The 72,089-nt window shown below is 36.4% G+C and overlaps 1 protein-coding gene across 1 annotated transcript; it reads right to left on the minus strand.

Annotated features, from left to right (window-relative positions):
• Positions 1–20,426: 20,426 nt before the first annotated feature.
• On the minus strand, positions 20,427–26,579 carry LOC117335081. Its single transcript, XM_033895001.1, has 5 exons — positions 26,525–26,579; positions 26,135–26,283; positions 22,291–22,383; positions 21,579–21,701; positions 20,427–20,847 (listed from the first exon to the last, which is right to left on the minus strand). Exons 1-5 carry the CDS (start codon positions 26,537–26,539, stop codon positions 20,511–20,513), a joined length of 717 nt encoding a protein of 238 aa, XP_033750892.1. The 5' UTR covers positions 26,540–26,579; the 3' UTR covers positions 20,427–20,510.
• Positions 26,580–72,089: the final 45,510 nt, after the last annotated feature.

Below are 72,089 nucleotides of genomic sequence, written 5' to 3' on the forward strand. Positions count from 1 at the left end.
TAAAAATGCAATATAAATTTTGTATTGTAAATATTTCATCATTGTCTTATGTTATGTCATTATATCATTTGGTAATAGTATATTGCCTGATGTCGGAAATATACCATTTAGTTTTAACGTTATGTCATTAGATATAATATCGTTATACCATCAAATCATCATATTATTCACGAACACTATGATATGATTGTAACATACCACTATACGACTCTAACAAGCGTATTCACAAACCTGAAGTACATTGAATTTTACTGAGGGGTTACCTTGTGCTGGCATATCTACCGCCATTTCTGATGGAATAATGGCCACCAGCAGCCTCGGTCCAATATCTGTATGTACCGAGAGTTGGCCTTCCATACACTAACGTGATTGTAGGGAACGACAATTCTTGGTAGAAAATTTGCTTTGTCCGTCAGAAACGGTCGTAGCTCGTAAAAGATAAATGATCCACAAGAACGTTCCGTTTATTTCGGATACGTGGAAATGCTTGTCAGATTTTTTTCCAAAAATATAATGAAGTATAATGAAGACGTGCAGTAATATCGGGGTGTTTGCAAATAATTAACGGTAAAATCCCATCATTAACAGTAAACCATATACTAATCAAATTATAAAATAATGGCATCATATAATATAATGATATAATAAAGTAACATAAAGATGACATAATATAATATATGATAAAATAATATAAGGATGACATCATATAATATAATGATATAATCAAATAATATAATGTTGAAATCATATGATATAATAATGAAAATAACATAATGAAAAAATCAAATGATGCATTGATGAAAGCATAGAATATAATGAAAATGTTAACTGTATATAATGAAGTAATTCAATACCATGAAGACGTTGGTGATGTCACACGAGGACGGATTGCCTTGGTGCCGTGCTTGCGATCAAAATTGTAGTTCATGATTGAACAAGTATGATATACAGAGGATACATATGATGAGTAGAAGCTGTGATGAGATTCCCTTTATATTTCATTAGGATACTCGTTCTGATTATTTTTCAGTTTTAGCAGGCAAAAATGAAAAAATCAAAAAGAGTTTTAAAATGAACGTTTAACGTTTTAAACAAAAATAAATTCTTATTATATCAATTTTTCATAGGAATCGTTTGTAAGTAAGAAAGGGTCGATTTTAGTGATAGACTGGGGGAAGACATTTCAATGTCTGGTGGAGACATTTTCAATGTCTTTTTGGCGGTTTTTATTTGGTTAACCCCACATTGGCTTATTGTTTTATGTTTGATCAAAGTGATATTTGATATATGTATTTGGTATGTATGAGTAATTTCATCTCATAATTTTCTATTATCACTTTTTCATAATTAATATATATTTTGTCACCCTCTGTGAGGGTGGCCTTATTCATTCAAATACAGTTGTTGAGTTGTTTCTTGTAAGTGTGTGGATGCATAAAGAAGTTTATCAAGTTAATAGAACACAAGCGATCATACAAGTATAAATAATGTATAACGTCACAGGTTGACACCAGACACCGTATTCAAACTGCTTTGGAAGGTGAGTGATGACGCCGGTGCTAGCACTGTTTTACATTATGTGATTCTGAGGGATGTTTCATAGTAAAAACGTGGTTTGCTCCTTCGTGCAGGAATACACTGCACGGGGGGGGGGGGGGGGTTCAATCACGACACAGATAGGTTATCAGTAGTAGTCATATTAGTAGTCATATTATCAAATCAGATTTGTGACTAGCCCATTACAAATTCTGTGTTATGATTGATCGTTTTGTTTACCTGTACTCAACATTTATCATACGGTAAGGTTATTTGGCGAAGAAATATATTTGCGCGTGCCCTTTTCTAATGTTGTTTGATTAAATCTTATTATTCTCTAATGCCACTCAAATGCAATAATTATAACATACCTAACGATCCTTTTTCAAAATTATTTACATTGAATCTGCCACCATCTAATTAGGGCTATATTTGATTGCTGTGACAATATTTCCAAGTAGAACAGGACCGCCAGTGTCCAGATCCTTAAAACAACTGTCTGTTATACAAACAAAACCAACATTCCGGACAACTGACTAGTGAGATGTTATGGTGTCTTGTGTTTCCACTAGGTATGGATTCTGATCTAAATTATCAATTTTGATCAACACATTGAAACCATTGTTGATGTGTTCACTTGCTTTATTCAAAGACCATCTGCGCATACTCAAGGAGCATACTGACATTAATTTATTATTATTAGATAAACACTACATGGCCGAAGAGAGGTAACTCTATCTTATTCCTAAATGCGAAAGTTATTCATAACAAGAAACATCTGTGTTTATTGATAGGTAGTTAAATAGCGTAAGCGCATTTACCATGCCTACAACATACACGTTTAGACTTGGACCCAACAGTATTGTCATTATTGTGATCACCCGGTTCACACTAACATATTTCAAGACAAAGTTATGGATTTGACATAAGGTTTCGAACAATAAATGGAAACTTTGAGTTATTCGGATTTACTGTGGCTTACCTACATCCTATTGTTCTTTATCAAAGATATGTCGTTTCCAGTTAATTTCGGTATCAACGTGCCTAGAGAGCTTTCTAAATTGTTCGCAGTTTGTCACATATGCCACCACAAGAAAAGCAACTTCACGAGCTATGACGCAACAAATTTATTAAGCGCCTTTCTAGATACGAAATTAATAAATTGTCACTTTCGTCATAGGGACTTGTTTCGAATTTTGAGAAATGAAAATAAAAGTCAACCATATGAAAACCTTATGGAAATCGGGGTATCATTGTATAGTATTGTCTAACGGGCGACATTCTATTGAGTATATCGACTGTAGACTAGCATATAGTAATGCTAAGATAGTATTACAACCAAATCGTTTTAATGAATGATATGTACAATATATTTTAATTCAGTGAATATCCTTTTTATTCAGTTTGGTGTATGTTTTCTTGGGCGGTGTCATTGACTCCAACAGTTGATGGGCCGTAAAGCAATGGGGGGGGGGGGGGGGGGGGCTAACGACATATCTTTGATAAAAGGACAATAGGATGTAGGTAAGCGACAGAGAATCCCTATCACTCAAAGTTTCCATTTATGCCCCTCCTCATATATCAAGAATAACTCATAACTCCAACAAGTATATGCAATTGAAATTGCCGCCCACCAGGGTGACATTTAAATTTATTACAGAGAAAGCCACCTAGTGGCTTCTAACATGAAATAATTTTTGTGATTGCTAGCCTTAGTGGGGTTGGTTGTGGGGAAGACATTCATGATCTGGTATACCATGAAGGTCTTTGTGGCGGTTTTTATGACAACCCAACTAAGGCTAGCATAGGTTCTTAAATGTTTTTATCTTCATTTTTATATTGATGTAGTTGCCATTATTGTATTGGTGCAACTACTTTGCAATCATAAAAATTATTTCATGTTAGTAATAAATTTAAATTTCTCCCTTAATACAAAATAAAGACACGAAAAATAATTAAACTCAATATTTTAAAAAGATATTGATATGAGTTACAAGCATAAAAAAGCTAATTGCTTAGCTAGCATTTATATATATATATATATATATATATATATATATATATATATAATTCTGTTACAATGTCCTTTTAAACCAAGTATTACTTTAAGCAGGTAAATGATGGTCACCTAGATGATTCGATTGGTTATGCTAGTGTACGGTTGGAGTCCTATGGCATTGTCATTACTAAGACAGGTTGGAATAACGCAGGTAACCATTTTCAATAAGTCATTTTGAAATAACTACAGCAAACTCTAATGTCACATTGATGGATTTACTTCATCAACTCTTCCATCATGCCTGATGTTTATTGTATTAAGCATATAAAGCATATAATGAATATAATAACCTGGAGAAATCGATTGTGACGTCGTGATATAGACATTGACGTTATGTCATGAATTGAAAAGGACCAAGAAAATAGCTGTCTCGATTTGATTTTGGCCTCCAAATTTTCACTTAAACCTGTCAAAATCTAAGTTTTCTTAGTTATATATACAAATAAATTAAAGTTTTCTGAGTTATATATACAAAGTAAATTACAGTTTTCTGAGTTATATATACAAAGTAAATTAAAGTGTTCTGAGTTATATATACAAAGTAAATTAAAGTGTTCTGAGTTATATATACAAAGTAAATTACAGTTTTTATTTCATACGAGATTTGATGGAACTCGTCTCGAGTCCGTCAAGGCTTGCAAAAATATAGACTTTTTGACCATTTCATCAAAGCAATGTCACATGAAAATAGACTTATTTAAGTATTCCGTACTGCTCGATTATAAACCTCCTAGGTTATTTGAACTGAAATGTTTTCTGTTGGACTATGCAAATGAGCTTCGATCCATATACTTTCATTTTTTTCGATTCTTTGGTATATTGAATTTGCTTTACTGACTGACCGGTGGCGAATCTCACTCTTAAATCATTTCGGAATTTCTGTCATCAGTTGAATTTGTCGCGACGCTATTGTTGTCCTTAATTTAAGGATTTATTTTTATTTTTTGTGGCTGCATCGATATGTTAACATTGGGGTAAGTACATATTGCTTGTTTCGCGAAAGTACAACAATTAAGTTCAATATGTAGTTACCACAATGTAAATACACTTCGATGCAGCTTTAGAAAACCAAATCCTTGTATTTACACTTTATCATTATGACGTTTAAAAAACAAAATCATCTGATACACATCGCTTGGGACAGCGCTCAGTTACTGTAACAGCCAAATTAATCGGCAAACACGGGTAATACTCTCCGCCGTCGGGTTTTTTTGTTTTTTTGTGTTCATTTTAATAAACAGGATCCACCTTCTATATACATACATCCAATGTTGTTACTGTCTGTCTCCTTAATGTTCAAAACATAAAAATCACTTCAAAAATGTCACTGAATAAATGTTGTTCATTTTGTTCGTGTTGTTATGACGGTTGCTAAGAACATACCTAGAGCTGTCTGACACTTTCCAGTGAAAACGACTGTTCTCTCTCTCCGCCGTCACTTCCAGGTGAAAAAATACATTCTTAAAAAGGCCTTTGTCTGCTTTAAAAGATAAATTGAAAAATAATCATAATGTCAATACATTCAAGAGATCGTAACTGCATTGCTTGTAGACATATTTACCATGAGAGGCGCTATTAAAAGTACCTTAAGTCATCGTACTCATTAAGAAACTACCGTAAGGAAACTTCACACTAATGGTAATGAGTTAAGAGATAGTCAGTATATATATCGGCAGATCATACTTATACTCTAATTGGGTTGGAGAGTTTTTATGGTTAAAGATATCACCATATACACTTCTAGAATCGTACACATGCATGCTGTTTTACGGGTTTACATATAGTTCCTTTTCTTACACATTCCAGAGTTATATGTCTGTGCCTACATTTGTCGATTAAAAATCTGACGGAAAAGTGTTTGTCTGTGTGGTTAATTTCGCGTGTGTTACTACAGAAATCTGTTTGATTTCACGGTAATGCAACTACTATTAATACCGTTTTATGAAGATCTTTCCGAATAGGAGTTATTTCTAGACAAAAAGTGTTCAAATCAAGATACTTCTTCTTCATAACATATACAGAATTGCATTAAACATAATATACAGTTACAAGTACAGTGTAAGATACAATACTACTTTCCTTAGGGCTATAGAACATTTTATCTTTTTTTATCATACTACGAAGTATTGCCTTATCATAATTAAAGTGTAATTAAAAATGAGTTATTATACAAATATTTAACAATATATAATACTCTGTATGTGTATAATGTACTAGTACGATTTTTCTCTGGCTCCAACACGAGGCCAGAGACTTGGAAATTCTGACAAATCAGACATCTATCTGTCATAATGTATAAGTCTGGTGTGAAAAGTAAACTCGGGCGGTAATAGTGTACACAATACCAAATTCTATTCAATTAATGTACATATTTCAATTTCTATTCAAATTGAACTTGATGAAACTGCTAAATTTAATCTGTTTCGTTTTCCCATGAACTTGAACATATTAACATCAATCTGTGTGTATGAAGGAATTATAATAGTGCACAAACAGCCTGCTTCTGCTCGATGTGTAGGCCTAACAAATGCAGACATTAGACATATATGGGAACAAAATCCCAATGATGACAATAGAGGTTACTTTATATCTATTCAGCATGCTCTTTTATTTCATCTCTGTGAAGTCGAATAACTAGTGATCCAAGTCAATAGAAGATGTAATTTACCCAGAACTAGGATAACCAAAATAAATTATCTAAATTAACATAATCAAAATTTTATCTCATTATCATCACTGCAAGTAACAACTGGTCTTCTATAAGCATAGTTCCTTTCACAGCTTTTGTTCAATTAAATTATTTTTTTATAGGATAGGATCAAACAATTCAGTAATTTATGGAATCTATTATGTGAAAATCAAGTGTAGTACTGTAATCAGTGGTTTGTTTTCAGCTAAATATGGCTGGAAAACAATTGTACAGTTGCCCGGAACAGACGTTAGCAAAGGCAATTTTAAGCGACCTATATTTTGACTACGTCTATTATTGTATTAACAACCAGCCGAGTGATCTAAACTTTCCTTTGCCTCAGATTATACTGTCACATCTAGCCTATACTGGTGATTCCGATGAGGAAATTGCCCGCAGCTAGCATTGTTGGCACATAATTATCTAGGGTCACCAAATAACGTTGAATAATTTGTTCGAGGGTCCCCATGAAATGGAGGAGTGCCAATTTGGGTCATCCGGTGGCTATCACCGATAAGTGTTTTTATTTTTTGCACATATATACCTTAAAATTAGGTAGACATGATCTGACATGAAAATATTCGTATATGTATTGATTATTTTGATTAATGAATAAAATATTGTTTAAACTAAAGTCAAGTGGAGGTCAATTTCCCGAATGATGTTGTTTAAATCTTTCATCATAATTATGTTGCATTGACGTGTTGAAAATACAATTAATTAAAACAAATACATAGTCAAAAGTCACAGTGACCCAATTTTATAAATGCCAATTATGTCAAATATGTATGCTATTTTGTGCACACAATAGTTCTTATATGGGGGATAACGTTCAAACTCAAAATTAGGTGATGAAACTAATCTTGTGGTATACCCATCCACCCTTCAATATTGGGCAGTACAAAGTTATTGGCTTTGCTCAAAAGGTCAGAGGCAAAACAAGGGTGTTTCAAACATTCAATTGTGTATGTTAAGGTGATGTCATTGGTCCCTCACCATCAGAACTGTCTGAGCTTTGAAATAGAGCGATAACAAAAATGCATGTTTGTATATGTTATGTGTGTTTACTTGCACAATAAAAGAACTTCAAACAAAGAATACGTAAAATAAATTATGTCTTGTTTCGCCGATTCTAAAACACAAAAAGGTATTTCGTGGTGGGACATAATGGTAGTGTAGTTCATTCACTGTTACTACCAGACTCAGACTAGTTCTCAATCATCCACACTGGTGCGCTAACTTGATGAGGCAGTTGGATGTGCTATACCATATAATAAAATCGTTCTTTTACTTCTTCTTTGGTTGATTCTTTATTAACTGTATATACATCATATTTACATATATCCATCTGTACTTGCATTTGTACTGGTCAGTCCTGTCCCGTCCCGGGCGAAAGCCCGGGACTGAGAATAGATGTTATTCCTCTGCCTCCAAAGTAGTCTGACTTCGTTGACAGGTATAAGTTGTTCCTTATATACACAATAATAGGCCAGTTGTTCACAATGCTTGACCTTTAACTATTACATAAAACTTTCACACCCAAGGGTCAAGCAGATACTATATTCATCAATTTCACTTATTGCATTACTATATCACAACCAGACTTATGCATATATTGTTCTTAATTGTATAAAAGGACAAAATAGAATATATATTTGAAATAATTGGCATTTGTGAAATTTAGTCCATGTGCCCTTTTTTTTGACTATGGCTTGTTTTTCTTAAATTGGTTTTATTTTCATATCAATTCATCATGGTTATTAAGAAAGATAAGAAATGTATAACATTGAACTCCAACAGCCAGAAAAAAAATGCAGAGCAAAATTATAATAAATATACTTAAACAATCAAAGTTAGACATCACAAAATGCAAAAATCAAAATGTATACAAACAGCTCATAAAGATTTTATCATAAAAACCAAATGCTTATATGTACTGGTTAAATTGTCTGAATATAACAGAAAATCAGTAATTTTATGCATCTAGCTTTATATTTCACAAAATGGAAGAAAACAAATTAACAGAATTCAGATGGAAAATACTAAATAAAATTCTGACAACAAAACAAATATTACATCAATGGAAAAGAAAACCAGACCCACATTGTAATATATGTAATAACACTATTGAAGACTATGAACACTTCTTTATAAAATGTCCATATTTAAACAATTTCCATAAAATCATCAATGGGATTTTTGCTACATTGCAATTGGGATATGATAAAAACATGATTACATTAAAAAATATTGTGATTGGATATAAAATACAATACCCTAAATATGATGATGTCAACATGATATTAACAATTATAGGTTTTTCAATTTACAAATGATATATTATAAGTGAGGCAACAATACATACTGATGACAGAAGATATAAATAAACACAGGAAAGAAACTTTTTCTCACATCTTCAAAACTGTTCTTCAATCTCTTCCTGAATAGTCTTTCTCCACAAGTCACCAATAATAATCCAATACACTGATCACACTTTACACAGCTCTATATTTTCAAAGAAAATCACTGAAATTGAAACAAAAGATAATGGTAACTGACAGCAGTCAACAGACAAGCATGGCCAAGATTTAAATTTTTTCCGAACTGTGAATGACCCAGTTACATAAATTACACGCTGACATCACAAACCATCATAGTCAATACCCGATATTTACTATAGACTATTGGATATCTGGGAAATTGTTTCATTTCAATAGTCCCAAGTAGAACTCAATACCATTTTGGTTTCTCATCGTTTTTAACCATTTTCAGGTATGACAAATCGAATGCCGAGTTGTGCCAAGCCGGGAAATGCCTATAAAGTTGTCCATTTTACGATTCAAAATGGCCGCCACAATACTGCATAATCCACATAACCGTTTTTCCTGTGAAATGCTTATGCGTCATAATATTATTTGGCTACTGTTATTTTATTGTTTAATTGATGTTAATACTTATTTATACCAACTTATATATTGAAAATACGTTTGTCTATATTTTTTAGTTTCTCTGCGTCTGGAAATCCAAGATGGCCACCAAAAAAATGTGCTATTTCTGGGTTGATTGTGAAACTTTTCCTATAATGCTGAATTGATTTTTTGTATACAGAAAAATGTTTAAAAGCCATTGGCACATCCTACTGAAAAGATAAATGGTAATTCAAATTAAAACAAGAAATATCTTTAAAAAAGATAAACATGTAGCGATGCACTGGTGCAGACTGTATAAATATTACCGAGTTTGTGGAACTATTACCGAGTTTGTGTTAATATTACCGAGTTTGTGTAAATATTACCGAGATTGTGGAAATCTTACCGAGTTTATGTAAATATTACCGAGATTGTCATGACCTACTATCAAACAATCAAGCAGAATACGAGCGGCGTTCGTATTACTGCTGTTTTCATGTTTGAACTGTTACAGTCTATTGTACTGCTTCCCAAGTTTAATTCTAGGATTGTGTTTGACCCATTTTCCTATTATTCTCTTCATTGTGGAAGCTGTTATCGTTTTCAACCTCAGTCGATTCACATTGGAAGCCATTTTTGTTTCCATGTGTTTTAGTTTGTTGTGCGCATGCGTTTATCGTATATGTCACAACATTTTTGCATATTCAGATTGTTGATCAACGAATTGTGATAACCTTTTAATAATTGATAATTGATGTTTTTATGTACATACATCATCGAATTCGAATGGTTATTGTTCAGAAGGTATTTTTTAAAAGATATACCCAATAATATGATAAAAAAAATACAAAATAAATATTGGCTTACCGTGAGGTTCCTTTAACTTTATTTCGTTTTTAACTGTATATCTGCATTTTGCATTGGCCGCTACATTGACCAATCACATATTTCATCTTGACCAGTAACGCCACCTGTCGCGTCATATCCGGGGCCAAAACAAAATTAGACGGCTATGCCGAAAAAACAAATTTCTATTTCATTATTTGGTACTGATGACTAAACATGGAATGCCATGTTCTCTAAACGTGGTATTGATTATGTTTTATCCCTTTGTGTAATATGCCAACGCAAAAGGCGCAAAAGAGATGCTGTGGTAAAACTAGCAGAGAAAGCATCAGTTTCACTTAGAACAGGTGCCGAGAAACGCAAACAGAAAAAGGAAACAGACTTCAGTGCTGCAATAGGTATTATAGAGGCTGAGTTTGCAGTTACTGAAAATCCTAGCTTTGTTTGGCACAGAAATTTTTGTCGTAATAATTTCACGAGCCGGGCTAAAATTGACAGATTGGAAGATATCACAGAAGACTCCAGTTCCATGGAATGTGAATGTATGACTGATCAGGCATCATCCTCCTCCCTGCCTCCGCTACACAGGGTTCTTCGGAGTAACTCTGACCCATCCGACAAAACAACATGTATCATATGTTGTTGTGGGGGCGAATCAAGTCCCCTTCACCGTGTCACCACATTCGATGTTAATTATGCTTTAAAGGAAAGGGCAAAGACTGACTTTGAGCTTTTGACAAAGCTCGAAATAGCGTATGACGTTATGGCTGGTTATATTCTCTATCACAGAAACTGTGTCCGAGTGATTGCATGAATGAAGGTGACAGCTCCGGAGAGGCAGCGCACTAGCATATTCTACTGCAAGTCTGCTGAGATCTAAGTAGTAACATTGACAGGGGTCGCGCAGTCCTGCTTGAGGACTGTTGGCAAAGGTATACGTTTTTTTATGGGAATCGTAATGTGTCGATATACGATATGGAATTCGACGAGCATTTTTCATGCATGAGCTTCAAAAACAATTAGGTCAACATATTGAGATTATGCCAAGAAGACACAGTACGATTTTGGATGACGACGTGATTATTCCGTGTAAACTACCAGTACTTGATAAAGCGAGATTGGTGTCTGGACAAGAAGACAGTGATGAAATATTCAGTCTACCATCATACAATGAGGACGAGATGCTATCCCTTGTTCATGTTCATGTCTTACAGCTGCGAGGCGATCTGATAAAAAGTCTAAAAACACAAAATCTACTCTTAACAATGATAATTGTATGGAATGGGTCCCAGAGTCTTTGTACATGTTTCTGACTCTTCTGCTTAGAGGACAGAATCTCCTTGATGGTTTTGATCACAGTTGACCCCCATCCCCCACCCCCACCCCCCAAACAATATAACATGGCTCTGACAGTCCACCAGCAGGTGTACCAACGGTACAAACATTCCCTCCAAACAATATAACATGGTTCTTACAGTCCACCAGCAGACTCGCAGCTCCCAACTTGTTACCCTTCTGCATCTTGCATTACTGTGCATGACATATGAACAGACACTAGCTGCTGATACTGCACTCGCCGAGAAAACACTCGGGAGTCTTGATCCTGTAACTAGTACTGTTCTTCTGCGAAATCTGTTACAAGGAAAACTAGTTACCCAGGGTATCGATAACATAGATGTTGCGAAAGAATCATCAACAGCGGGCAACATGGGATACCATGGCACACAGCATGTAGTTTACCTGGAGAGAAATGATGCTTTAAAAGACGAAAATGACATTGTCTTCTACACGGGATATTGCACTTCCCTGAAATACTATGTGCAGTCCAAGAAGTAAAAGTTTCAATTAGTAAAGACCCTCCTACTCAGAGTATAGACCACGTGACACTAGACGCATTTCGTACCGACAAATCTCAAAAAGTTGTACCACGGGCAATTAATATAGCATTTCTGTTGTCAAGAAGCATGAAAAGTTCTTTGGAAAAGGCAACTTCGAAGAGCAGCAATTGGACCTCTGTTAATCAATCTATCATTGAAGAAAGAAAAATGCCCCTATGAAATGCACCTGCCGATGATTACAGTACTCTAAACACCAAGTTTCGTCACGGGATATACCAGGTATATAGCTGATCACGTTGGCAACAAATATGGAACTTTTGTTGTTGATCAAGCACTGTATTGTAAAGCAATGGAGTTAAGTAGTCTATTCCGGAATACCAAAACCGTGTGATAATTCGTCTCGGTGGTTTCACATAAGTATGTGCTTCCAAGCCACCATTGGTGACTATGTTGAGGACAAGGGTCTTAAAGATACATGGGTCAAGGCTGAAGTCATCAGACCCCTCAAGGCTGAGAAAAGCCTTCACGGAAAATCGTGCAAAGTGTCATTTATGTATGGTATTGGAAAGCCAAAAGCTCTTAAGACATTACAAGATAACCTTGATATACTTCAAGGAATATCAAACCAGTGCGAGCTGAACGACGAAACGTGGTCTAAAATGGAACATTTTGTTTGCAAACTCTATGGTAGCAAATCGCTGACAAAAACTGACACTCTGTGTGAAACCATGTTTCTAAGTAGCTCTAAACCGGAACACATGCCTCACACCTCAGAAACATTTTATCAATCGAAGATATGGTAATATGCTCATATAGGTCTTCCAAACATCGCCGCCCCCACATCCACTGGTGCAGGTTGGACTACAAAGGACGAGAAGATACAGTCCATTTTGATTACAAAGGACCATATTCCGAAAGCTATTCTAGAGGTTATTGCCTGTCAGACATACAGGACGGGTTGCAATAACATGGGGTGTAAATGGTTCAAGGAGAAACTGCACTGGACGCGTCTCTGTCATAGGAATCTTCCGCCCTGTGTATGTGTAAATGTTGCTTGATATTCTGGCGTTTCTTTTGAAAGTAACATTTTGACAAAGACATATTTTCTATGATTCACATCTATCGTTGGATAAGTAGGTATTGGTGATCAAAAGGACTTGGTTAAACCTGAAGATAGTTCATACACCGAAACAATTTATTTTGTAAAGCATGTCGCTAGTCATTTCGGTGGCCATCTTGGAATCTGTATCTATAGTATTTACCTCAAAGTATGTGTTTAAAGCATAAAAACGTTGGTTTATGCTTATGGTAATAAACAAAACAACCCAAACAGATATCATGGTGTTGTTTTATCTTAATTACCGCATAGCACAATTCTACAAATGCAAGTTATGCAAACAATTTGGCGGCCATTTTGAATTGGTATTTTGACCACTTTAGAGTCATTGGTCGGCTTGGCACAACTTTGCATTGGATTCGTCACACCCAAAAATAGTTAGAATTGATGAGAAACCAAAATGGTATTGAGTTCTACATGGGATCAATATTTTTCCAAATCTCTAATAGTCTACTATACACATTTAAAACATAGATGTGATGTCACCCCTTTTTCTTTCTGTGCTATAACTACGGAAGTGTTGGACAATTACCTGTAACTGTCCGATATGTTACCTATTACTGTCTTATATGTGACTCTCTTATAAGACAGTAACATATAAGACAGTTGTAGGTAACTTAGGGGGGTTACTAGTAATGTATCCATACGTATACACACAACACAAAGCAATATACACAGTCATCTTTTGTTTAATTAAATCAAATAGAAACAAATGAATAAATTAGAACAAAGTGTCATTATTCAAAGAAAATTTGTCAACTGGCACAAAATACATCCACATATATAATTCGAGTATGTTCCAAGGATTTTCCTTGAATTTTAACGTGAAACACATATCTGGAGCACTGATGCTGAGTTCTCTGTTACCTGGGGCAATGGAATTCTCCTGGGTTTTTTTTTACACAGCACTTTCACCTTTTTTGGAGGTGACTCAGAATTTAAACCTCCTTACACTACTGCAGGTACGTTTATATGACCTTATGGCTGATGATCTATGGCCAGTTTTTTCGGCCACTAGCTGCTCATCCACCCCGGCAGCATGCAGTTGCAGTAAGGGATTCATTAGTGTAAAATCCAGTCCTTTCTTCAGAACGTTTTCTAGATCACCTTGCTGTAATGGGGCTAGAAATCTTGTTGTCTGTGTTGCTCTTCTAATTTGTTCATTTCCTGTATTTTTTCCTGAATTTTGTTTTCCGAAATATCAGAAAGTCACTTTTTGGCGTCAAATCAAGTTTTGGCATATTTTCAATCTCTTTATTGATAAAATATCACTTAAAACAATGTCTGTGTCCTGACTAAGTCAAGGATCACAACCTGACATATTGGATTGAGTGAGGAAAATCCATGCATCACTGTCGGATGACTTCACGCATTCAGTCTATTAATGCTATTCATCACATATAACACAGGTAAAGGTAATACTACCTAATATGTTACCTTTGTCTGTATCATATGTTATGAATGGCATTGATATGGTTGGACGCACACAGGTAATGTCCTAATTTATTGAAATGGAAAAGTAGATAAAGCGCCCGAGATGAAACAGAACCTATATTTTAAATGTTTGCTCTTGGCTTTGAACTATACTCTAGGATCGAAATTGCTCGCTGTGTAACGCCATTCTGTAGAATACCGAACTAGGGATGTAAAATGAAACTAATAAAATATATCTCTCAAAACTGTAAATATGAATCTTCCGAAAAGTTTACCAAACAGCTTACATGGATGCGCATGTGGGTTAATGCTGCATTTATAATTTAAAAAAAACAAATTCTTCGTCAGTTCTGTGTGTTTTCACAACCGAATTTTAATGTTTGGTGTCCAACGTCCTTATCGGGATGCTTTCTTCGACCGTCGTGTTCGCGTGACCGCAAGAACAGACTACATTAACACTTGGTCAGTAAATATTGCCAGAACACCTGATTAACGTATTTTTTCGTACAATTAACGTGATACACATGTTCATCGAACTTAGAAAACGGGAGAGAAGTGCTGTACATTCTTCTATTTATATCAAAGTGCAGTTATTTAACGGTGTTCGAAACTGGCATTTATTGATGAAGTGCCAATTAATTGACTTCATTTTTAATAATTTTGACGATATTTGTCATTTTCGTTAGAATGTACAGCACTTTTCGTTGTTCAAGTACAAATACGTTCGTATTTGTTTCATGAATATTGTTTTGGGGTAATCGGGTGCTCTAGGACGACTTATACAGCAAGTACTGTTGTTGGTATTGAAACTCTTTAGTGTTTCAAATATCGAAATCGGCATATAGAAAAGAACACTTGTTGATAGGCGAATGAAATGGATCGTTATTAATTCAATCATTTTTTTAATATGATTTCAAAAGACACCAGGTATTGTTAAAAGTTATTTTTTGGTTATGTATAGACCTATCCACATAAAGCCGCCATGTTGGATTGTTAGAGTTATGTGCCCCTTAATCGGAGTAAATACACTTCCGGTTTACATAGCTCAACAATGGTAGATCCGACCGCTACATGCAGTTTTCAAACATTTAAAAAATAGTTACGTTCTTTTAATGTATCTATTGTGAACAGCTATCTGTACAGCGTTATGAGCAATTGATGTATGCATAGGTACGTACACATTATTGTGTTTAAGGGTGTTAAAGCTATTGATATGGGCTGTGACTGGAGTGGGCGTGTCGGGTGTCACTAGCTTCATGGGGCCATTTATGACACATCCAATCAGTTCCATTGGGTCGTGTATTAAAGCGTGATCTGTGCTGATATTTGCCGATTATAAAAATGATGGATTAGTGTGTGTGTATGTCTCAATGGTTAATTCCCATTATTTTCATTTCACTGTAATGTAATACAATGTACATGTAACTTCTGTTCAGTACCGTTTTACAGCGGTCTTTTCAAGTTGATATATATCCAGACAAAATGTTTCAAATCAAGATACCTCTTCTTCATAACCTATACAGAAGTTTAGATACTTTTTTTATTAAGCAGATCTACAAATGAATGTATACAAATGTTGAAAAAGATATACCTTACACAGTGCAAGATAAAAAATACCTATTTCCCTAGAGCTACAGAACAGTTTATATAAAGAGACATACTTCTTAGTTCTACCTTATAAATGATATGTAATTGATAGTGCGTTATTATAAAAATAACAAACAACATATACTCCACATTATGTATACTGCCAAATACTATTGAATTAAAAAAAAAGTCATATTCAACAAAGATGTTTATATCCTCTTGAAATGGTATCAATGACCATTATCTACTTTTATAGTTTAGTTTGCAAATAATTATTTACGTAACACAAAATCAAATTAAGTGTTTATGCTTATTTCTGCACTGAAATGTTTTTGGTTGTAACAAAATCCATGTTTCATGTTATTCAGTTAATTGAATGTGTAAATACAAGAAAACAAACTCAGTAGTGACAATTATCTCGCTTCATGCCATAGTATAATGATGCGAGAAATTGATTAAATGAATATTGGGTGAGTTTTGATTTTCTAGTTGAGAATCAATTTTGACCAAATGATGCTTATCTGAATATTTTGTCAACACTTACAGTACTTTGTGGCTGGTTGAATTTTTGTTTTCATTTGTAATAATAATAATACATATGTATATATAGATATAAGTTAATTAGATTTAATGTGATCATGGACATGACAGACAATAAGAGGAATAAAAATCAAATTCTTCAGTTTTGTTTAACCTTCTTCCAAGTAGTGTTTTAACACCTGGAAAAAGTGTTCAATGTTTCCTTGGAATGGAACTAGGGAAATTAATTTAAATTATCACTGTCTATTGCTTCTCTTGAATTTGAGAATGTTTATCAATTCATTCTCATTCTGCTTTATTTTCCTAAGTTGAGGTTTATTTTCTAAAGACATTGCAGTTCACTTCAGTCCCATAAAAACCTTTCAGTCCTACGGGCACTTTAGTTATAAAAGTACCAGTGACCATCATAATAAAAATTTGACTGAGATGTTTGGATAGTGCATATCCTATATCATCAGGGGTTTTCTTCAGTCTGGATCTGGTATCTCAAAAGACATATTGTCAGTTACAAATGCAAATTGATGATAATTAGTATATACAATTCACAATTAGTTGTGATGTAAAAATAATTATACAACATAAATTATTGTCGACCACCTTGACGTTTGCTCTATACAATGAATGCGGAGATGTAGATTGTTTAAATGTAGTTTATTTATGTTTTCTGTTTCATGTTTACTTTGAATTCATCATTGATCTTATACTTCCATCCCCATGTCTTCATCAAATATATAGTGATGTATATGCAAAAAGCTGACAGCTTGTTGTATTTTATCGACAAATATTTTGCTATATTAATTGTTTAGTGTATTTTCCAATTGTACAAATCAGTTAAAAAAATACGGAAATAAATTGAATATGTTTTTTTAATTAGACTTGATGTTGCATCCTAGATCTGTTTAGTAATTCCAAGGCCCCATTAGATTCAAAATGGCTGCTTCCATCTAGGATTTTAACATTAAGAATTCTTTTTTTGTTTTATTTTTATTTGTTATGAAATCTAGGATAGCCGACAGCGGTCGCCAAATAACAACTACAGAGTAATAGATTTGTGTACATGTACATTTTCCACACGTACAGTACAATTACCCAATATTGCAAAATGCGTACATGTACATTTTGAAACTTGTCATGTACATAACAACAACCTAATATCCATTAACATTCCTAACATTCGAATCTATCATTCCACGACTTGACAGCATGCAGTTGAGTTTAGTTGGTGTAGGAGGCTACGTGTTGTATAGTAGAGCACGTAATGACACACTTATTTAGGAAGTTCTTTGAAGTTTAGTTATAGTCTGTTTTAATATGGAATACCAACTCAGGTAAAAAATAGGGTCAACTCAAGTATATGAATCAGGTCTGATAGTCGCCCCAAGGCCCAATAGTCCGAATGCCAAATAAACCGAAGGCTCGATAGTCCGAAGTCCCTATATTCCGAAACTATGTAAATATTAATACACATTGTACAGTTATGTTGATACATGTATCTAGTTCTATATGTTAGCATTACTCGAAATTGTTACTGAATCTTTGTTAACCTTTATTTTAAAAATCAGAAATTAGGTAATTACGGGATCAATGTCAAATGGTTCAAAAGAAATTTTCACAGATAAAGATTTGGATCGAAAAAATCAATAGAAATAAACAGAATAGATAAAAACATGCGTGACATGCACAGATATATATATAGAGTTCTTAGCACGTATACACAATAACTAGGTACAGACGCAAAAATGGATTGGACGCCAATTTTAACAATATCATGTTAACAACTGCTTCTGTAGCTCGGCAACGCAACATTAGCATCGCTCCTTAATGCAACACATCTCAACAAACAATTGCCCTATCCACCGTCACCAACATGTGAATATAAGGAACGACAACTCTGGGTAGACATTTTATATGAATGTTCATATTTTCATATAATGCTCACTTGTTGCATTTTTTTATCAGAAAAAACTGACATACTCTTGGTACCCATACTCATATACACATATCATACTCACTGGGAAACCTTTGATATCAACATTTATCCACATAACAATATTATTTATTACATTTTTACCAGTGAAATATCAAAAATTATTCATTCTATAAAAGTGATATTTTTCACTAGTGAAAAATATTTATCACTAGTGAAAAATATCATATTTATCACTAGTGAAAAATATCACTTTTGCTGATTTGACCAATCAAATTAATGATGAAAAAATACCAAAATAATTGAATAATCAGGAAGCCCGACATATATCTCAGCACCTGGAAAGGGGGGAACTACATTTTTTTGTTTACAAATTATCGCTGTAGGCCTAGTTAGCATACTGGGTAGGTTTTTCGTTGATAAAAAATGTAATAAACAGAATATCTAACAGTGTCTTCAGTAATACCAAATATATTTCACTCGTGTGGCTAATATTTAGATATTTTTCACTCGTGCTGCGCACTCGTGAAAAATATCAAAATATTAGCCCCACTCGTGAAATATATTTGGTATTACTGAAAACACTGTTAGATATCCTCTATATATTTCGGACTGTCGGGCCTTCGGACTATTGGGCCTTCGGACTAAATTAAAGGGCATTCGGAATATAAATGTATCACCACGTGCTCTACACTATACAACACGTAGCCTCCTATACCAACTAACCTCAATTCCATACCGTCAAATCGTGGAATGCTGGATTCGAATGTTAGGAATGTTAATGGATATTAAGTAGTTGTACTGTACATGACAAGTTGCAAAATGTATATGTACGCATTTTGTAATATTGAGTAGTTGTATTGTACATGACAAGTTGCAAAATGTACATACATGTACGCATTTTGCAATATTGAGTAGCTGTACTGTACTTGTAGAAAATATACAGGTACACAAATCTATAACTCTGTAGTCGTTATTTGGCGGCCAAGATTTCAACCGATCCGCTTGGAATCTGTACACTTGGTCTGAACATAAAAAAATCATAGGAGGCGACTTCAACATAGAACTTTGAATCTCCACGAACATATATTGGAATTCCTTCAGAGCTGGATTTTCCTAAATTACAACCGTTTCAACATATTACAGTGGCTCCCACAATGATTGCGTTTGGATTAGGGGCATTCCAGATAAATCTCCAATAAAAAAAACTTTGACATTATTCATTTTTTTAAATGTTTTTTTTCCTTTTCTTCACTGTTAATATGTGCGTCTTCAGCAGAACGTCTGAAGTTTGCCTTGTTAGAAAAAAAGACTAGTTAAGTAGTAGTTTATATTAATTTGTTTGCTCCTTAATATTAGCTTTGAATCAATCTAAAAGTTAAATACATGTACCTACTTAACCAAAGAATGACAACAAAGTAGTAAAATCAGTGGCACAATTAATCTTGACATTAATGAGACATCAGCAAAAGTTATTCATGAAATATAACTTACAGATTAATGTCGGTTTAATACTATTAAAACATTTACCCTTAATGGTCAGACACATAGCGACGCCCTTTCCGATGTTATTGGTTTAGTTGCTTAAAAGTAAACTGCGTCTAGCACAGCCAGCTATCTAATGGCTTCATGTAGCCCAGAATTTGGCCCTGACACCAAGCTTTCCAGATAGATGTTTTTTTGTTTTTTGTTTTTTTTTTTTTTGCATTAATTTTTTTCCAGTATTATGATTTCCTGCAGGTACAATTGGAATTAACTGATCGGTTGTGAGGTGTGTTTTGAGTTAAAGTTAAATAGACCAACAGTTTAAAACAAAAACAAGTTACGATTGTTAATAAGTTACAGTACGGTACTCACACTCATGTTTAAACAAATATAATTTGATTGACTGTGTCTTCTTTATTTGCATTAGGTAACATCTTCATAAAATTCAACATAAACAAATTTGTTTTTAACATCTGTGTATTAGATTTGATTCGGTTTTATTGTTCCCAAAACAGACATACAGAAATATTGATGACGACCACGTTAGCCACAATTACATTCTGTAACGGTGCATGTAGACGGCAGAAAATCATCCCTGAACGCAAAGTAACCAAAGGAACGACGACAGAAAATATCCCGTTTTACCCTCTCATCAGTGGTCGAGTCATACAAGGTTTCGTCCTCCTCACGCTTTCGTCTTTTAATCGGCCCAGTGAAGTCGCTTGGATCTACATTATCTGGTCTGGTTGCATCAAGCACCCCCGATCCAACAAGGCAACCCTCGTGATCACGATAGATGGCATCACAGAACACAAGGTACCTTCTCCGACAAAAACCACTTGGCACACATCGTGTGTTCTTTCCGCAGGGGGGGCCTTCACTAGAACAAAACGTTGGTCATAAGAATTTTACTCTTTAGGTATCAGTGTTTTGGCCCTTTGTATGTATATTCAAGATTGATTAAAGTCTATCAAAAAACGAAGCCGCCATAAGTCTTACACTTTTGGGTGGTATGTGCATGTATGTGTTAATAGTAATAGAAATACATAAACATGCTTATGTTTTCTCCAATTTTCAGTAATTATCTAGCTATGAATTATTTTGACAAATCTTACACATAGGAAAATACTTATTATATGTCATTATTACTACTCAATACTGTAGGGATTTCCCTCATTTTCGAACACAGTGCAGGCGCGAGTACAGTATAAACGAGTTTCTCTGTTGAAAAGGCATAAACATGAGCCTCCGGTTCCAATTGAGGTAAATAATAAGTAGATATTTATCTTTTCTACTGTTCTTCCTTAATTGTCCTTCACACCTGATTGGAAATTCAATCATCCTAGCATTAAAAACGTCAAAATCCTATCTATAATTAAGTTTTTATTACCATCGGCATATTGTTTTGTTTCTATATATATAACCACAAAAATAATATCTAGAAGTGGTAAGCTCAGTTTAGAGAACTGAAGCGAAAACAAGTATTAATGTTCATTCCTTATTGGTAGTACTTGAATTGCAATAATAAAGAGAGGGAATTATAATCCTGCAAAGTAGAGGTCACTAAAATGACGAGTCCAATAGTAAGACTGTGTAGAAGTAGTTACATACCTGCAGCACTCTACCTTTGTAACACGTTGTATTTCCGGTTTTACTACCAAACATAATGTCAAACCGTAATTTTTGAAGTAACCAAAGACGTGTTGATCTTCAGAAGGACATACTGAATTTCCTCTGAAATTAAAAATGTAGTTGCATTCAATTATTCTTTGCAGTGGTTTAAAACCAAAGTGAATACCACCATTTCAACAGAACCGGACAATAAATTTTATTCGTATAACATGTGCTTTCTTTGTTATCTTATTTCATTCCATCAATATTAAGAGTAATTAAGATCAAAAAAAAAAAAAACCCTTATCAGTTTAATCACTCCTAGCAAACGATATCATTGTAAATCACTTATCTTATAACAAATTTAAAATATATACATATACAATAGATGATAAGTGAGGAATTGTTTCAAACAAACTTTTTATAGATTTAACACTAAAATGTGTTAAAACTGTCAAACATTTTTTGATTGAACGCTTTCACTTCAAATATACAATAGTACATTATAACACAAAATCAATAATACAGTGAATCTGTTGCTTACTTCATTAGCTATGTCACCTGAACATCAGAATATTGCATTGATAATAAGTCTAGGAAGAATTTGAATTGCTAAAAACTTATTAAAGATGTGCTATGTTTAAGGGTTGCTGTGAACATATTTTGTTAAATGTCATTTGAGAGACAATACGTACAGAGGTAATTTACTTACGGAAATTCTGGTGGTGGTTCGATCGATGTTGGATACGAGTTTATATAGGAATAGGCCAGGTAATTATTGTTGAAAGCATCATACATTCGGCCTCTATAAAAACATAATACTATAACGTTAATCACATGAACGCCCGCTCAATAGTTATAAAAATATTAGCAATATACTTTTTGTAGAAACCTAGGACATGGATATATGTTCAAACATAAGTTGACAGAAAAGAAAAGTATTTATATTCCACCATCCATTCAAGAGTACAAATTGCAGCTAGGAACTCTAACCTTCGTTACTGGCAATTACTAGTTAGACATTTGTCAATATAATATGGCCGCACTGGGTGTCCTACTACCGTGTTTGGCGTTGCATTCTGATGCTACTAATAATATATGACAGGTCCAACATTAGATGTACCTATGACCAGAATACAAAACTGGCGTTGGAGGTTGAATACATTCACAACATCAACACTTGAGTGACATTTCTATGAGAGGAAACCAAAGACCCTGAGGAATCTACACGAGGCTTGAGTGCTGGCAAGCCAAACTCTTACCGGAGGATCGAGATACCACTGTCCAAGGTATATGCCCATGTTTGATCATTTTTGTCACATTCTGTTCTTAAAAAAGTAACAAATTGTAAGGTGTTGTGAATCTTTTTCATCGCGCAATCATGGAAATATGCGTAGAAATTGATAACATTTTCTTATTTGGTACGTTCGGTAACAACCACGAAATGACCTTGTGCAGTATGTGAGAAATAGGGATTTCTCAACAAGTGACGGTTGTTTAGCATGTTAACGTAATTCGAGTTTGATGATTAGCTAACGAATGTGGGATAAACATGATAAAAACCCGTTCCTCGTTGGGGAACATGTTTATCCCCTAACCTATCTCCTAACGTATCAACTTCATTCTGTGAGCCAAATCACTACGCAACAAAATATTGTTCGTAATGAAGGAAAGTTTTATTATCTATTTTAGATGAACGACTAATGTATATGGTAATATGATTATTTTTTCTTTGTTTTCATGGTAAATACTCAAATGTGATTGGTCAAAAAATTCTTTTCATTCTTCTATATTTACCATTGTATGGCACTGCCACTATATAACCCTACCAATTCAGCTGCGAGTTCACCAGCTTATGAACTGCCAACTGAAATTTGAATTCGAAAATTTCAAAAAAAAATCGCACGACAAATAAAAAATCGCAGATGGTAAATAGAAAGAAATTCCGAGAATGGCGCGAAAAAATGTGACGTCACAATACGACCATTGATGTTGCGTATTGATTTTAGAAAAAGAATCCCATTTAAAACCAATAAAATTGTACATAAAACATGTTTTAAATTAGAAAATCATTTTCAAAAATTAATTAAAAGCAATGATGTCAATTTGTTTTTTTTTAGTTTCATCGGGGTATGAAACAAATTTTGATTGCAAACTTCTGTAAGAATCCGCTACGCGGATTCATACAGTTTGCAAACAAATTTTGTTTCATACCCCGATGAAACTAAAAAAAATGACATCAATGCTTCATTGTTTGTAAAATATGTAATTTTACAATATGAAATATTAGTATGACAATCATTATATTATTGCTCTTATCAATAGAACACTTTATTGCATTTTTGCCAGTGAAATATAGAAAAATAAAAATGATAAAAATTATATAAGCTTTGCAGTGAAATGTTACTTGTTAGTTTTTTAACAATTTAATGAGAGCGAACCTTTTTGACAAAATACTCACTTGCCGTTAGCTTTTCATGCACAGCAGCAAACGCTTAAATTTCGTTGATAAGTCCTTTCAAAATGGCGCCATAAGTTGACATAGAGTAACGTCTTAAATTATGATACTGTTTCCCGCACTTTTTCGATGTTTTTGATTTTGTTATTTAGCATAAAAATGAGAAAAAAAGGAAATTGAATGGTTTCCCGTTGAATATATAGAGGATACTGAATGGTTTCCCGTTTAATATAACATATATTTCACGAGAATGACAGAATACCGGTAATATTCTGTCATACGAGTGAAATATATGTTATATTTAACGGGAAACCATTCAATTTTCTTTGTATTGCATTTCATCAACTTAAAAAGAAAATTAAAAACATCGAAAAATTAATAGTAAAAAAATGCGGGAATCAGTAATGACGTCATCTCTTTGTGACGTTACTCCACGTCAACATGACGGCGCCATTTTGAAAGAGCAGATCAGCGCAATGTAAGCGTCTTCTGCTGTTATCGGAGAATCTGTGCATGATTAATTAACGTCAAGTGAGTATTTAGTCAAAAACTAGTCAGAATATTTCAGAAATACAGCAAAATAACCAATCTATCTGTCTCCGCTTCGATTGGGAAAATCAGCAAATTTCAACGAGGTGAATACAAAGGTCCGCTCTGATTGATCAAAACGGAAAACTTATATTTTCCCTGTAAAACTTATATTTTCACTGCAAAATCTTATATTTTCACTTCAAAATCTATTTCACTGGCAAAAATGCAATAAAACATATATCACTCCTATGGCATAATAAGCTCTTTTGTTTAAATGATCTGAGCAAATATTCAAAGATGACACCGCAAAATCTAACACCACAGCTGAATATTAGACTAATCACTGTTAGATTCAATTATTAGTACTTTCCTGGAATTTGTAGGTATGCAACCATCGTTTATAATGATGATAACAGTTCATTCAAAGACTTACATGTTCAAGACACCGCGCATTTCGGAAATCGAACCAGAGTGTCGGGCAATGTGTGAATTGCACATGTGTATTTACATGAGATATCTATATCTGTTTATGGACTCTAGACAAGTGCTCCAAAATGGAATTATCTATCTTTTATTTGAGATACAAATTCGCAATAAAGGTAATTGGAAACATAAGAAAGTAAATATTTCTATCTAATATTTGTTTTTGTTGTCTCTTATGTTTGTTACAAAATTCGTACCGAGTGATAACGACATTGCACTGTATCAGGAAAAGGGAAGATCGAGGCGTAGGCTGACGTCATTAAAATTAGATGCTGCGACAGTTACATTTAAATGATAGGGGACAGCCATTTAAGCATTTTGTCTTACATCTGTCGTGTTTTGTTTTGATGATTTATTCATGGCTATCGATGTTCATTGCATATCGAGAAACACGGGGTGGGGGGGGGGGGGGGGGGGGGGGCAGTGAAATTCGGTTCGCCATGATTAGTGTAATATTTCACTTCCGTTTAGTCTATATTTTCAACATCAAATCATATGTTGTTTGACTCAAACCCAAGATTTATCGACCCTTCAATGAGGACACCCCTCTGACGCAGTCGTGCCAAAGTTGACCCCCACTAAAATCCATAAAACGTGCCCAGGTTGATGTTAAAGAATGACAGACGTAAACTAATAGCATAATTGAGAGTATTAAAAGTAGTAAGTTCGTCGCTAAAGGCCACAGGTGTTAACAGATAAGAATTGTTGGAGGTCAGAAATGACCAATCGGAGAATTTTGACAGTGGTTACAAATCGCGGAGTGTAGACAAAAATCAATAGCATACTGTTACGAATTTTATCACATGCCATATCAGTTGTGGAACAAGTGTAGTTTAGAGAAACATTATGATATTACATCACGAGCAATACTGGTAGACAAGGCTCCAGAAGCCGTTCTCAATATAATGTTGCCAGGTCATGTGTCATGCTGCCGTGTCCAGTTATGACATTCAGTATGATAACACAATGAAGCCTTCGGTATAGATATCGTCGTCATATAACTTTAGCGAGACCTTAAAGCGCCAAACAAACAATTTGTATCACCATAGAGGTATCCCATTCCAATGAAAACAAAAATACTTACACGAATTCTCTGTATTCTTCAGTACGTAATTCTTTTAAGAGGTAATCATCCTTTTCAATTTCAGTGGAATCCTGACGCATACAGCCGCATATGGTACAAGGTCCAATAAAGGCGTCGATCATTACCGGCAAGAGTAACCCCAGCAGTATCTGATGCAATGTAAATATAACATCTTTTCATTTGATTTTATAAAATAACAAGACACTAGAACTGAATAAATCATGTCTTACCATTAAATTATTGCATTACCAAATAGTTTATCAAAATTGATCAATCACTTGTTGACGTCCATATTACACATTCTCTAAAAACCTTTAATAGATGGAAATATGAGTCATTAACAAACGGCATACTTATTTAAATACAAAATGTATGTAACTAAGATCATACGTGTAACAGGCCCATTTTCCCTGTCGAAAAGTTGACCGATGCTCCTACACTTGGGGATCATTTCTAGGTATAGGGGTGTTTATTTATATTGGACCCTCCGCCAATGACAAAGGGACACATGTCAGTCATTATAAATTCAGATTATTTTAAAGAATGAAGTAGTGAAAGGAACTATTTTTTACATTGTCTTCGGGGCGCCCGTAGAATGTGTCGGTATAATTACGGCTCACTCCCGTGGAAGTAAGTGTTTGTTTGATGTTAGCAAGCTTATGTATAAAAATACTCCCAAATAGTACCACAGGCGCATGTTAAAAGTGGATAACAAGTTGCATCTGATTTTTTATTCTTTGTATTTAAATAACTTTGTAATTTTACAAACGCAGCTTCAGGCATTGGTATTTTTGTAATATATAATGCATTGATTGTTAACAAATAGAGACACATGTCGATCAGCAGATAAATAGACAGCTAGATGTCATCATATGTTATCTTATGTAATTTAAATGTATGTTATCGTATGTGATGTTACCATATGTTATGTTATTGTATTATACAGTTAGATGTTTGTGCTGGTATGAGAATCTGCTAGATAGTCCTCCACTAACTTGACAGACGTTTGTATGACCCTTTTAGTGTTTTGGCTATCTCTGTCCGTTAATAATGACTCGATTTCTACGTCTGTGGCGTTTTGAAAACGTATGTGTTGATCCGTGTTTGACAGTTTCGTGAGAGAAAACAAAATGTTAGGCTACCGTCTGCAACAACAAACAATCTGTGTCAATTAAGCGCTTGCATGTCGTTTTGTCTTTCAAACGTTCTGACGACGTTACAGCAGGGGTGTGACAGTTCGCCGTGTGACAGTTTTTTCGAACTGCCACACGGTGTCATAGTCCTGGAAACGTATGCGCAATCCTCTCGAGGCTGATAGTCAAATTATCACATTACTTTTATATATAGAAAAAAACGTAAAGGTATAATAACGTATGTTATGTTACCGTATGTTATGTTACCGTATGTTATCGTATGTTATGTTATCGTATGTTATGTTATCGTATGTTATTTTATCGTATGTTATGTTATCGTATGTTATGTTATCGTATGCTATCGTATGTTATGTTATCGTATGTTATGTTATATATTATTATTTTAGTTAGTTTTTGCGCCAATATCATTGGACGTTGAGACCCCACGTGACCATCCTTAAAACAGTGATCGACCGATAAAAGTTAATTGAAAAAGTTGATTGACCGATCCATCTATAAATAGATCGGGAAAAAACCGCGGCAGAGCATCAGAGCATGTTAGTCATTTGAGCGTTTGATTCAGAAGGGCACTGAAATAAACAGTCAAGCGTCTAGCGTGATCTTGATTGTAAACAATCGCAGACGAGACGAGTCGAAATGGCTGACAGGTTTGCTTCTCTGTCAGTGGATGAAAAAGACAGAATCTTTAACAATGCAGATGCGGCAAACACGAAAAGAGTTACCACGACGGCAGTGCGAGTATTTAGAGAATACCTTACAAGTAAAAGTCTTTCTGCGGAGTTTGAAACGTATGAAATCTCCGAGCTAGATGAGGCCCTGGCTAACTTTTATCTTGAAATGAGGAACAAAAACGGAGAACTGTACAAAAAATCTACTCTCTTAATTTGTTCAAATTTGAAGAAATGTTTTATTGTTTATTTGATGAACACAAAACCAAGAAAAATAATAAAACAGTTATAGCCTTTAGATTTCGGTCGATGCATGGTTTTATTGACCGAAGAAAAATTATCAACCTCGGACTTCGTCCTCGGTCGATAATTTTTCTTCGGTCAATAAAACCATGCATCGACCTCATCAAAAGGCTATAATTGTATATTATCGTATGTTATCGTATGTTATCGTATGTTATGTTATCGTTTGTTATGTTATCGTATGTTATGTTATCGTATGTTATGTTATTGTATGTTATGTTATTGTATGTTATGTTATCGTATGTTATGTTATCGTATGTTATCGTATGTTATGTTATTGTATGTTATGTTATCGTATGTTATCGTATGTTATCGTATGTTATGTTATCGTTTGTTATGTTATCGTATGTTGTCGTATGTTATGTTATCGTATTTTATGTTATCGTATGTTATGTTACCGTATGTTATCGTATGTTATGTTATCGTATGTTATTTTATCGTATGTTATGTTATCGTATGTTATGTTATCGTATGTTATCGTATGTTATCGTATGTTATGTTATCGTGTGTTATATTACCGTATGTTATGTTATCGTATGTTAGTGTATGTTATGTTATCGTATGTTATGTTATAGTATGTTATGTTATCGTTTGTTATGTTATCGTATGTTATGTTATCGTATGTTAGTGTATGTTATGTTATCGTATGTTATGTTATCGTATGTTTTGCTATCGTATGTTATTTTATCGTATGTTAACGTATGTTTTGCTATCGTATGTTGTTTTATCGTACTTTATTTTATCGTATGTTATTTTATCGTATGTTATCGTATGTTTTGCTATCGTATGTTATTTTATCGTATGTTATTTTATCGTATGTTATGTTATCGTATGTTATGTTATCGTATGTTATTTAATTGTATGTTATGTTATCGTATGTGATGTTACCGTATGTTATGCTATCGTATGTTATGTTATCGTATGTTATCTTATCGTATGTGATGTTACCGTATGTTTTTTTATGCGGCGACTGAAAATTGTTCTTTTATGATATATACTTATTCTAAATGCAGAACAGAAGATGTTTAGGTGAAATATTTATCATGATGTTAAGTTTTATAGTTTAATTGGTATTTGTATTTTAAACTGACAGATATTGAAAAGCATATACATGTACATTCCGTTGCTAAAACCTTGAATTTTGATTGATTGATTAAAACTGTAAAACTTCTGTACCTGATAAGCATCTTTTGGTCTTCTTATCTCGTGTACCGGATTACCATGTTTTGATCTTCCTATCTCCTGTACCGGATTACCATCTTTGATCTTCCTATCACCTGTACCGGATTTGATCTTCCTATCACCTGTACCGGATTACCATCTTTGATCTTCCTATCTCCTGTACCGGATTTGATCTTCCTATCTCCTGTACCGGATTTGATCTTCCTATCACCTGTACCGGATTACCATGTTTTGATCTTCCTATCACCTGTACCGGATTACCATCTTTGATCTTCCTATCACCTGTACCGGATTACCACCTTTTGATCTTCCTATCTCCTGTACCTGATTACCATCTTTGATCTTCCTATCTCCTGTACCGGATTTGATCTTCCTATCACCTGTACCGGATTACCACCTTTTGATCTTCCTATCTCCTGTACCGGATTACCATGTTTTTATCTTCCTATCTCCTGTACCGGACCACCATCTTTGATCTTCCTATCTCCTGTACCGGATTACCATGTTTTGATCTTCCTATCACCTGTACCGGATTTGATCTTCCTATCTCCTGTACCGGATAACCACCTTTTGATCTTCCTATCTCCTGTACCTGATTACCATCTTTGATCTTCCTATCTCCTGTACCGGATTTGATCTTCCTATCACCTGTACCGGATTACCATGTTTTTATCTTCCTATCTCCTGTACCGGACCACCATCTTTGATCTTCCTATCTCCTGTACCGGATTACCATGTTTTGATCTTCCTATCACCTGTACCGGATTACCATGTTTTGATCTTCCTATCTCCTGTACCGGATTTGATCTTCCTATCACCTGTACCGGATTTGATCTTCCTATCTCCTGTACCGGATTTGATCTTCCTATCACCTGTACCGGATTTGATCTTCCTATCACCTGTACCGGATTTGATCTTCCTATCTCCTGTACCGGATTTGATCTTCCTATCTCCTGTACCGGATTACCATCTTTGATCTTCCTATCTCCTGTACCGGATAACCACCTTTTGATCTTCCTATCTCCTGTACCGGATTACCATCTTTGATCTTCCTATCACCTGTACCGGATTACCACCTTTTGATCTTCCTATCTCCTGTACCTGATTACCATCTTTGATCTTCCTATCACCTGTACCGGATTACCATCTTTGATCTTCCTATCACCTGTACCGGATTACCACCTTTTGATCTTCCTATCACCTGTACCGGATTACCATCTTTGATCTTCCTATCTCCTGTACCTGATTACCATCTTTGATCTTCCTATCACCTGTACCGGATTACCATCTTTGATCTTCCTATCACCTGTACCGGATTACCACCTTTTGATCTTCCTATCACCTGTACCGGATTACCACCTTTTGCCCCCCCATCTCTGTCGTTTGCCCCTTTCCGTACCGTACCATTTAAATTTTCCATCCCGTCCGGATCCCAACCTTTTGTTTTTCCTATCCCTGTACCGGTTTGACTTCCTTCTCCTGTAGGGATTTTTATCCCCTATCCCGGTACCGGTTCCTTTTTTGTCTTCCATCCCTGTACCGTTTTACCCCCTTTTGTCCCCTATCCCTGTACCGTTACCACTTTTGATCTTCCATCCCTGTACCGGATTACCATTTTGATTTTCCCTATCCCGTACCGGATTCCCATTTTTGATCTTCCTATCCCCTTCCCGGATTTTATCTTCCTATCCCTTACCGATTACCATTTTTGATCTTCCTTCCCGTCCCCGATTCCCCCTTTTGATTTCCCTTTCCCTTCCGGAACCCCCTTTTGACTTCCTATCCCTGTACCGGATTAAACCCCCCTTTTATTTCCATCCCTGTACCCCATTTAAATTTCCTTCCCCCTCATGTCCCGGGATTTAAAACTTCCTCCCTGTCCCGGAATACCATTTTATTCCTACACCTGTACCGGTTTTTTACCTTTTTTTTTAATTTTTTTCCTTTTCCCTGACCGGATTTACCTTTTTTTTATCTTCCTATCCCTTACCGGGAAAATTTGATCTTCCTATCCCTGTACCATTTTGATTTTCCCCTATCTCCTGACCAAAATTTTTCTTCCTATCCCGTACCGGATTTTTGATCTTCTATCCCTGTACCTTTAACCACTTTGATCTTCCTACCCTGCCCCGGATTCCCATTTTGATCTTCCTATCCCGTACCGATTACCATTTTTGATCTTCCTTCCCTGTACCGTTTTCCACTTTGATTTTCCCATCCCTGCCGATTACCATTTTTGATCTTCCTATCCCTTACCGGTTACCCCCATTTTGATCTTCCTTCCCTGTACCGGATTCCCCCTTTTTGATCTTCCTATCCCTGTCCGGATTAAAACCTTTGTCTCCCACCTGTACGGAAAAAACTTTCCGGTTTCCTTTTTTCCCTGTACCGAAACCATTTTTGATTTTCCTATCCCTTTACCGGAAAATTTTTGATTTCCTATCCCTGTCCCGGATTCCATTTTGTTTTCCTTCTCCGTCCGGTTTACCACCTTTTGTTTCCTACCCTGTAGGGAATTCCCATTTTTTGATTTTCCTTTTTCCGTACCGGTTTGATTCCCCTTCCCCTGACCGGATTTGTTTTGTTTCCTTCCCTGACCGGTTCCATTTATTTTCCTATCTCCTGTACCGGTTTAACCATCTTGCTTCCATCCCTGACCTTTACCATTTTTGATTTTCCCCTTTTCCCCCTGTACGGAAACCCCACCTTTTTGATCTTCCTATCCCCCCGTACCGGTTCCCTTTTTTTTTATCCCATCACCTGTACCGGATTACCATTTTTTATCTTCCTATCCTGTACCGATTACCATTTTTGTTTTTCCTATCACCTGTCCGGTTTTCCCACCTTTTTGATCTCCTATCTCCTGTACCGGATACCATTTGATCCTCCCCTATCATCCTGTACCTGATTACCAGGCTTTGATCTTCCTATCTCCTGTACGGATTACCATCCTTTGATCTTCCTATCATCCTGTACCGGATTACCATCCTTTTGATCTTCCTATCATCCTGTACCGGATTACCACCTCTTTGATCTTCCTATCGCCTGTACGGATTACAACCTTTTGATCTTCCTATCACCTTGTACAGGATTGAACTTCCTGTCTCCGGTACCGGATTTTTGTTCTTTCCATATCACCTGTTCACCGGATTACCATGTTTTGATCTTTCCTATTCTCCTGTTACCGGATAACACCTTTGATCTTCCTATCACCGTAACGGATTACCACCTTTTGATTCTTCCATCTCCTGTAACGGATTACCCACCTTTTGATCTTCCTACTCCTGTACCGGATTACCATCTTTGATCTTCCTATCTCCTGTACCGGATTTGATCTTCCTATACCTGTAACGGATTACCATGTTTTGATCTCCTATCCCTTACGGAACCATTTTTTTTTCCTATCCCCTGTCCCCGGATTTTTGATCTTCCTATCCCTGTACCGATTTTTTATCCCCCATCCTGTCCCGGGGAAAATTTTGATTCCTTTCTCCGTACCGGATAACCCCCCTTTTGATCTCCTATCCCTGTCCCGGTTTCCCACCTTTGATCTCCTTTCCCTTTTCCGGTTTTTTGATTTTTCCATCCCTGTCCGGATTTTTGATCTTCCTATCTCCGCCCGGAAAACCACCTTTTGATCTTCCTATTCCTTCCCGGTTTCCCAATTTGATCTTCCTTTTCCCTGTCGCATTTTGATCTTCCTATCACCTGTACCGGTTTTAAACCATTTTTGATCTTCCGTCTCCGTACCGGATTACCATCTTTGATTTCCTTTCTCCTGTACCGATTTTTTGATCTTCCATCCCTTACCGGTTTACCCCCTTTTTGATTTTCTATCTCCTGTACCTATCCCCCCCTTTGATCTTCCTATCCCTGTACCGGATTTGATCTTCCTATCACCTGTACCGGATTACCATGTTTATTATCTTCCTCTCTCCTGTACCGGACCACCATCCTTTGGATCTTCCTATCTCCTGTACCGGATTACCATGTGTTTGATCTTCCTATCACCTTACCGGATTTGATTCTTTCCTATCTCCTGTACCGGATTTGATCTTCCTATCACCTGTACCGGATACCCATCTTTTGATCATTCCTATCTCCTGGTACCGGATAACCACCTTTTGATCTTCCTATCTCCTGTCCGGATTACCATCTTTGATCTTCCTATCACCTGTACCGGGATTACCACCTCTTTTGATCTCCTATCTCCTGTACCTGATTACCATCTTTGATCTTCCTATCACCTGTACCGGATTACATGCTTTGATCTTCCTAATCACCTGTACCGGATTACCACCCTTTGATCTTCCTAATCACCTGTACCGGATTACCATCTTTGATCTTCCTATCTCCTGTACCTGATTACCATCTTGATCTTCCTATCACCTGTACCGGATTACCATCTTTGATCTTCCTATCATCCTGTACCGGATACCATCCTTTGATCTTCCTATCTCCTGCTACCGGATTACCATCTTTGACTTCCTATCTCCTGTACCTGATACCATCCTTTGATCTTCCTATCTCCTGTACCGGATACCATCTTTGATCTTCCTATCACCGGTACCGGATTACCACCTTTGATCTTCCTATTCTCCTGTACCGGATTACCACCCTTTTGATCTTCCTATCTCCTGTACCTGATTACCACTCTTTGATCTCCTATCTCCTGTACCGGATTACCAGCTTTGATCTCCTATCTCCTGTACCGGATTACCAGCCTTTTGATCTTCCTATCATCCTGTACCTGATTACCACCTTTGATCTTCCTATCTCCTGTACCGGATACCATCTTTTGATCTTCCTATCCCTGTACCGGATTTTTAACCATCTTTGATCTTCCTAATCTCCTGTACCTGATTACCACCTTTTGATCTTCCTATCTCCTGTACCCGGATTACCATCTTTGATCTTCTATCTCCCTGTACCTGATTACCACTTTTGATCTTCCTATCTACCTGTACCGGATTTGATCTTCCTATCACCTGTACCGGATTACCATGTTTTGATCTTCCTATCTCCTGTACCGGATTACCACCTTTGATCTTCCTATCACCTGTACCGGATTTGATCTTCCTATCTCCTGTACCGGATTTGATCTTCCTATCTCCTGTACCGGATTTGATCTTCCTATCACCTGTACCGGATTTGATCTTCCTATCACCTGTACCGGATTTGATCTTCCTATCTCCTGTACCGGATAACCACCTTTTGATCTTCCTATCTCCTGTACCGGATTTGATCTTCCTATCACCTGTACCGGATTTGATCTTCCTATCACCTGTACCGGATTTGATCTTCCTATCACCTGTACCGGATTACCACCTTTTGATCTTCCTATCACCTGTACCGGATAACCACCTTTTGATCTTCCTATCTCCTGTACCGGATTTGATCTTCCTATCTCCTGTACCGGATAACCACCTTTTGATCTTCCTATCTCCTGTACCGGATTACCATCTTTGATCTTCCTATCACCTGTACCGGATTACCACCTTTTGATCTTCCTATCTCCTGTACCTGATTACCATCTTTGATCTTCCTATCACCTGTACCGGATTACCATCTTTGATCTTCCTATCACCTGTACCGGATTACCACCTTTGATCTTCCTATCTCCTGTACCTGATTACCATCTTTGATCTTCCTATCTCCTGTACCTGATTACCATCTTTGATCTTCCTATCTCCTGTACCTGATTACCATCTTTGATCTTCCTATCACCTGTACCGGATTACCACCTTTTGATCTTCCTATCACCTGTACCGGATTACCACCTTTTGATCTTCCTATCACCTGTACCGGATTTGAACTTCCTGTCTCCTGCACCTGTACCGGATTTGAACTTCCGGTCTCCTGTACCGGAATACCACCTTTTGATCTTCCTATCACCTGTACCGGATTTGAACTTCCTGTCTCCTGTACCGGATTTGATTTTCCTATCTCCTGTACCGGATTACCATGTTTTGATCTTCCTATCTCCTGTACCGGATACCACCTTTGATCTTCCTATCTCCTGTACCTGATTACCATCTTTGATCTTCGTATCTCCTGTACCGGATAACCACCTTTTGATCTTCCTATCACCTGTACCGGATTTGATCTTCCTATCTCCTGTACCTGATTACCATCTTTTGATCTTCCTATCTCCTGTACCGGATTACCACCTTTTGATCTTCCTATCTCCTGTACCGGATTACCATCTTTGATCTTCCTATCACCTGTACCGGATTACCACCTTTTGATCTTCCTATCTCCTGTACCGGATTACCACCTTTTGATCTTCCTATCTCCTGTACCGGATTACCACCTTTTGATCTTCCTATCACCTGTACCGGATTTGAACTTCCTGTCTCCTGTACCGGATTTGATCTTCCTATCTCCTGTACCGGATAACCACCTTTTGATCTTCCTATCTCCTGTACCGGATTACCATCTTTGATCTTCCTATCTCCTGTACAGGATTTGATCTTCCTATCACCTGTACCGGATTACCATGTTTTGATCTTCCTATCACCTGTACCGGATTACCACCCTTTGATCTTCCTATCTCCTGTACCGGATTACCATCTTTGAACTTCCTATCTCCTGTACCTGATTACCATCTTTGATCTTCCTATCTCCTGTACCGGACCACCATCTTTGATCTTCCTATCTCATGTACCGGATTTGATCTTCCTATCACCTGTACCGGATTACCATGTTTTTATCTTCCTATCACCTGTACCGGATTACCATGTTTTGATCTTCCTATCACCTGTACCGGATTTGATCTTCCTATCTCCTGTACCGGATTTGATCTTCCTATCTCCTGTACCGGATTTGATCTTCCTATCACCTGTACCGGATTTGATCTTCCTATCTCCTGTACCGGATTACCATCTTTGATCTTCCTATCACCTGTACCGGATTTGATCTTCCTATCTCCTGTACCGGATTTGATCTTCCTATCACCTGTACCGGATTACCATGTTTTGATCTTCCTATCACCTGTACCGGATTACCATCTTTGATCTTCCTATCACCTGTACCGGATTACCACCTTTTGATCTTCCTATCTCCTGTACCTGATTACCATCTTTGATCTTCCTATCTCCTGTACCTGATTACCATCTTTGATCTTCCTATCACCTGTACCGGATAACCACCTTTTGATCTTCCTATCTCCTGTACCTGATTACCATCTTTGATCTTCCTATCTCCTGTACCAGATTTGATCTTCCTATCACCTGTACCGGATTACCATGTTTTTATCTTCCTATCTCCTGTACCGGACCACCATCTTTGATCTTCCTATCTCCTGTACCGGATTACCATGTTTTGATCTTCCTATCACCTGTACCGGATTTGATCTTCCTATCACCTGTACCGGATTACCACCTTTTGATCTTCCTATCTCCTGTACCTGATTACCATCTTTGATCTTCCTATCTCCTGTACCGGATTACCATCTTTGAACTTCCTATCTCCTGTACCTGATTACCATCTTTGATCTTCCTATCTCCTGTACCGGACCACCATCTTTGATCTTCCTATCTCATGTACCGGATTTGATCTTCCTATCACCTGTACCGGATTACCATGTTTTTATCTTCCTATCACCTGTACCGGATTACCATGTTTTTATCTTCCTATCTCCTGTACCGGATAACCATCTTTGATCTTCCTATCTCCTGTACCTGATTACCATCTTTGATCTTCCTATCTCCTGTACCGGATAACCACCTTTTGATCTTCCTATCACCTGTACCGGATTTGATCTTCCTATCTCCTGTACCTGATTACCATCTTTTGATCTTCCTATCTCCTGTACCGGATTACCACCTTTTGATCTTCCTATCTCCTGTACCGGATTACCACCTTTTGATCTTCCTATCTCCTGTACCGGATTACCACCTTTTGATCTTCCTATCACCTGTACCGGATTTGAACTTCCTGTCTCCTGTACCGGATTTGATCTTCCTATCTCCTGTACCGGATAACCATCTTTGATCTTCCTATCTCCTGTACCTGATTACCATCTTTGATCTTCCTATCTCCTGTACCGGATAACCACCTTTTGATCTTCCTATCACCTGTACCGGATAACCACCTTTTGATCTTCCTATCACCTGTACCGGATTACCACCTTTTGATCTTCCTCTCTCCTGTACCGGATTACCATCTTTGATCTTCCTATCTCCTGTACCGGATTACCACCTTTTGGTCTTCCTATCTCCTGTACCGGATTACCACCTTTGATCTTCCTATCACCTGTACCGGATTTGATCTTCCTATCACCTGTACCGGATTTGATCTTCCTATCTCCTGTACCTGATTACCATCTTTTGATCTTCCTATCTCCTGTACCGGATTACCACCTTTTGATCTTCCTATCTCCTGTACCGGATTACCACCTTTTGATCTTCCTATCTCCTGTACCGGATTACCACCTTTTGATCTTCCTATCACCTGTACCGGATTTGAACTTCCTGTCTCCTGTACCGGATTTGATCTTCCTATCTCCTGTACCGGATAACCACCTTTTGATCTTCCTATCTCCTGTACCGGATTACCATCTTTGATCTTCCTATCTCCTGTACAGGATTTGATCTTCCTATCACCTGTACCGGATTACCATGTTTTGATCTTCCTATCACCTGTACCGGATTACCACCTTTGATCTTCCTATCTCCTGTACCGGATTACCATCTTTGAACTTCCTATCTCCTGTACCTGATTACCATCTTTGATCTTCCTATCTCCTGTACCGGACCACCATCTTTGATCTTCCTATCTCATGTACCGGATTTGATCTTCCTATCACCTGTACCGGATTACCATGTTTTTATCTTCCTATCACCTGTACCGGATTACCATGTTTTGATCTTCCTATCACCTGTACCGGATTTGATCTTCCTATCTCCTGTACCGGATTTGATCTTCCTATCTCCTGTACCGGATTTGATCTTCCTATCTCCTGTACCGGATTACCATCTTTGATCTTCCTATCACCTGTACCGGATTACCATCTTTGATCTTCCTATCACCTGTACCGGATTTGATCTTCCTATCTCCTGTACCGGATTACCATCTTTGATCTTCCTATCACCTGTACCGGATTACCATCTTTGATCTTCCTATCACCTGTACCGGATTACCACCTTTTGATCTTCCTATCTCCTGTACCTGATTACCATCTTTGATCTTCCTATCTCCTGTACCTGATTACCATCTTTGATCTTCCTATCTCCTGTACTTGATTACCATCTTTGATCTTCCTATCACCTGTACCGGATTACCACCTTTTGATCTTCCTATCACCTGTACCGGATTACCACCTTTTGATCTTCCTATCACCTGTACCGGATTTGAACTTCCTGTCTCCTGCACCTGTACCGGATTTGAACTTCCGGTCTCCTGTACCGGAATACCACCTTTTGATCTTCCTATCACCTGTACCGGATTTGAACTTCCTGTCTCCTGTACCGGATTTGATTTTCCTATCTCCTGTACCGGATTACCATGTTTTTATCTTCCTATCTCCTGTACCGGATAACCATCTTTGATCTTCCTATCTCCTGTACCTGATTACCATCTTTGATCTTCCTATCTCCTGTACCGGATAACCACCTTTTGATCTTCCTATCTCCTGTACCGGATTACCACCTTTTGATCTTCCTATCACCTGTACCGGATAACCACCTTTTGATCTTCCTATCTCCTGTACCGGATAACCACCTTTTGATCTTCATATCTCCTGTACCGGATAACCACCTTTTGATCTTCATATCTCCTGTACCGGATAACCACCTTTTGATCTTCCTATCTCCTGTACCGGATTACCACCTTTGATCTTCCTATCTCCTGTACCTGATTACCACCTTTTGATCTTCCTATCACCTGTACCGGATTACCATCTTTGATCTTCCTGTCTCCTGTACCGGATTACCATCTTTGATCTTCCTATCTCCTGTACCTGATTACCACCTTTTGGTCTTCCTATCTCCTGTACCGGATTACCACCTTTGATCTTCCTATCTCCTGTACCGGATTTGATCTTCCTATCTCCTGTACCGGATTACCACCTTTTGATCTTCCTATCACCTGTACCGGATTACCACCTTTTGATCTTCCTATCACCTGTACCGGATTTGATCTTCCTATCACCTGTACCGGATAACCACCTTTTGATCTTCCTATCACCTGTACCGGATTTGATCTTCCTATCACCTGTACCGGATTTGATCTTCCTATCACCTGTACCGGATTTGATCTTCCTATCACCTGTACCGGATAACCACCTTTTGATCTTCCTATCTCCTGTACCGGATTTGATCTTCCTATCACCTGTACCGGATTTGATCTTCCTATCACCTGTACCGGATTTGATCTTCCTATCTCCTGTACCGGATAACCACCTTTTGATCTTCCTATCTCCTGTACCGGATAACCACCTTTTGATCTTCCTATCACCTGTACCGGATTACCACCTTTTGATCTTCCTATCACCTGTACCGGATTTGATCTTCCTATCACCTGTACCGGATAACCACCTTTTGATCTTCCTATCACCTGTACCGGATTTGATCTTCCTATCACCTGTACCGGATTTGATCTTCCTATCACCTGTACCGGATTTGATCTTCCTATCACCTGTACCGGATAACCACCTTTTGATCTTCCTATCTCCTGTACCGGATTTGATCTTCCTATCACCTGTACCGGATTTGATCTTCCTATCACCTGTACCGGATTTGATCTTCCTATCTCCTGTACCGGATAACCACCTTTTGATCTTCCTATCTCCTGTACCGGATAACCACCTTTTGATCTTCCTATCACCTGTACCGGATTTGATCTTCCTATCACCTGTACCGGATTTGATCTTCCTATCTCCTGTACCGGATAACCACCTTTTGATCTTCCTATCTCCTGTACCGGATAACCACCTTTTGATCTTCCTATCTCCTGTACCGGATTTGATCTTCCTATCTCCTGTACCGGATAACCACCTTTTGATCTTCCTATCACCTGTACCGGATTACCACCTTTTGATCTTCCTATCTCCTGTACCGGCTTTGATCTTCCTATCACCTGTACCGGATTTGATCTTCCTATCTCCTGTACCGGATTTGATCTTCCTATCACCTGTACCGGATTTGATCTTCCTATCACCTGTACCGGATTTGATCTTCCTATCACCTGTACCGGATTTGATCTTCCTATCACCTGTACCGGATTTGATCTTCCTATCACCTGTACCGGATTTGATCTTCCTATCACCTGTACCGGATTTGATCTTCCTATCTCCTGTACCGGATTTGATCTTCCTATCTCCTGTACCTGATAACCACCTTTTGATCTTCCTATCACCTGTACCGGATAACCACCTTTTGATCTTCCTATCTCCTGTACCGGATTTGATCTTCCTATCTCCTGTACCGGATAACCACCTTTTGATCTTCCTATCTCCTGTACCGGATTACCACCTTTTGATCTTCCTATCTCCTGTACCGGATTTGATCTTCCTATCACCTGTACCGGATTTGATCTTCCTATCACCTGTACCGGATTACCACCTTTTGATCTTCCTATCTCCTGTACCGGATTACCATCTTATGGTCTTCCTCTCTACTCTACTGGATTATCACTTTTAAGTATCAAATATGATATTTTGGATAAGAACGAAACCGATGTATTATGCTTAACCAGTATTCGGCATACAACTTATTGTTATTCACTTAAATAATATGTACTTATCATATTGTGATTGACATTATTTCCTGTTCCTAGAAAGAACAGTCAAAAAGATAAAACTAAAGGAAATGCACAAGGTCGATGTTGATTCGAATGGTTAAGCCAAACTGTGACTAATTTATTATACCAATAGAAAACTCTAATATTTCTTAAGCGCTCTTTGGAAAACTAATCGAGGAGTCATATCTACTTTAGTACTATGATGGATCCTTGAACACGATACTTTACTCCGTTTTGTTCAAGTCGACTCAGCTGTAAATGAGTACGTGGAAGGACAATTTAATCTGTTAGCGCCGACATGGCAGCTCCGGCTCTAAATGAGTACGCGGAAGGACAGTATAATCTGTTAGCGCCGACATAGCAGCTCGGGCTCTAAATGAGTACGCGGAAGGACAGTTTAATCTGTTAGCACCGACATGGCAGCTATGGCTGTAAATGAGCACGCCGAAGGACAGTATAATCTGTTAGCGCCGACATGGCAGCTCTGGCTGTAAATGAGTACGCCGAAGGACAGTGTAAAATGTTAGCGCCGACATGGCAGCTCTGGCTGTAAATGAGTACGGCGAAGGACAGTATAATCTGTTAGCGCCGACATGGCAGCTCCGGCTGTAAATGAGTACGCGGATGGACAGTGTAATATGTTAGCGCCGACATGGCAGCTCTGGCTGTAAATGAGTACGGCGAAGGACAGTATAATCTGTTAGCGCCGACATGGCAGCTCCGGCTGTAAATGAGTACGCGGAAGGACAGTATAATCTGTTAGCGCCGACATGGCAGCTCCGGCTGTAAATGAGTACGCGGAAGGACAGTATAATATGTTAGCGCCGACATGGCAGCTCTGGCTGTAAATGAGTACGGCGAAGGACAGTATAATCTGTTAGCGCCGACATGGCAGCTCCGGCTGTAAATGAGTACGCGGATGGACAGTGTAATATGTTAGCGCCGACATGGCAGCTCCGGCTGTAAATGAGTACGCCGAAGGACAGCATAATCTGTTAGCGCCGACATGGCAGCTCCGGTTGTAAATGAGTACGCGGAAGGACAGTATATTCTGTTAGCGCCGACATGGCAGCTCTGGCTGTAAATGAGTACGCCGAAGGACAGTATAATCTGTTAGCGCCGACATGGCAGCTCTGGTTGTAAATGAGTACACGGAAGGACAGTATAATCTGTTAGCGCCGACATGGCAGCTCTGGCTGTAAATGAGTACGCGGAAGGACAGTGTAATCTGTTAGCGCCGACATGGCAGCTCCGGCTGTAAATGAGTACGCGGAAGGACAGTGTAATCTGTAAGCGCCGACATGGCAGCTCTGGCTGTAAATGAGTACGCGGAAGGACAGTATAATCTGTTAGCGCCGACATGGCAGGTCCGGCTGTAAATGAGTACGCGGATGGACAGTGTAATATGTTAGCGCCGACATGGCAGCTCTGGCTGTAAATGAGTACGCCGAAGGACAGTATAATCTGTTAGCGCCGACATGGCAGCTCCGGCTGTAAATGAGTACGCGGAAGGACAGTATAATCTGTTAGCGCCGACATGGCAGCTCCGTCTGTAAATGAGTACGCGGAAGGACAGTATAATCTGTTAGCGCCGACATGGCAGCTCTGGCTGTAAATGAATACGCGGAAGGACAGTGTAATATGTTAGCGCCGACATGGCAGCTCTGGCTGTAAATGAGTACGCCGAAGGACAATATAATATATTAGCGCCGACATGGCAGCTCCGGCTGTAAATGAGTACGCGGAAGGACAGTGTAATCTGTTAGCGCCGACATGGCAGCTCCGGTTGTAAATGAGTACACGGAAGGACAGTATATTCTGTTAGCGCCGACATGGCAGCTCTGGCTGTAAATGAGTACGCGGAATGACAGTGTAATCTGTTAGCGCCGACATGGCAGCTCTGGCTGTAAATGAGTACGCCGAAGGACAGTATAATATATTAGCGCCGACATGGCAGCTCCGGCTGTAAATGAGTACGCGGAAGGACAGTATAATCTGTTAGCGCCGACATGGCAGCTCCGGTTGTAAATGAGTACGCGGAAGGACAGTATAATCTGTTAGCGCCGACATGGCAGCTCCGGTTGTAAATGAGTACGCGGAAGGACAGTATAATATGTTAGCGCCGACATGGTAGCTCCGGTTGTAAATGAGTACGCGGAAGGACAGTATAATATGTTAGCGCCGACATGGCAGCTCCGGTTGTAAATGAGTACGCGGAAGGACAGTATAATATGTTAGCGCCGACATGGCAGCTCCGGCTTTAAATGAGTACGTGGAAGGACAGTGTAATATGTTAGCGCCGACATGGCAGCTCCGGTTGTAAATGAGTACGCGGAATGACAGTGTAATCTGTTAGCGCCGACATAGCAGCTCTGGCTGTAAATGAGTACGCCGAAGGACAGTATACTCTGTTAGCGCCGACATGGCAGCTCCTGCTGTATGCTCCCCAGGGAGTGCAGAAAGACATTGGCTGATTACTAAAGGCCAAATAATCATGGATAATGATTTGTGAACTGCTTTGCGATAAAGCAAAATATACAACTCCAAATTATTATTATCATTATTGATGATACAGAATTTAATGCCAATGTCAGTCCGCACCTAATTCAGAATATTCTTCTTTCCTATGATCAGTTTTCTCTTAGAATATGTGAAACTGACCAAATGCTGAAAACGACACAAGTTACTTTATTCACCAATGAAAAGTTTCCACGTGTCCTTAGCTATATTCATTTTCCGTAGGACAACTTACATGTACATCATAACCATTTCATTGTTATCGATAAATTCTTTCAAGTTTATGATCCCGCTGGCAAGAACGTTGCACTCTATGATTAAACATGCGTATATGTTATTGTACGATGTTTTTTTTTACTGTACTTTGAAGTTGTATAAATTAACATGTAACTGGCCCATTGGAACCAGCCCTCGGTGCATACGATAATTACCGGTACGAAATGTTACCTGATGGACAGCATGAGCTGACTTATTAACGAAGCCGTAATTCTAGACGACTGACAAAACGAGGTCAAGATATGACAGAAAAAAATGCATTTGCATGTAGCCCCTGGAAAAGGTAAACGGAAAATGTGAGCATGTTTTTCTTAAACGAAGAACAAAAATATGTAAATATAAAAACAATTGGTATATGTAAATACCCTAGGTATGTGGTACTATCTGGAAATGGAAATTAACAGTTCGGAAATGCAAATCATCGTAAAGCTTAGTATCCAGGTTTCGATGAACACGTTCATCTCATAGATATGCCATTAAACTGTTCCAGATGTTATAAGAAATTAACTGTTTGATTGTTGTTTAAATCATTTTCTAAATAAAATATAATTTGTTGAAAATGAATCTATAATGATTAGTTTTCTCTCGGTTTTCATATTCTACTTTCATTAAAATGTAGTTTTTGTTTTTTTGTTTTTGTTTTTGTTTTTTTTTGCCTGCTTTAATCTATTCTTTTTTTCAGTTTTGAAATATTTTTATTCATCCTTTTGCATATTGTGAGTACATAAAATACATAGAAACAGCATACATTATATATGCAGTTTTACAGCAACACAATATCGCTTTTTATTTTTTTGGGTATTTTTGTGAAGAGCATCAAGGGTGTCAGTGATAAGGCATATAACGTTTTAGAAAATGTGTACATGTATATATATTGAACAATGTTTAATGGCAATAAATATACAGTATTGAACAATTAAGATAAAGATGTTCCATTGTTGAATTATATATAGCTGACAGTATCAAGAAATTGATAAGTGTACATATATAGTAATGAAGAATTATGACATATACACTGTATATAGTACCTCACATTTGTTACTTTGATTAATTAACAATAAATTCTGATATGAAAACAATAATGATATTTAACAATTACTTAACATGTTCGTGATGATCATAGAAGTGCATATATATAATCGTTATACTAATGGATAAGCAGGGTGTTTAGTGTCAACATAATACATTATCAAATACACACACACAAAGGTAGTAACAGCCACAAACAGTTCAGGAAGCCAGCGTATGTCATATATGATCTAATGAATTTAAGTTCCTTGCAAGAGCAGTTCATATAAAATATGTCAACACACAAAAATAATAATAAAGCGTAGAATTATGGAAAAAATAAAATAATGAAACAAAACAAAAACAGAAATGATGTAATAACGCATCATTAAATTAAAATCAATGCCTCCTCAAGGGATCGAACCCGGGACCTCTGGCTTACTGGTCTATGCTTAACCGTTCGAGCTAAAGAAAAATTCTCTCGAGTCGAGCGGCATATTGCGGTAAGTGGTTACCAGAGGTACAATCAGACCAGAACAATAGCTCCATTGTTTCGTAAATACAGCACACGGAAAAACAACCTAGGCTCCTGTGATTATTACGCCGTTGGATACAGCAGGCATAATTATGGAGTTATCCAAAGTGCCCTAAATGGGAGACATTGGAGAAACCATCCTACAGTAGGTTACAATCAACCGTCGTTTACGACTTTATAACCGGGGAAGGACGTTGATGATTGGCTTCTTGGTCAGTCTTTGAGTGGCGCCAGTATACTCTTCTAAACTAGGTTATTTTCTTTGCACGGAACTGATAAAACTTTTTACACCAGGTATGACCAGCCATTAAATCACTACACTGGTGAAATTTAACAGAAGTAACTTGATCAATTGTTAGTAAGTATTATGGCTAATTATGGTTCTTGCTGTCGACATCTGAACTGTTCAGCAGCTTATTGGTCTCCTTTCAAATTGTTTGACTGGATTTTACTTCATGAAAGCGTTTCTTCTGATCCTCCTTTTTTGATCTTGAAATGCAAATAGCGGTTGGGAATAATATAAAGCAAACCGTCTAGTCTGCTGGGTGTCTTCGGCAGTATGCTTCAGTGAGGTAGCACTCTAAATCGGCAAAAGCTCCGGCCTATCACAAGGCGACTTAACACGAACATACGGCAGCCTCCCAAAACACACATACGCACTCGCCACACGCATGCATATCGCACGCACGGGAGGCCGTCCTTAAACGACCTAAGCTGTTAATAGGACGTTAAACAAAATAAACCAACCAAGTCATGTCAAGGTAAAGAACAAACAATGCTTATGCTTTTATAAAGTCAAATCCGGTCAAACAAATGCACGAACTTCCTGCTATTGACACTTGTGCGCATAACAACATGATTATTTTGTGCTTTATACGTGATCCACATGAACTCGACCTTACAGAATGTTTATGAAACTTTACTTTACACATGTTCTGCTAAAATAAACAAGCAGCTTAACAGATCAGACGTCAACAGCAAGATATATGGTTAGCCATGATACATGCTTACAATCGATCAAGTTACTTGTATTCAATTCCCCAGAGTAGTGATTTACAGGCTTGTAAAATGTCATTCGATTCGCTATTTACATGAATCTTAACATTAAAAGACTCGGCCGACCAGTCATGCTTTGTTGATTAGAAATTTTGTCATTATAAAGCGATATGTTCCTTAACATGTGTCAATAGGCCTAAACTCGAAAATTAGCATATTATTAAATCGATATTTCGTTCTGGCCTATCAATAACTCTGGTGCTTTATTAAATGTAGTAAGTTATAAAAACGTAATTACATCCTGATTAGACAATTCAAACACATGTCGTTTTACTAAAGTTATATGTATCGCGATATCAATCACATATAACATGAAGTAAAGAATGTTTTATACTGTAAGTATACTTAAGTTGGCTTTATACGTGTGTAAATGCTCTATACTAGACCGTCGCGGCCCCAGAGCTGGACATGAACGAAATGGAAGCATAGCCTCAATACATTTCACACTATTGCCTGGAAAGAAAGTCATTTCAATACTTCTAGTTCTAAGGTCGTTTGTGAAGATAATGTCAAACCTTTCAGATTTTTGATACACGTTTGAGAGACCTGTGTCAGATCTTTCTAGAAAAGCCTCAACAATTGATATTTTAAAAAGAATTTCTCTTTTTTACCGATCGTCACCAAGATCTGTTTATTAAACAAAAATCTAGTTTTATAAAAAAAAAAAAAAAAATGTTACCCGTCCCTTGTGTGGCATTATAAAAATTTATTAAGTGCATGAAAGGGGTTTATTTTTGTCGATTATATTTCATATCTGAAGGAATTACTTACAAATAGCAAACACCTCTTTTTTCGTATTTAAAGAATGGAGTTTATGTCCTACTAATTTTTATCAGCAAAGTTTCTATCAATAAAACTAACTCTTGTGTTAACACCATAAGATATGATAACAATCCTTCAACATACAATTAAACTTCAATCGGAGTAATTCAACATACGGAACAGCCCTCCAACACTAATTGGAGGACTTTATATATATGTGATGATCCCGGTGTGTCTGATTAATGTTTTCTTACCATGAGGTACGTCCTTTTTTTTTTACAATATTAATATTGTTCTGGGAAGGTTTTCAAATGCAATTCTTTATCTTATAATTACTAATCTATGAATCACTGAAATAACTAATACTTATTTATCCTTTAGTTGTCCTCCTTGTGTTAGGGCTGTATATATGTAATATTTAACGTAATGTGTGTTGAAAGTCAAGCTAATGTTAACTAGTACTATAAATTCGTTTGAAAATTAAGTTTCTGATATATTTTATAGCGTAAACCTGTTTTGCTCCTCTTAGATCTCAATAGACAACTCTTTACCAATGTCTATACCAAACACATTGACATTCATCCGAGGTATACAAGGGGAAATGTTTCATCTTGCTTGTCAGACAGCATATGACCAGTCAAAGAAAATTGTACCCTAAACAGGAATAGACTATGTATGTAACTGAGAAACGTTATCAAAATAGGCCTACCTCAGAAATAACAATAACGAAACTCAGAACGCGTTATGAGAACGACGATGTATCAACTGCTTGTCACGACCCACAATGCATCCTCCGATCAAAGAGGCTGTCAAGTATAGGCTGAGTATTTTAAATTGCTCGGAACGAATGAAAAACAAAATATGAAAGATGCCAGATATATCACAGTTTACATCTGTTCCTACGGAGGATAACGATCCAGATGCTTGCCCTTCAAAATGGATATCGTAATGAACACCCTCGACCAACCAAGATGCACTGATTACAGCTTTACGCTGTTACATTGCATCACGAACAGATATCCAATGAACGTTATCGATATTTGTCAATAAGCCGACACAGATAACACAACGAAGTACTTTTTTTTACTGCTTTAATTTTTTAACTTTTCAGAGGAAAATATCTTTTTCAAATAGAATGGAAAACAGAAATAGAAAGGATTCTAAATTTTTAAATATCAGTGGGAAATGTTTTTGTCGACATCATGATCTTATTTGGAGATATTCTATTTCCATATGATATAAAAAAAAAAGTCCTGCTGGTTCTGTTGTCATCACTCTAACTCTCATTAAAGTTTGTGACTTAACTCGGAGTTGTCCTAAATTTGTATGGCGGATGTCGTTGATGAAGGATAAGATGTTTACTCTATCGCGGCATCTGAAATTACTCTTGTATTGTTTTGAGGAGTTTACATGCCAATCTACATTTTGTGTTTGAAGTATTATTCCTTTATTATACCGGTATTATGTGCTGTTTTTGTACATACCATCGGACTGATTATGACAAACAGACAAATAAAGAGGCAAGACAACATTTCCTAATGGTATAGTTGATTTGCGTATGCATTTTATTTGTATTTGTCAGTTTCATCATGCAAACTTGGATTACCCATTATATCTTTGGCAGGAACACGTGCTTGGCAAATATGTCAAAAAAATGTCGTATGTCGTATGTTCAGCGGCTGAACATTCAAAATCTGAATGTCGTATGTCGTATATTCACCCGCTGAACATTCAAAAGATACCTCGTTGACTGGTAAAAACACAAGATTTGAAGTTTTGAATGTCGTATGTCGTATGTTCAGTGGCTGAACATTCAAAATCTGAATGTCGTATGTCGTATGTTCAGCGGCTGAACATTCAAAATCTGAATGTCGTATGTCGTATGGTCAGCCGCTGAACATTCAAAAGTTACCTCGTTGGCTGGTAAAAACACAAGATATGAAGTTTTGAATGTCGTATGTCGTATGTTCAGCGGCTGAACATTCAAAATCTGAATGTCGTATGTCGTATGGTCAGCCGCTGAACATTCAAAAGTTACCTCGTTGGCTGGTAAAAACACAAGATATGAAGTTTTGAATGTCGTATGTCGTATGTTGAGCGGCTGAACATTCAAAATCTGAATGTCGTATGTCGTATGTTCAGCCGCTGAACATTCAAAATTTGAATGTCGTATGTCGTATGTCGAGCCGCTGAACATTCAAAATCAAAATTTGAATGTCTTATGTCGTATGTTCAGCGGCTGAACATTCAAAATCTGAATGTCGTATGTCGTATGTTCAGCCGCTGAACATTCAAACGTTACCTCGTTGGCTGGTAAAAACACAAGATATGAAGTTTTGAATGTCGTATGTCGTATGTTCAGTGGCTGAACATTCAAAATCCGAATGTCGTATGTCGTATGTTCAGCCGCTGAACAGTCAAAATTTGAATGTCGTATGTCGTATGTCGAGCCGCTGAACATTCAAAAGTTACCTCGTTGGCTGGTAAAAACACAAGATATGAAGTTTTGAATGTCGTATGTCGAGCCGCTGAACATTCAAAATCAAAATCTGAATGTCGTATGTCGTATGTTCAGCGGCTGAACATTCAAAATCTGAATGTCGTATGTTCAGCCGCTGAACATTCAAAATGTGAATGTCGTATGTCGTATGTCGAGCCGCTGAACATTCAAAATCAAAATCTGAATGTCGTATGTCGTATGTTCAGCGGCTGAACATTCAAAATCTGAATGTCGTATGTCGTATGTTCAGTGGCTGAACATTCAAAATCTGAATGTCGTTTGTCGTATGTTCAGCCGCTGAACATTCAAAAGTTACCTCGTTGGCTGGTAAAAACACAAGATATGAAGTTTTGAATGTCATATGTCGTATGTTCAGCGGCTGAACATTCAAAATCTGAATGTCGTATGTCGTATGTTCAGCCGCTGAACATTCAAAATTTGAATGTCGTATGTCGTATGTCGACAGGCGATAGAATAATGATGTTGCACAGTCGGGTAATTTTGTCTATTGACGCTTTCATTCTGTCGCATCGTGAACTAACCTCTTCGCATGGTGCAACGTCGCTCTTCGCTTACGGGGACGTCAATGCGACAGTGCGACATGGCCGAAATCAGCCACCATACAATATAGTTGTTCATTTCTGGCAAAAGTCAGAGTGGTATTCGTTATATGAACATTAAATAGAAGATAGATAACGCCAGCAAACATCCGCCTGCAAAGAATTTGGTGCGACAAAAAGTGTCTTTTTTCTACCAGTGTGAATATTTCCGGAATCTGTAAGTAAAAGCTCATTTCATACGTTTAATCTTTTTAATTTAGTTTGGTGTATTTCGTTTTATGAGTAATGTTTTTATGATACTTAAACCTGAATGACTGCAACTGTCAATATGCAATATATATCATCAGTATTATGTCGGTGATAGGAAGAGGGTCAAGGTTATGCGGACCGATAGGTGTCCACTTTATTTGGCTCCGACAAATTTTCACTTTTTGGAAAACGACCAAATTTGGACTCTTTTGTATTAACATCTTAGGATGTCAGAATATTCCTTTGAAATCAACAATTTCTGTTGAGACAAGTGAGTTTTGGGCATTGAAAGAAACCCAATGACTTACACACTACATATCGCTTATAAACAATGATTTTTTCGAGATCTGGAATTCTCTAGAACTTTAAGATGGGGCCACAAATCTACGTCATCAACAAAAAAATTGTGAACAGTCAATCACTCAATGACTAGACGTTATATATATCGCCAAAATTTATCAAATAGGGTGACAAAGTGTGACGTCAAGGATGAGTTAAAACACACTATTCGAGCGGAAAGTACGGATTTCGTTGAGTCTCTACAGACTTGAATTGCAGACGTAGAAAAGGAAAATCAGAACCATAGGTATATGTTAGCTATCTAGAAAACCAGGTATTGGAACTTCAACAAAGTAAGACTGAGTGTAAAGCTAAGTAGAACAATTTTTAGAACAACACGACAGAAAAAAATCAATCAGAAATGTTTGACTTGGAAACTAGAAGGAGAATGAAACTGTTTAGGAATGTGTAGAAGGGACCAACCAACCAATTGTTTTCCCATAGACTTTAGTGTTAACGTTTTGGAGTATTTCATTCAAATTCTTGATTTCAATATGACCATTATGGTTTATAACAAAAGTTTAGGGTCTGATATAACACCTAATCAAAAATAAAAGTTGGGTCCTTCAGCTCAAATTTTCTCCAGTGTAGCCATTTTGAAAATGGGTGAATTTCGCAGTAAAAATTCTCAAAAATCTTAAATGTTTACCTGTTCATTATTATTACCAGAACTTTTGGGGAAAAAATCAATCGGACTTACGAAATTTATATCAACATTTCTTATGGATAGTTACCTATCAGGCTACATATCTATTTTCTCACTTCATAACATACTGGCCAATCAGTGGCTGCCAGACATTTCATCCTTGGCTCAACGTTCTATACACAGGGGCTGTTTCAAAAAAAATTCAATTGGTTGGTTGTTCCCTAGAAAAGGTTGTTGTGTTTTCAACGAAGTTGAAAGTGCCACTTCACACTGGCGATATCGATATCGGCAGACTCGGCAGGTTTAATTCCGATAAGAGGAGATCTGTGATTGTGAAGTTTACTCATAGAAGGAAAAAACATGTCGTTCTGAGTGCAAGGAGTATACTAAAGAAATCACAATATACTGTGTCTGGGGGGATCTTATGAAATCTAACCAGGAGAGGCTGTGTCAGACACATAGACTTGAGTGTATGCATAACACGTTTAGTTTAGACGGGAAGCTATTCGCCGTACTGAAAACAAACCCAAAGAGACAAGAATAAAATTAGGTTATCTTACATAACACACCACTTACTGAAGAGTATCGTATGAATGTCTCAATCTTTAGACGCACTACTCGATATTTTAAAGTCTCCGTCAGATGTGATTTTGTAAATAGGATAGAAGCGCTTTTATTTTTTTTTTTTTTTTCAATATTTCAAACCATGGACATAAAAGCAATATTCTTGAAAAAATATAAAAAGTAATGTCACACGAATAATGAAATTGAGGTGTAAGGGTCATATTGTTGCAAGATTTGTGTAGTCAGTATCGTTCATGTAGTATATCGTATTCAACGTCATACACGTAATTATAATTAACAGCAATGGCCATTCAAGGAATTTACCAATTGTAGATAGCATAAATCATGTTGGTGTTTTATTAAACAATAGAAACAACAATGTCGAACGTACAGAACGTGCCTGCTCCAAATTAAAATGTGGTGTAATGTCCTTAATTCGTTCTGGAGCACACCAATGTGCCCTCAATCCTTTAACCATTGCTAAAATTATTAAATGTAAAGTATATCCTTCCGCACTCTATGGTTGCGAATTGTGGCAGTTAAAGAAAAATGAAATGTACATGCTTGAAAAAGCACAGAACTTCATTATAAAATCAATTCAGGGTTTTAATGTAAGAACAAGAACAGACATGTGTACGTCATTGATCGGTTGGTTTTCAATAGAAGTATATATCAGTGTGAAAAAATTACTATTCCTTGGTAGAATATGTTCCATGGATGTTGGAGTTTTGACGCGCGAAATTTTTATAAAGCGCATTTTTGATTACAAACTGTGTACTTTCTCCAGAGGTTTTATTCCCGACATTGTCAATATTTTGACAAAATATAATTTGAATTATGTTCTTGGTGAATTCTTGAAGAGTGGCTTGTTCCCAAACAGATGCCAATGGAAACGATTAGTGAATGACCATGTAAGAAATTGTGAGGAGTTTAATCTATGTGAAAGAATGAAAACTGATAAAGAATTTTCTCGTTTCGGTCTTTTGCATAATAAAATACAACCATATTCAATATGGAAATTAGCTCTACATTTCCCCCAATACAGTTCATGTTTTAAACAAATTGTTAAACTTTGTGTTGAAATGCGAGATGACGAAAATGTATTTTTGTGTCAATATTGTGGTTTAATTTACAATGATGTAATCCTACATAGCGTGCTTGAATGCTCTCATACAGAGTCTTTGCGTGACCAACTGTGGTGTGTTCTCTGTACTATAAAAGATATCGATTTTGTATGTTACCTTAACACGTTGTCAAATTACCATCTTCTCCATGTTCTTCTTGGGGGTATCGTCAATTATGACTTATCCTCATACGAACTCGAGGACTTCAGAGTTAATTCAATCGTTATTGTATTCAAGATTCTTCAATGCAGTGGTATTTTGTAATTATTTCATATGAAAAAGAGAACTTGTAATTATTATTAATGTTGTTAATAATTCATACATGTATATAAAATGCATTTGCATTAGACCACATAATGAAATGACTGCTATTCATTTTCTAAAAATGAAGTACGTATATATGTGCTAACTAAGAATCTAATGTGTTTTAACTTAAGAAACATGCTAAGAAATTTCCTTTACTAACATCATGTAATCATTATTATATCTGTAGTTTATTGTGTAACGCGTGAATCCTTATGCGAGAGGTGAAAATGAGCGTGAATGAATTTTGTTCTAATTTGTAAATCATTTCTGTATACTCTTCACATCTTGGAGGAAATAAAGAAATAATAATAGACTTGAGTGTATGCATAACACGTTTAGTTTAGACGGGAAGCTATTCGCCGTACTGAAAACAAACCCAAAGAGACAAGAATAAAATTAGGTTATCTTACATAACACACCACTTACTGAAGAGTATCGTATGAATGTCTCAATCTTTAGACGCACTACTCGATATTTTAAAGTCTCCGTCAGATGTGATTTTGTAAATAGGATAGAAGCGCTTTTATTTTATTTTTTTTTTTCAATATTTCAAACCATGGACATAAAAGCAATATTGTTGAAAAAATATAAAAAGTAATGTCACACGAATAATGAAATTGAGGTGTAAGGGTCATATTGTTGCAAGATTTGTGTAGTCAGTATCGTTCATGTAGTATATCGTATTCAACGTCATACACGTAATTATAATTAACAGCAATGGCCATTCAAGGACGTTGCCTTTACATGTCTGCATTACTTGTATCGTGCTACGGGTTGTTATGTATTGGGAAAGGCACATGTGTGCAATAAGGTTTGGAGTGTTACAGGGTGGTCTGCTATGTCAACTATCGTTCATCAAGTCATTTGGGGGACGGACATCAAAGCCAGAAATCAACACTTTGCACAAATAGCAAACTTTGATCTTTGGACAGGATTAGGATAAGTAATAAAGATCGATACTCTAAATAAATTTTGAATTGACCGTATATGGAAGACCTTTGAAATGGCATTTGTTAACAAAGATTTGACTTCTTTTCACAAAATACTTAAAAAAAATAAATATTATTGGCAGTACACTTATTGTTTTAGTATTTTTTTTTTTTTTTTTTTAATTTTTAATTTTTGAAGACATTTTTAATACATGAATAGATAATAACCTCATGCACACATACATACCCTCAAACATACACACATCAGTTCCAGAATGTATGGTTTGCCATTATATATCATCATGATCAGAATAACCTCAAGATCTTTCATTGTCTTAAAAGCAACCTCATCCGCATCATCATACTCATCATCACCATCGTAATCACATCATCATACAAGTCAACATACTCTCATCATCATAGTATCATCACCATAATCTCATCATACTCATCATAATAATTAATCATCATTCTAATCATCTTCATAATATCATCATCATTAACTACAAAGGTAAATGCATGTACATAGGAGACCATACAAACTCCTATAAATGTGAATGTACTCTGATAGACATACATACACCCTCACACACATACATATTCAGTTTCCTGGTAGCCTGATCAATCCTATTGAGGGCTCAGTTTCTGTGTTGGTCATATCAACTCTATCCACGTCTACCGAGTCATCAGCAGGATTGACCACGCTCCACACTGATAAGTACCTCTTACACACACACACACACACACACACAATTGGAAAACAGGGAGGGGGGGGGGGGGGGGGGGGGGGGGGGGGGGATAGACAAAGAAGATAGACAAAGGATGGGACCATTTAATACATAAAATTAAAATAATATACCTTGATAGGAGATGGAAAGTAATTATTATCTGCTTATTTAATGAGTATCAGCAACACAGCACTGGAGAAAAAAAAAGAGATATGGTAATTATAAGTCGGAGATTTTCCCTCAGTTTTTCCACTCTTTTTCAAACTTTTCCCTACAGGCTTCTCCTTTACTATATGCAATAAATTTTTGCGTCTCATGATATTGTTTAAGAGCACTTATCAGACCATTGATGTTTAAAGACTTGTGAAAACATCGCATTTTATAAATATATTGTTTGATAACAAGGAGAATTTCATTGTCAACTTTACAGTTATTAGGATTTTGAGATAGTAGTCCAAAAATAAAAGATTGCTTATTGAAATTAAATGGGATAAAAAGAGCATCTAATAAAATTCTAAGACTTTCTAATAAGTTCTGAACTTCACAACATTCCCACAAGATATGTATGATAGTTTCAATTTCAGAATTGCATAAAGTACAAAGAGGAGAAATTACTAGCTGTGATTTGAAAAGAAAAGAGTTTGTGGTTAAGATGTGATGATTAACTCTGTACTGAAACCACTGAAGTTTGGTATTTTTTGTAGCAATAAAGGGAATCTTGAATATCCTAGTCCAAGTTGTATCATTCAAGTTAAAAACTTCATTCCACTTCTTTTTACCTGTAGGAACATTGTTATTTTTAATAAAAATATTATAGAAATCCTTTGAGCCTTTTCTGTGTTTCATGAATAATTCTATGTTCATTGGCAAACAAGGATATGGGATTTTTAATACAGGAATTTCTTTTGAAGACAAAAACTTTCTTACTGCTGACAAAAGGCTATGATACTGAAGAAAATTAGTTTTTACTTGATATGTGCGAGTTACTTCTTGGAAAGTGTGAAAACATCCAGTATTATGATCTGATATCAAGTCATTTATCATAATTATGTTTTTGTTATAGAAATTCTTAAAAAATACTGATTTCTGGCCAACAGTTATATCTTTATTAAACCATAGTGGTGTTTTTAGGATAGAATCTTTCATAATGCTATTTTTTTCGATTGATAGATTTAAATTGTACCAGGCTTTAAACACATCAGCCCAGAATATATTACTGCAACTTTTTGCACATTTCTGCACATAATCATTGCCACAATTGGCTAGCAAATCAATGTTAATGTAACTTTTCAAAATAGCTTGCCACTTGGCTGTAGTTTGAAAAAGCCTTCTCACCCAAGATAATTTTAATGAATCTATAAAAGCTTTTATATTTATCATTTTTAAACCACCATTTAGATAATCTTGAACAATAAATTCTCTTTTTACTTTATCTGTTTTGCTATTCCACAAAAATTCAAAAAGAATGGAATTTAGTGTTGAAGTAAACTGTTCATTAGGACTAGGGAGTGAAATAAAGAGATGGTTAAATTGTGAAATGAGGAGCGATTTAATAATATGGATTCTACCGATAGGGGTCAAAACTCTTCTTTTCCAGGTTTTAAGAAGTGATTTTAATTTAATTAGTTTTTTATCGAAATTCAGTTTTGGTATCTCATGTAGGTTGACATGAAATTCAATCCCCAATAGCGTAAATTTGTGTTTGCCCCATTGCAAATTAAGATCTGGTAGGAAAGTATCGTCACTGAACTTTTTACTACCTATCCAAATTACCTGTGTTTTAGAAACATTAATTTTAAGACCAGAAATTTTAGCGTATAAATTAAGTTCATTAACTGATTCTTTAAGAGATATCTCTGAGCCGTTCAATGCCAAAGATGTATCATCTGCATATTGTGAGAGTAGGATCGGACTTCTATTGACTTCAATGCCTGTTATATTTTTATTATGTCGTAATTTGATAGCTAATATTTCTGCACATAGGATAAAGATATACGGGGCTATCGGGTCACCCTGTCGGCATCCCCTTTTAACATTGAAGAATGAAGACAAGTTTCCTCCCTGAATGATTGCGGCACTGACATTTTTGTGAAATACATTTATCCAATTTCGTATGTTTTCCCCAAAACCAAAAAATTTTAATACTTTTTCAATAAACTCCCATGAGACTGAATCAAAGGCTTTTTGGAAATCTATCATAAGCAGCATCCCTGGAATATTATTATCCTCTGTATATTTCATTAAATCATAAACTAACCGTGTATTTTCCCCAATATATCGTCCAGCGAGAAAACCTGTCTGATCCTTATCTATAATTTTGTCTAAAACTGTTTTTATTCTATGTGTAATTGTTCCAGATGCTATTTTATATATCACAGTGAGTAATGTAATTGGTCTCCAGTTTTTTATAAAATGCCTTGGTTTGTCTCCCTTTGGTATGCAAGTCACAATTCCACGACGTTGAGAAATAGATAATTCACCTTTTTTGTACCCTGAATTTATAGATCTTACCACAAAATTACCCAAATATTTCCAAAAACATTTAAAGAACTCAGCTGTAAAACCATCTATGCCAGGACTCTTGTTGTTTTTCATGCTTTTTAATGTTTTTCCTGCTTCTTCTAGAGTTATAGGACCTTCTAACTTTTCAGCATCTTGTCTATTTAGTTTACAAACATTACAATCTTTTAACAAATCTTGCAAGTGAACATCTTCTATTTCATTTTCATCATTATAAAGATTTTCATAAAAACTGCGAACTTCATCTAAGATTTCATCTTGCTTTGTAATAACTTTTCCATCATCTAATTGCAATTTAGGAATTATTTTCGAGGTAAAATTTCTATTTTCCAAATTAAAAAAGTAGTTAGTTGGTTTCTCACCCTCTTCAATCCATTTAGCTCTTGATCTTACTATACTGCCTTTAATTCTATGTTGTCTTATTTTTTCTAATTCTTTCTTTTTAGATTCTAATTGTGCAAAATTAATATCATCTTCTTCAAGTTTTTGAATAGCTGTTTTTAAATTATTCTCATTAAGATTTCGTTGTTTCTTGAGATAGGTTGAATAAGAAATTGTTTTGCCTCTGATGTGTGTCAATAAGGTTTCTAGAAAGAGAGAATCATCAATAGTAAACTGAAGGTCTGCATCTGGTATGCTTGATATATTGAAAAGATTATATAAAGGCAGACAGTTTATTCTTTTAGATTCCAAAATACATTCCTTAACAAGTTTTAGATAGTTTTGATCATGTAGTAAACTGTTATTAAATTTCCAAATACCTTTACCTGTTTTGAATTCAGTAAGTTTAAGAGATATTGATGGGAAAGAGTGGTCTGATCTGTATCCTGTTTCTATGTTTGATTTTACTGTATTTGAAAGTAGGTTTTCAGTCAGAAGAAAAAAGTCTAGACGGGCCTGTTTTTTGGGGTTACTTCTCCTCCAGGAGTACCTTTTTAAATTCTCGTGATGTTCCCTAAAAATATCAATAAGAGAGAAATTATCAATAATTTCCAAAACTTTGTCCCTAGCTTTAGGATTATTGATATGCTTATAACTATTATCATAGTCTAAACTGGGGTCTAAGACTAGGTTAAAGTCGCCACAGATGATAACATATTTATTGTTAAAGTCTTCAACTGTCTCAGATATAAGATTATAAAATGCAGGGTTATCTTCATTTGGACCATACAAGTTAATGAGTGTTATGTTAAAATTTTCAATGCCAATTGCTAGTGCAATAAAATTACCATTAGGTCCTCTTCTCTCTTTAAATATTTTAAATTCAAAATTATTTTTAAATAAAATGGCAACACCCCTCGAGTTGGATTTGTAAGAACTGAAAAAACACTGGTAACCCCACTGATTTCTAATGATACCTTCGTTTTCTTCAGTAAAGTGTGTATCTTGTAAACATATAATATTGCATTGCATTGATCGAAAGTAAGAAAAAATATCAGTTCGTTTAGTTTTTTCTCCAATGCCGCGACAATTTGCTGATATAATCGAAATGCTATCTACGGTATAAACACAAAGCTATCAAATTAACTGTCCCCATCCCGAGAACAAAGAAAGAAAGAGAAAGAGACAGCGAGTAGATAGAAAGAAATAGACTGTATAAAGACATAAAATACATACGTGAGGTCAACGACCTAAAGACCACTGCCAACCTAACATACTACACACGTTTTCTTTCTGAAACAGCATCTACACCACCATATTGTTGTCAGACAAGAGTTATCTTACCGGAAGTTGTATAATACATTTCCGGACTTGGTGTAATCCGGAAAAGAGATATCGTATGCATTTTATATAAAGTACCAATATTTAATGTGTTAACGTTGTAGGTAACCCTACAGCTGTCACTGATTATTTAACACCGTTGTACATTGTAACTTTGACAGGATTTTGCACAAGAACAATAAATACAACCCATACTGATTTTTTTCCCTTGAAAATTAGATAAAACATATACAATATAGACCTAGATGAATATAAACCAGAAAAATATATACATTGTAGCTACTCTTATGCCACAAACAACCAGTATAATGTATGTACATGTACGTAGTCAAACAGACTGGCAAGAAATTCGAGCATGTACTGAATAAATCTTATATCTAAAAACAGTGGATAAATAAAAGAGAAACATTGGTATTTGAAAGAAGTGTACAAAAACAACAACAACAACAAAACAAACAAAAAAACAGGGCAAGTATGTTCTGCCAGATGTTACTGATTATATAATGGACAGACTCCAAAGAGATTAATGCACTTTTAGATGTATATTTCCACATATTGGAATGTGCGTAGAATTTTGAGTAAATAAAGGGGGGAAAATCACAGGCTACATATACAAAAAAGCTACATCTTACCTGGTGTTACAGAAATGTATGTCCCGTAATCACATGGAAAACACGCCACACACTAAGAAAAGACACACATACACACGCGTACACATTATATTACCAATTAAATTCCAAACACTGTCAAAAGTTATCGGTATTAACCAGGAGGAATGAATTCCTGGCGGCACCGTGGTGCCAAAGTTCCATACCGATATATTATCCATTAAAATTAAGTCTACTGGAAGTTGGAATCATTCTTCAAAAAACTTTCGGTGAGCCGAGTACCCAGTGAAAGTCTCCTCTTTTTTCCATTTGATAGTATGGCAAAAAGCTTTCCGTCGATACTGAAAGAGTTTTTGACACAGGGAAGTTTGTAAGCATCCGCCAGTATCCTTTGATTGGTCCTTGTGAGATCCTCGAAAATAGTAATACCAGATTTTTTCAACTTGTACCGGGATTTTATCACTTCGTTTCGTTTGAAACGGCGCACAAATTTCACAATGATATTTCTGGGTCTGTCTTTGTTAAATTTTCCTAGTCTGTGAGCAATGTCAATGTCAGAACTGGTAAGCTGCACATCAAGTTTTTCATTCACAAACTTTACAATTTTCTTAGCACAGTCTTCAGCAGTTTCCGAGTCTGATGAGTCTTCCAGGCCATTTATTCTGAGTGAGTTTTTCCTCCCATGCTGCTCTAAATCATTACTCCTCGCCTCCATGATTTCATTCGAATTTTGCAGTTCAGCAACTTTTCCCTCAAGACTGCTAACATTCTGGCGTAAATTTTCATTTTCTGTCTCAAGATCAAAGACCCTTCCTTTCAGCTCCTCTACCAGTTGTTTGTTCTCTGCTCTGATAGCTTCCTTTAGCTTGTTGTATCTTTCCTCCATGTACTGCTTAGTAACTACATTGTTTTAGTATTTTGGTATTTAGTTTATTGTTCAAACTTTCCGTTTTCGTTAAAACAAATGTTTAGTTTTTATCTGTTTAGTGACAATCTGTGCTCTTAATTTAATAATTAAGTTACGTAATTAGTTAATTAGGCAAGTGCATTATCGATTTATTTGGGTCATATATATAGTCAAGGAACCAACTGTAATGGCAGAAAGCAATTTATCTGTGAACAGTCTCAAAGTGTGAAAAAAAATCTTAAGGCCAACCCCTATGAGAAATGAACATTGCTTGAAACTCCACCTTTAGAAAATGAAGACAATATAAACATAAGGCCTGTTTTTTATACTCGAACATGTTTATGGTTTAAAATAACCTGAAACATGTTTAAGCTATTAAACATAAACATGTTTAAGGGTTTGAAAAAACGCATTGGTAGAAAAAAAATGGTGTTAAAACAAGAACTAGCTGCAATAGTTGCATAAATTTCCATAGCTAATATCAGGAGATATTGCATGTTTAAGATTTTAAAAAATTAGCAATGAAATCATTAAGTAAGAATAAAGTGACTTCACATTTCGACATGCTTATATTGATCTATTTTTGGAAAATTAAGCAGCGGAAAAGTATGTAAAAAATATCAGATGAATGAGCTAACAATTGTCTACTAGTGTATTGAATTTCAAGAAAATACATTGAAAAATGAAGTCATAAAAATTCATTGAAACTTTTTCAAAATGCATGAAATATAAAGTAAAAATATGACGTGACCGAATACTTTTGGCACATTACTGTATACTTCAACATATACTGTCTGAAAAATGAGATGTGCAAAGAGAACAACAGCATTTTTCAGAAATGTTTTAATATAATGAAATCCTGCCGAAGTGATACTCCATATCAACTTCATTTAGATGCTCTGTTACAGTCATCGTTGCAAACAAACCCTGGAGAACATGAAGGTCATATCAGACCAAACGGTTATTATGAAGAAATCAACAATCTTTAGTCTTCGTCCGACTTTCAGTCTCACTTTCGTTTAGAGAAATCAACATTTGAAAGTCTCCTCCCTCGCCTGTCAGCTCTACGGCTTGCAGCAGCACTTGCTCCACCATCTTGAATCGATCTCAAACATGCTTTTAATCGCGGTTGAGGAACTCTTTAACCATTTAACCCAATGGTTGAAACCAAGCCATAAAAAGACGCTTAACCATTAAAGTGTTTTAAACCTTAAACATGTTTGAGTATAAAAAACAGGCCTTTAGCTGAGAAAGAAATTTAAAAAAGAATCGAAATTAGAATAGCTCAGAATCCTAAAATGAAAGGTAGCTTAGTAAGGTCAAGAGCACAATAGATTGAGGAAGGGCAGAAACCGACAAAATATTGTTTTGGGTAGGAAAATAGAAATTGGTCTCGAAAATAATTCCTATAATTGAAACAGATGAAGGATCTATCAATTCAAAAGCAAGAAGAAATTTTAGAAAGCGTTAAGTTATTGTATGAAAATTTCTCTGTTATTAGATGTCGATATTGAAGATTATCTCAACTTTGAAAACATTCCTTAACTCTTTAATGAAGAAGCGGAAAAATTATCAGAATCAATTTCTCTTGAAGAAGCTGGTAATAAGAGTCCTTACTCCGACAGGTTTACTGTAGAATTGTTTAAATTTTTCTGGAATAAATTGCATGGAAATTTTAATGTAAGATCTTTCAATTATGGGTGTTCACATGGAGAGTTATTCATTACACAGAAACAAGCTATACTTAATTGTCTACCAAAATAGATAAACTTAGACACTGTAAAAAAAAAAACTGGCGTCGTATTTCTTAACTGAATATTTATTCTAAAATAGCATCCGGCGTTATCTCACTGTCTATCTACAGAATTAGATAATTACTAGACGAACTCATTAGTAAGGACCAAACTATCGGGGCATTTTATTGGAAAAACACAATGTTACTACATGAGTTGATGCAATTTGCAGAATACAGTGATATACCAGGCGTGATACTTATTTTGAATTAAACATGATATAGTTTCCTGGTTTAAAACTCGAGATAAGAATGTATCGGCCTCAACCAATCAGAGGGACCGTTTCTCTTCTTTTTACTTAAAAGGGGGTTGTAGACAGTTGGATCCAATCACACCGCATAAATATATATCTTATGTGATTTAAGCGTTTAAAGTGCGATATAACAAAAAACATATAATGATATAAAGGCAAATGAAACTTCTCTCTCAGTATGCTGACAACACTTTTTCACATTAGATGGATCACGACAGTCATTATTGGAATCTTTGAAAGAACTAACAATCTATGTGAATATATCTGGGCTTAAAGTGAATATTGATAAAACACAGAGCATAGGGATACACTCAGAAAGTATGGCAAGGACATGCCACAAACTAATCTACACTGAGAGCGGGAACGATTCAGTTTACTTGGGCTAGAATTTGATGTCAACCTTCATGCCATGCCAAAGAGTAATTATGACAAAAAAATTGTGAAGCCAAAAGATCTTGTAAATACTTGGAAAAGAAGAAACTTCACACCGATAGGGAAGACACGCATAATTAAATTTCTCTTTATTTCACAATTCAACCACCTTTTCATAGCTCTTCCAAATCCAGATGAAAAATCATTCAACAATATTAACTCCATTTAATTTAAGAGAGAAAATGTCCTAGATATCATAAATGTATTATAATGGCTTTTGCAGATGCATTGAAAAGAAATTAGGTTAGAAGACTTAATCAAACATCAGGAAAATGCTCCTCGATATCAGATACTAGTATAAATAGAGGTTACACAACGAGTGGTTGTTAGATATGGAATTTATTTCACACTCGTAAGTTATTTTTTTAAAGTTACAAAAGACACGAGCTTTAGCGAGTGTTTTTTGCAACTTTTAAAAAATAACTTACGAGTGTGAAATAAATTCCATATCCAACAATTTCGAGTCGTGTGACCTGTTTCTACCACAATAATATCGGCTTGAATCAAAGGGAAACGTGGCCAAGTATAATTTTGCGTATGCAAATAAAGTGTACCGGTGACGTCCGGGACCCGGTGATGTGACGTCATTAGATTATTGATGACGTCATTAACAATTGCAGCTTGGGTCAAAGTTCACCGTGTTAGCAAATCAAAATGCGTACAGAGTTTATACCACGTGTGGTATAAACAGATTGTTAATCAACAGCTGTAATGATTAACTGATGGTCTGAGAGTTGAATAACACAGGGTATTGTGGTAGAAATAGAGGTTACACAACGAGTAGTTGTTGGATATGGAATTTATTTCACACGAGTAAGTTATTTTTTAAAAGTTGCAAAAGACACGAGCTTTAGCGAGTGTTTTTTGCAACTTTTAAAAAATAACTTACGAGTGTGAAATAAATTATATATCCAATAATCACGAGTCGTGTGACCTGTTTCTACCACAATAATATCGGCTTGAATCAAAGGGAAACGTGGCCAAGTATAATTTCGCGTATGCAAATAAAGTGTACCGGTGACGTCCGGGACCCGGTGATGTGACGTCATTAGATTATTGATGACGTCAATAACAATTGCAGCTTGGGTCAAAGTTCACCGTGTTAGCCAATCGAAATGCGTACAGAGTTTATACCACGTGTGGTATAAACAGATTGTTAATCAACAGCTGTAATGATTAACTGATGGTCTGAGAGTTGAACAGCACAGGGTATTGTGGTAGAAATACTGATTCTTTTCTTAATATTGGAGGTGATTAAAGACAGTAACAGAAAGCTTAGTTATGTTTATGAAATTCAATGTGCATTCAATTCCCTCCAAATCATGATACAGTTGATGATTGTCAATCTTGCGTACACATTTTTTTTTTCAATTAAAGTATTAATACACGAAACATTTTTTGAATGCTTAATAGGACAATTTGACGATATTTTATGAACCAACGACAAAAGGATCTATTATCTGAATTTATAAATGTTTAAATGCATATATACAGGTACATTTCATGATCATCTTGAAATCCATACCGACGATCCATGGTCATTTGGAATATATGCAGAAGAATTTTTCAAGCTTCGATGAATTGATTTGATATATCTTACACGTATATGTTACTTAACATGTTTCAAACTTGAAAAAAAACTCTTAAACTTTCAGACGCTTTTTTGTGCTATTTTTAGAAATAGTTGTGACTACTCACTGAAATGTATTAAATCAACATTGAAAGACTCTCCAACTTCGACATGGAGTAAGTATGATTGGATGAAAATAAGAATATGTTGTATATTTGAACATAATGCCTCAATAACACCCTCTTCAAGCAATATCATTTACTTAACGCCGCTATAACACCCTCCACAAGTTAAATAATTTACGTTACGTCGCTATAATACCCTCCACAAGTTAAATAATTTACGTTACGCGGCTATAACACCCTCCAAAAGTTAAATAATTTACGTTACGTCGCTATAACACCCTCCACAAGTTAAATAATTTACGTTACGCGGCTATAACACCCTCCAAAAGTTAAATAATTTACGTTACGTCGCTATAACACCCTCCACAAGTTAAATAATTTACGTTACGCGGCTATAACACCCTCCAAAAGTTAAATAATTTACGTTAGGCCGCTATACCACCCTCCATAAGTTAAATTATTTACGTTACGCCACCATAACACCCTCCACAAGTTAAATAATTTACGTTACGCGGCTATAACACCCTCCAAAAGTTAAATAATTTACGTTAGGCCGCTATAACACCCTCCACAAGTTAAATAATTTACGTTACGCCATTATAACACCCTCCACAAGTTAAATAATTTACGTTACGCCACTATAACACCCTCCACAAGTTAAATAATTTACGTTACACCACTATAACACCCTCCACAAGTTAAATAATTTACGTTACGCCATTATAACACCCTCCAAAAGTTAAATAATTTACGTTACACCACTATAACACCCTCCACAAGTTAAATAATTTACGTTACGCCATTATAACACCCTCCACAAGTTAAATAATTTACGTTACGCCGCTATAACACCCTCCACAAGTTAAATAATTTACGTTACGCGCTATAACACCCTCCACAAGTTAGATAATTTAAGTAAGGCCACTATAACACCCTCCACAAGCTAAAATAATTTACGTTACACCACTATAACACACTCCACAAGTTAAGTTATTTACGTTACGCCACCAGAACACCCTCCACAAGTTAAATAATTTACGTAAGGCCACTACAACACCCTCCACAAGCTAAAATAATTTACGTTACACCACTATAACACCCTCCACAAGTTAAATAATTTACGTTACGCGGCTATAACAGCCTCCACAAGTTAAATAATTTACGTTACGCCGCTATAACACCCTCCACAAGTTAAATAATTTACGTTACGCCGCTATAACACCCTACACAAGCTAAATAATTTACGTTACGCCGCTATAACACCCTCCACAAGTTAAATAATTTACGTTACGCCGCTATAACACCCTACACAAGTTAAACAATTTACGTTACGTCGCTATACCACCCTCCACAAGTTAAACAATTTACGTTACGTCGCTATACCACCCTCCACAAGTTAAATAATTTACGTTACGCCGCTATAACACCCTACACAAGTTAAATAATTTACGTTACGCCGCTATAACACCCTACACAAGTTAAACAATTTACGTTACGTCGCTATACCACCCTCCACAAGTTAAACAATTTACGTTACGTCGCTATAACACCCTCCACAAGTTAAATAATTTACGTTACGCCGCTATAACACCCTACACAAGCTAAATAATTTACGTTACGCCGCTATAACACCCTCCACAAGTTAAATAATTTACGTTACGCCGCTATAACACCCTACACAAGTTAAACAATTTACGTTACGTCGCTATACCACCCTCCACAAGTTAAATATTTTACGTTACGCCTCTATAACACCCTCCACAAGTTAAATAATTTACGTTACGCGGCTATAACACCCTCAAAAGTTAAATAATTTACGTTAGGCCGCTATACCACCCTCCACAAGTTAAATTATTTACGTTACGCCACCATAACACCCTCCACAAGTTAAATAATTTACGTTACGCGGCTATAACAGCCTCCACAAGTTAAATAATTTACGTAAGGCCACTATAACACCCTCCACAAGCTAAAATAATTTACGTTACACCACTATAACACACTCCACAAGTTAAATAATTTACGTTACGCGGCTATAACACCCTCCAAAAGTTAAATAATTTACGTTACGCCACTATAACACCCTCCACAAGTTAAATAGTTTACGTTAGGCCGCTCTACCACCCTCCACAAGTTAAATGATTTACGTTAGGCCGCTATACCACCCTCCACAAGTTAAATAATTTACGTTACGCGGCTATAACAGCCTCCACAAGTTAAATAATTTACGTTACGCCGCTATAACACCCTCCACAAGTTAAATAATTTACGTTACGCCGCTATAACACCCTACACAAGCTAAATAATTTACGTTACGCCGCTATAACACCCTCCACAAGTTAAATAATTTACGTTACGCCGCTATAACACCCTACACAAGTTAAACAATTTACGTTACGTCGCTATACCACCCTCCACAAGTTAAATAATTTACGTTACACCACTATAACACCCTCCACAAGTTAAATAATTTACGTTACGCCACTATACCACCATCCACAAGTTAAATAATTTACGTTACACCACTATATCACCCTCCACAAGTTAAATAATTTACGTTACGCCACTATACCACCCTCCACAAGTTAAATAATTTACGTTACACCACTATAACACCCTCCACAAGTTAAATATTTTACGTTACGCCTCTATAACACCCTCCACAAGTTAAATAATTTACGTTACGCCACTATACCACCCTCCACAAGCTAAATGATTTACGTTACGCCACTATACCACCCTCCAGAAGTTTAATAATTTACGTTACGTCGCTATAACACCCTCCACAAGCTAAATAATTTACGTTACACCACTATAACATCCTCCACAAGTTAAATAATTCACGTTACGCCACAATACCACCCTCCACAAGTTAAATAATTTACGTAAGGCCACTATAACACCCTCCACAAGCTAAAATAATTTACGTTACACCACTATAACACACTCCACAAGTTAAATAATTTACGTTACGCGGCTATAACACCCTCCAAAAGTTAAATAATTTACGTTACGCCACTATAACACCCTCCACAAGTTAAATAGTTTACGTTAGGCCGCTCTACCACCCTCCACAAGTTAAATAATTTAAGTAAGGCCACTATAACACCCTCCACAAGCTAAAATAATTTACGTTACACCACTATAACACACTCCACAAGTTAAGTTATTTACGTTACGCCACCAGAACACCCTCCACAAGTTAAATAATTTACGTAAGGCCACTACAACACCCTCCACAAGCTAAAATAATTTACGTTACACCACTATAACACCCTCCACAAGTTAAATAATTTACGTTACGCGGCTATAACAGCCTCCACAAGTTAAATAATTTACGTTACGCCGCTATAACACCCTCCACAAGTTAAATAATTTACGTTACGCCGCTATAACACCCTACACAAGCTAAATAATTTACGTTACGCCGCTATAACACCCTCCACAAGTTAAATAATTTACGTTACGCCGCTATAACACCCTACACAAGTTAAACAATTTACGTTACGTCGCTATACCACCCTCCTCAAGTTAAACAATTTACGTTACGTCGCTATACCACCCTCCACAAGTTAAATAATTAACGTTACGCCGCTATAACACCCTACACAAGTTAAATAATTTACGTTACGCCGCTATAACACCCTACACAAGTTAAACAATTTACGTTACGTCGCTATACCACCCTCCACAAGTTAAACAATTTACGTTACGTCGCTATAACACCCTCCACAAGTTAAATAATTTACGTTACGCCGCTATAACACCCTCCACAAGTTAAATAATTTACGTTACGCGCTATAACACCCTCCACAAGTTAGATAATTTAAGTAAGGCCACTATAACACCCTCCACAAGCTAAAATAATTTACGTTACACCACTATAACACACTCCACAAGTTAAGTTATTTACGTTACGCCACCAGAACACCCTCCACAAGTTAAATAATTTACGTAAGGCCACTACAACACCCTCCACAAGCTAAAATAATTTACGTTACACCACTATAACACCCTCCACAAGTTAAATAATTTACGTTACGCGGCTATAACAGCCTCCACAAGTTAAATAATTTACGTTACGCCGCTATAACACCCTCCACAAGTTAAATAATTTACGTTACGCCGCTATAACACCCTACACAAGCTAAATAATTTACGTTACGCCGCTATAACACCCTCCACAAGTTAAATAATTTACGTTACGCCGCTATAACACCCTACACAAGTTAAACAATTTACGTTACGTCGCTATACCACCCTCCACAAGTTAAACAATTTACGTTACGTCGCTATACCACCCTCCACAAGTTAAATAATTTACGTTACGCCGCTATAACACCCTACACAAGTTAAATAATTTACGTTACGCCGCTATAACACCCTACACAAGTTAAACAATTTACGTTACGTCGCTATACCACCCTCCACAAGTTAAACAATTTACGTTACGTCGCTATAACACCCTCCACAAGTTAGATAATTTAAGTAAGGCCACTATAACACCCTCCACAAGCTAAAATAATTTACGTTACACCACTATAACACCCTCCACAAGTTAAATAATTTACGTTACGCGGCTATAACAGCCTCCACAAGTTAAATAATTTACGTTACGCCGCTATAACACCCTCCACAAGTTAAATAATTTACGTTACGCCGCTATAACACCCTACACAAGCTAAATAATTTACGTTACGCCGCTATAACACCCTCCACAAGTTAAATAATTTACGTTACGCCGCTATAACACCCTACACAAGTTAAACAATTTACGTTACGTCGCTATACCACCCTCCACAAGTTAAACAATTTACGTTACGTCGCTATACCACCCTCCACAAGTTAAATAATTTACGTTACGCCGCTATAACACCCTACACAAGTTAAATAATTTACGTTACGCCGCTATAACACCCTACACAAGTTAAACAATTTACGTTACGTCGCTATACCACCCTCCACAAGTTAAACAATTTACGTTACGTCGCTATAACACCCTCCACAAGTTAAATAATTTACGTTACGCCGCTATAACACCCTACACAAGCTAAATAATTTACGTTACGCCGCTATAACACCCTCCACAAGTTAAATTATTTACGTTACGCCGCTATAACACCCTACACAAGTTAAACAATTTACGTTACGTCGCTATACCACCCTCCACAAGTTAAATATTTTACGTTACGCCTCTATAACACCCTCCACAAGTTAAATAATTTACGTTACGCGGCTATAACACCCTCCAAAAGTTAAATAATTTACGTTAGGCCGCTATACCACCCTCCACAAGTTAAATTATTTACGTTACGCCACCATAACACCCTCCACAAGTTAAATAATTTACGTTACGCGGCTATAACAGCCTCCACAAGTTAAATAATTTACGTAAGGCCACTATAACACCCTCCACAAGCTAAAATAATTTACGTTACACCACTATAACACACTCCACAAGTTAAATAATTTACGTTACGCGGCTATAACACCCTCCAAAAGTTAAATAATTTACGTTACGCCACTATAACACCCTCCACAAGTTAAATAGTTTACGTTAGGCCGCTCTACCACCCTCCACAAGTTAAATGATTTACGTTAGGCCGCTATACCACCCTCCACAAGTTAAATAATTTACGTTACGCGGCTATAACAGCCTCCACAAGTTAAATAATTTACGTTACGCCGCTATAACACCCTCCACAAGTTAAATAATTTACGTTACGCCGCTATAACACCCTACACAAGCTAAATAATTTACGTTACGCCGCTATAACACCCTCCACAAGTTAAATAATTTACGTTACGCCGCTATAACACCCTACACAAGTTAAACAATTTACGTTACGTCGCTATACCACCCTCCACAAGTTAAATAATTTACGTTACACCACTATAACACCCTCCACAAGTTAAATAATTTACGTTACGCCACTATACCACCATCCACAAGTTAAATAATTTACGTTACACCACTATATCACCCTCCACAAGTTAAATAATTTACGTTACGCCACTATACCACCCTCCACAAGTTAAATAATTTACGTTACACCACTATAACACCCTCCACAAGTTAAATATTTTACGTTACGCCTCTATAACACCCTCCACAAGTTAAATAATTTACGTTACGCCACTATACCACCCTCCACAAGCTAAATGATTTACGTTACGCCACTATACCACCCTCCAGAAGTTTAATAATTTACGTTACGTCGCTATAACACCCTCCACAAGCTAAATAATTTACGTTACACCACTATAACATCCTCCACAAGTTAAATAATTCACGTTACGCCACAATACCACCCTCCACAAGTTAAATAATTTACGTAAGGCCACTATAACACCCTCCACAAGCTAAAATAATTTACGTTACACCACTATAACACACTCCACAAGTTAAATAATTTACGTTACGCGGCTATAACACCCTCCAAAAGTTAAATAATTTACGTTACGCCACTATAACACCCTCCACAAGTTAAATAGTTTACGTTAGGCCGCTCTACCACCCTCCACAAGTTAAATAATTTAAGTAAGGCCACTATAACACCCTCCACAAGCTAAAATAATTTACGTTACACCACTATAACACACTCCACAAGTTAAGTTATTTACGTTACGCCACCAGAACACCCTCCACAAGTTAGATAATTTAAGTAAGGCCACTATAACACCCTCCACAAGCTAAAATAATTTACGTTACACCACTATAACACACTCCACAAGTTAAGTTATTTACGTTACGCCACCAGAACACCCTCCACAAGTTAAATAATTTACGTAAGGCCACTACAACACCCTCCACAAGCTAAAATAATTTACGTTACACCACTATAACACCCTCCACAAGTTAAATAATTTACGTTAC

This window comes from Pecten maximus, chromosome 9 (assembly GCF_902652985.1).
Source record: "Pecten maximus chromosome 9, xPecMax1.1, whole genome shotgun sequence".
Lineage (NCBI taxonomy): Eukaryota > Metazoa > Mollusca > Bivalvia > Pectinida > Pectinidae > Pecten > Pecten maximus.

Coding starts and splice junctions, on each gene's coding strand:
- LOC117335081 (XM_033895001.1), bottom strand. Junction 22,384..26,134: donor GAAGAATACAGAGAATTCGT/GTAAGTATTTTT, acceptor ATGTTTTTATAG/AGGCCGAATGTATGATGCTT. Junction 20,848..21,578: donor ACAAAGGTAGAGTGCTGCAG/GTATGTAACTAC, acceptor GTTTTGTTCTAG/TGAAGGCCCCCCCTGCGGAA.